The sequence below is a fragment of the Pimephales promelas genome, chromosome 17 (assembly GCF_988280905.1).
Source record: "Pimephales promelas chromosome 17, fPimPro1.hap1.1, whole genome shotgun sequence".
Taxonomy (NCBI): Eukaryota; Metazoa; Chordata; class Actinopteri; order Cypriniformes; family Leuciscidae; genus Pimephales; species Pimephales promelas.
Window position 1 is genome coordinate 22,068,678 of NC_142785.1, and position 58,300 is coordinate 22,126,977.

The window sequence follows — 58,300 nt, forward strand, 5'->3', positions numbered from 1 at the left end:
CACACAGTGAGAGGAGAGCTAATGAGTGAGACTGATAAATATGCCATTCGTCGTTTGTTTACATGTAGCCTTTTTCTGTGCATGTCTTCACTTTCACTCTCTCAGGAGCTTCAACCTCCTTTTATCCACTTTCTAGTTTAACTGGAGTAGTTAAATATGTAAACAACGTTGTCTGTCGACGTGACAACCTATTGCACGAGTATTACTAAATTAGTATGGTTTGGGTACCACTACTCTTTTGGAAGAAGATTACAGCATCATTCCTGTTCAACTGGCTACGTCATCTGCCTCAGATTCCGAGATTCCCGCAGTTCCTTGAAACTGATCAAGAAAACTGTACGCACGTCATAGGTGCTCTGATTGGCGAGGGACATTTTTCTCGTCTCCGATTGGCTGCATTCACAGAAGCAAACCGGTGTTGTATGAGCTGTACCATTCTTTCTTAAAAGGGGTGGGTGTGGAACTTTTTTATGGATGTGAGGAAATATATATGGTATTTTGCTTAAAAAATTACACTTTACAACAGAAAATAGTTTTATTATTGATTAAAAAGTATAATATCGGGAGCATTCTATTGTGTTTAACATAAATATCCCTTACTTCTACTTTGTAACACCCAGCGTTTATGATTCGAGGTCTCGCCCAAAAATGGCTGTGGTGAAACAGTTATGAAGATGTGTCGATCTACTCATCTAATTAATGTGGCGCATGCCCCAAATTAACCAAGAGTCCTCTGATCGAGCCGGAGGACATTCCTGGAAGGTGAGGCACAAGATGTTCCGTTATTTCCGTTATTTCGTGCAGAAAAGAGGAGCCCAATGGGCTCACTGTGCAGTCGTGTTACGACTTTTATTTTCAGCCAATAGGAATCACACTGCGATCACAGGCCAGGGCCTTCAAAGATGTGTTTATGCTAAATAAAACACAACACTGAACAAAATACTGCATATAAACAAGTCTAACGTAAACGGCAACAAAACGTTCCTAAAAGCATTGCAAAGTTCATGTGAATTCCACAAGGATGTATTCATATTTCTGTGCACAGTGAATAGCTACAGTTCCCATGTCATACCGATTTAAAAGTGACATATTGTATCAATAGAATAGTAGTTGCTTCGCTACATCCATAAATAAGTTCAGTAAATAAGTTGCTTGTTTGCGTTCCGTGTGATTGCAGAGACATTGTGGATCTCTTCAATTGCACCTAGAGATGTTTTCTTTGTTGATTAATTATCTCGTGTCGTGACATACGTTGTATAAAATACTTTTATCTTAAGTTTGTACGTGGGACTCAAATTTCACAGAATTTCAGTTTCTGCGCTGACTTTGTGATGGTTCACACATTCATGGCTGTCAACAGGTGCTGTCAGTGTTGACATTTTCCTGCATTGTTATAGTACTATTTTTCATGTAAGCATGAAAGTGATAATGGTTTGGAAGAAGTAGAAAATTTCTTACAATAACTGGTTCTTTATAAACTTTGTTGTGGATAAAGCATAATGCCAACATTTGTGTGCTGATGATGTAACTGCATGTTATTGTGATTGTTTGCATTGTGTGTGTTACACCCACTTTTTGCATAGGTTTTAGAAGGTAGAAGTTTTAATATTTGCTTTGGCTATGTTACTACCTAATGCATTATGAGACTTTGGGGAATGTAATATCTTGTTTAAGTGTCTGATTTCCGCAGCAAGCAGTTTGTAAATATCATAGGCCAGCCTGTTAAATGACGTGCTATAATCCTGTTTATCCATATTGTGGTTATTTACATTGCTTTACCTGATATTAATTTGAAAGTAAGGCCTGTTTACACTGCATGCTCAAGTTAATGTGAAACAACACAGTCACTGCATCAGCTTGCACACCAACAAATGTTAGAAAGCTGTTTGTGCCTGTCATTAGGGGTGGGCGATATGGAAAAAATATCATATCACGATTTTTTTAGGAAAATCACGATCACGATTTTTTATCACGATTCTTTTTCAAGTTGGTTTTAATATTTTGCAAGTGGCTGTTCATTACAGCCAAACTAATGTCCTTATGTTAAAAACAAAGCCTTAGGTATCAAAGGCATACATTTAGGCCAATGGCGAAGATAAAAATCTTTGTCATTATTTTCTTTGTTATTAAAAAAATAAGACAAGATAAACATTACACAAATTAATATTCAAATTAAATAAATAGTGCTTTATTTTTCAGATGCACTAGGTGTATTTAGCAGTAGCATTGAAGAAAGTAATTAAATTAAACAAATATGAAATTAAAACACTACAGAGACTTCACTGAATGAATTGATTCTTATTAAAGCTACTATTAAAGTTCTCAGTCAGTGAGTGATTTTTCCTTGTGTTTTTTTTTTTTTTTTTTTTTTTACTAAAGAGGTAGTTCCCTCAAAATGAAAATGGTCTTAATTTACTCTCTCAAGATGTTTTAAACCTGAATAAGTTTCTTTCTTCTGTTGAAAATAAAAGTTATTTTGAATAATGTGCTAACCGAACAGTTGCTGGTCCCCCTATAGTTTTTTATAGGTTCTCTCCTGTAAGTTAATGGGGACCAGCAACTGTTTGGTTACCCACATTAAAAAAAATCGTCTTTTGTGTTCAGCACAAGAAAGAAATTAATAAAGGTTTGTAACAACATTAGAATGAGTAAATAATGACAGATTTTTTTTTTTTTTTTTTTTTTTTTTTTGTGAACTATCCCTTTAAGGACATGCGGCAGTACTATTTATTCCTGTCGCTTTTAGACCAGCACGCGACGTTTTTAATATAGACGCATATTACACCAGATATTCTCTCAAATGTTTGCTTTCACTTTAGACATAGCCTGTTTATGTACACATTGTGTGTATTTAACAGTATGAGTATTAGCATAATAAGACTCGAAAGATAACTTAGTCCAGTATTCAGGCGCTGTTTGACAGGCTTCTAGTGCCTGTGAGCGTCGGGGGTTATGCGGTCAGGAAAGCGAACGTTAGAACAGCGCATCAGCGCGTGGATTACATGTTTAACCGGCAAGGCTTATGCAAATAATGAACTTTTGTGAATTGCAGTGTCCCGTACCTATTCATTAACATGTGATAGGCTACGTCGCGTTGTACAGTTGAGACGGGGCGCCAGAACTGAACTGATAGAATGCACTGTAACACGATACTACGATATTTCTTCAAAAGCAGATCGTGGAGACATTTTAATCGTCCACGATTAAAAATCGTCATATCGCACACCCCTACCTGTCATATATGTAAACTGATTGAGCCAGATTTTTTTTTATATGTAGGCCTTAGCATTTTGCTGAATTATGGGCATCTTATGTTGCTTCATATATTGCATCTATTACATATTTTTGTCAGTTCATCATCATGCTACATATCAAATAAAGACTCAGTTGAAACACAACACACACCTACACTTCTAAAACAGTATCACTGTGCTTGGACAGGCAATGTGAAATTTGATATTGCTATTGATATTGTTGCTGTCGCTGCTTTCACATGGAGTGGGAAACAGGCCTTAATTATCGCGAAACATCAGAGTTGGACAATAATAAGTTAATTTTAGGCTTAAGATTGGAAATTTGCCTTAGGTTTTAAACTGGAACAACCTCTTATTTAGTATGGCAAGGTATGTGTCAGGAAAATTGTCTTGAGAAATTTGTTCAATTCATAAACAGTAGCTGTTTTTGGTGTTGAGAATTGGCACTGGTGATGAATTGAAATGCAAAAGCTTCAAGATTCTATCAGATGTTTTGGAAATCATATGTAACATATAGCCTATATAAGCAAAGCAATTCCATTTTCAAGTGATTATTTTACCTGGCTTAAAGCTTACCGTACATGACTAAAACATTTGACATACTACATGTTTTTGTGCAGTTTTTAGAGTTGTTTACCGGGACTTTTTTTTTTTTTTAGAGTTTTAACATATTTGCACAAAGAGGCTTATCTGTTTCTATTTGCTGTGTTACTAAATTAGAGATTTGTAACAGACGTTCAAAGAACGTGTGTTGAAGCGTGTTTTCGAAAGACACATAATGCAAAAGACGGCAGTTAAATTTTACTCTATTCATCACAAAAAGTTGATGTATGGTTTAAGACTTGGAATATATGCCCGGTCTCTCAGACTAAAATACATGTTTGAGCTGTCTTAACAGAAAGCAACTTGCACTTATGTCGGTGCCATTGTTATGTCTCAAGATGCACACTGGTAATGTTTTTAAGGCATGTTTGCAAAAGCTATTTGAATGGACTAATTTAACTAATTCCTAGTCCTGGCTTGATCTAAGCCCTGTCTGTGAAACCAGGCCATAGTGTGTTACTTGTATGGTGTTTTGCATCCTTTCTGGTGCCTGACACCCCAAGTATCCACATCAGCTACAGAGTTAAACGTTTAGAAAGGGTTAACGTAAAAAACAGGAGTTGAGAAAAGCCTTTTTCAGCTCAAGTAACATTTTTTCCTCATCAAAATATTTGACTTTAAACTTAAACCTTCTTGAGAGAAATTTAGAGGATCGCTGAGAATCTTCTGCTGGTTATGGTGTAGCTGTTGGCAGTCGAAATTCATTTCTGCGGTGTCACTGAACACATTCTTTCAGAGATTTGCAAAAGGTTATTAAATACTCTGCTGTATGGCTGTGTTGCACGGCAGGGAAGCGCACACACGCACTCTCCATTTGGAGGATGCTGAGGTTTATTTTGGCAGTTGTCATGACGTTGTGTGGTTTCACATGTGGTGAGAGAGAGAGGGGGAGGGAGACCCTTTTCATATCAGAGATGCTTATTTAACATTTCCGGTCAATCAGAACCATGTCAACATCACTACACACACACACACACACATTTATCCCATGCACACAAACCTATAGCTAGCTAGAAAAAGATTGCTATCTTAAACTCTCCTTCAACTTCTTGGTCTGTGACTTTGTAGTGATTACTCGCAGGAGACCATTCACCTATCTGCACGGTGCTCGAGAAAGATGTGTGTGGTCAGAAATACATGGCTTTCCACAATTAGGGATCAAACCTGTGAAGGAAACTGCTCTGTAATTACTGGGATTGTTCTGAGCAGATGCAGAACAAATGTCTTTGTTGTAACAGCGCAGAGCTTCACAGCAAGGTGCGATGTGGGGCCAAAGTAAACACATGAACATGGAGTTGTGCATATTTTATGAGCAATTCATCTCTTTGTTTAAGGGTACCAGGTTTGCTGTGATCAAGATTCCGAATTTCCACCATTATCTGACATATGCAGATTTCAAAGAGGTCATATGCCAATGTGTGGTGAAATCTGCTCATGAAATCATGCTTTCCTGTTTATTTTGCAGGCTATGGAGTCCATACAAATCCACTTTGCCCCCTTTTTGTAAGCTAAATAAAAGCTAAATACTCTCAGTTTACTGATTTTTATAGATAGATAGAATTCTAAGCATGTTGCTATACTGCTCAAAAGTTAATATAGTTTTATTTAGCAAGGATGCATTCAATTGATCAAAAGTGACAGGATTTCAAACACTTTTGAACTTGCAATTCTTCAAAAAATCCTAAAAAAAGTATAACAGTTTCCACATTAAGCAGCACAACTGTTTTCAAGATTGATAATAATAATAAATGTTTTTGAGCACCAAATTAGCATTTTAGAATAATGTCTGAAGGACACTGAAGAGTGAAGAATGGAGTAATGATGCTGAAAATACAGATTTGGGGTGACAGGAGTTTGTAAATAATGACAGAATTTTCATTTTTTACTGAACTGTCCCCTTAAGTCATACAATTTTCTGCTGCAGAAAGGCATTTATCCTTAAGAAATGATTCACGCTGTATTTAAAGGGGGGCCCTGTTGAATTAATCATGTCTGTATGTACTCAAACTAGTGGCACATTTACTTTGAAATAGTACCTCACCAATCATGGCTGGTAGTTGAGTTTATAAGTAAGAGTACATTGATTAATAAGCAGGAGTGTCAAGGCTGCAGTTTACATTAATGTTTGTGCAGCAGAGGCTCACCTTAGAACTTTAAAAAAAAAAGTCAACACCTTATACAAGAAAAATGCATAAAAGTGTGAATTATGAATGTGGTTGCATTGGACTGAGTGAGAGTGGCTGTGGTAATGGACTGTGAATGTTTCAGTTGCTGCTGTATTACATCTTGCAGCAGCATGTAGACAATTTTGAGAAATTCTTTTGTTGTCAGGATGCTAATGAGGTCACTGATTTTAAGGCGCTTTCACAGGAGATTTTGGGTCAGAATCCGTTTGAATTCTGTTTGTTTGGTTTGAACCACACCTGATTCTGTTTGAACCAGCTTTGAGTTTGTGCACATCTGGTCAATTTCCCCAATTCTTCTTTTTAAAACTACTCCGGCTCTTTCGGGTTGCATGGAGATCATGAGCTTTTTCAAGCCCACTCATAAATTCCTAGTTGGCTTCGGCTTGAGATCTGGATTTGGCCAATGCAGGATATTAACATAGTTGTTTTTAAGCCATCCATGTGTAGCATTGGCTTTATGCTTTGGGTCATTGTCTTGCCGGAAAACAAATCTTCTTCCAAGTTGCAGGTGTCTTGCAGATTCCATCAGGTTTTCCTCCAGGATTTTCTCTGTGTTTTTGCTGCATTTATTTTACCCAGCAAAGTCTTTACTCCGGGGCCTGTTGCAGAGAAGCATCCCCACAGCATGATGCTGCCATCACCATGCTTCACAGTGGGGATGGTGTCTTTCCAATTCACTTTCATTTGCAAAGCATGCTCCCGATCAGTATAGTCTACTATATAGTTTATTGAATTTCTTATAGCTGCTGTCTTCGAGGGAATACTTCAGAGAGAAGGTTTCATTTTAGCATCTCTCATGGTGCATCTCTGGCAGACAAAAGTCATTCTGTGTGATTCTATGAGGATATCATGGGAAAACCACAAAGGGCCAAATAGGCCTACTTAAAGGGATAGTTTACCCCAAAATTTAAATTCTGTCATCATTTACTCAGCCTCAAGCTGTTCTGTATGAATTTTTTTTTTCTGCACAAAAGATTACAATTTTAATTTCTGTAACCAAATGGTTGATGGCCCTTATTGACTAAATTGCACTATGAAAGTCAATGAGGCCCATCAACTGTTTGGTGACTCATATTTTTCTAAAGATCCTCTTTTGTGTTCACCAGAAGAAAGAAATTCATACAGGTCTGGAACAACATGAGGGTGAGTAAATAATGACAGAATTTTCATTTGTGGGTGAACTATCTCTTTAAGTGAGGGTCAATCGCACTCTAAACCCTCAATCACTATTCCCATTTTAATCTACTAGTAATCCATAGTTGAGTTCACTTGAAGAAATAAATGAAAACAAGTGAGTGAATTTGGACAGCTGTTTAGCGTACACACATAGAATGAGTGCACTCAGTAATGTCTTCTAGGTTTCAGACACCACTACAAATTACTGTCCCCTCAAATAAGTCCAGCGATTTTGGATTCAATTTCATATTTAGTCCAAACAATCAAATCAATTTAGGAACCTTTTTTAAATTAACTGTTTAAAATGATTCGAGCTTTGTGACCTGGTGCATTATCCTGCTGGATGTAGCCATCAGAGGATGGGTACATGGTGGCCATAAAGTGATGGACATGGTCAGAAACAATGTTCAGGTAGGCCGTGGCATTTAAACAATGCCCAATTGGCACTAAGGGCCAAATTGGGCCAAGAAAACATCCCCCACACCATTACACCACCAGTCTGCAAAGCGGTAACAAGGCATGATGGGTCCATGTTCTCATTCTGTTTACGCCAAATTCTGACTCTACCATCTGAATGTCTCAACAGAAATCGACTCATCAGACCAGGCAACATTTTTCCAGTCTTCAATTGTCCAATTTTGGTGAGCTCTTGCAAATTGTAGCCTATTTTTCTTTTTTGTAGTGGAGATGAGTACCCGATGGGGTCTTCTGCTGTTGTAGCCCATCTGCCTCAAGGTTGTGTGTATTGTGGCTTCACAAATGCTTTGCTGCATACCACGGTTGTAACGAGTGGTTATTTCAGTAAAAGTTGCTCTTCTATCAGCTTGAATCAGTTGGCCATTGTCCTCTGACCTCCAGCATCAACAAGGGATTTTTGCCCACAGGACTGAATGTTTTTCCCTTTTCACACCATTCATTGTAAACCTTAGAAATGGTCGTGCGTGAAAATCCCAGTAACTGAGCAGATTGTGAAATACTCAGTCCTGCCCGTCAGGCACCAACAACCATGCCACGCTCAAAAATGCTTAAATCACCTTTCTTTCCCATTCTGACATTCAGTTTGGAGTTCAAGAGATTGTCTTGACCAGGACCACACCCCTAAATGCATTGAAGCAACTGCCATGTGATTGGTTGATTAAATATTTGCATTAATGAGAAATTGAACAGTTGTTTCTAATAATCCTTTAGGTGAGTGTATATATATATATATATATATATATATAAGCTATTAAATGGATATTACAGCTCTGGTCCTACAGTGCAAGACATGCATGGAGCCTGACTTTTACTGTTAAAACAGAATTCCCACAAACCAAGGAAGTGCACTTTTCAGTCAGTCACTGGCCATATGTCTCCACTCTCTTTCAGGAGTGAATGATTAGTTACATATGGAACTTGATCAGATAAATCAATCCCTTTTGTTGATTACACACATCTGGGCCCACCTTCCCAGCTAGTGTACAAGTATCTTGCAAAATGATGTTTTCCAGAGATGACTGTAATTTAATATGCAGGTAAACAGCCAAAATTTTGTTGGGGAAAAGTCAAAATGTCTTTTTACATCTCATTTGAGAATCCTTGTTGCTCAACCCTTATAGGAATTTGGCTGTGTAGCTCTAATACTAAATAAAAGACACAATTATTTGTTTTATTTTACAACATTGTTACGACATTGTGACCTCCTTCCAGTGAAAATCAGGCCTAGCCGTTTAGGATGACAAACATTTGCCAGAAAGGAAGTGCTGTTTAGTTTATAGGTGCTTTCTGTGTTACTCAAGTGAATGAAAGGAAACAGTGAAACACCATAATGACAGATCCCTCTGGTATTCTTTGTCCATGTCAGGATCTATTCTACATGATTTAAATCTGTAATTAATTATTATGTGGCATGTCCTTGCTTTTCAAACACTCCAGAATGGCGTAGACATGCAACATTTCTCTTGTTTGTACTTATTCAACATGTTTTCTTTTGTAGTCATCGTCTGTCCCCATCTCTCCTTCTCACTCATTCCTTCCCCTTTTCCACCTGAGGAGGTGACTCTAGTGACTCACTCATTCCTAGTGTGGTTTTGTGTTGGAGCGAGTACCGTCTCGAGCCTTCTCTGACTTCAGAAGACTTGAGCCCAAACCACATAAACTGTTACTGCCACTAACCTACGCAAACCCATACACATATGCCGGCTATGGGGTTTTGAAACTTATAGCTGGGAGGATGGAAGAAGAGATTAAAGAGAGGAAATAGCTATGTTTTGTGGATCCCTAGGTGGTATTTAATCTGAGAACTTTTTTATAATCCTTTTTATTACAGAAAAAAATGTGAGAATTGTGGTTAATTTTCTTACAGAATAATTAAGAATCAAGAAACTCATAAATAGTTACTTCTAGAGGTCACTTTATTATTTCTTAAGATGCACAAAATATCAGTACTATATCAGTTATTAGGCTGAATTTGAGATGTTTTTTTTATAATCTTTTATAATGTTGTGATGCTTAAATTCGCTTTAGTTCTTAAAATGGTTGGGTTTTAGTGTTTTTTTTTTTTTACAATTTATTTTACACAAATATATTTTTTATATCACTTGCAGCATTTAAATTGATAGTATATTAAATAATTTAATTTGTTACTTATTTGCAGGAAATATAACTTAAACTTATATAACTTTAGCTTTGTAACTTAAACTTTGTTATTTATTTTTGAAATGAGCGATCGTTTCGCTTGATAAGACCCTTATTCATCGTCTGGAATCGTTAAAGCCATTTGAACAGTTTGCACTGAAACTGTCTTTTGGACCTTGAACCATTTGGTTCCCAGTAAAGTGCATTATTTGGAGAAAAATGCTGGAATGTTTTCATCAAAAACCTTAATTTCTTTTCGACTGAAAAAAGAATGACATGGACATCTTGGATGACATGTGGGTGAGTAAATTATCAGCAAAAGTTTTTTTTTTTTTTAAAGTGAACTACTCCTTTAAATCTTTATATATATATATATATATATATATATACACACACACACACACACACACACACACACACACACACACACTGGGAGTAGCCTATTTACTATGCCTAAAATCGATCTAGCTCACTGCAGTGTGCAACAAGTGTCTCATATAATAGCCGTCGAGCAAACGCACAGAGTAGCATATAGCAACTTTCATCACACTCAGATGTATCCAATATGTCAAAACCACGCTGCGTTACCCCCGTACTCATGAACGGAAGAAGAGGAAGCAGTCTGCGGCATTATAAAACCCCACTGCTCTCAAGCTGTGGGTCGTCCTTGTCTCTCGTTAGCAATCACTGCAGCGGCCTTGTTACATTAATCGCCTAAATCGTTAATACATAACTGGTCATCCATGAATATGATTTCTGCCTGAGTCGTCAGTGAGTTCTCCGTAGAGGTGAAGACAACAACTCCCATGATTCCGTGAAATCAAGGCGTCATCAAGCTACGCCTTTGTTTTGAATAACGGACCTCTAGTGGTGAAAAATTACATAGTTTAAGCAAACGACAGGAGAACATTTTTTTAACTTTGAAAAAAATACTTTGTTTATTAAATATGGTGGCTAATTTTATCATGCTTTTTGCTACCTATAAAAGTGTAGTAATCTTAGCTCAGTTTATCTCATGTCGCGTTCTGCAGATTTTGCCCTGACATAAAAGCAAAAAGAAATGGCATTATTAAAATATGTAATTCATTAGCTTCTATATTCATTTGTTTTATTTAAATATTATTTATTACAATCCCTTCATCAGCAGCCCAATCTATGATCTGAACAATGCTATGGTAAAATATTTCTAAGGCTGGGATTTACTCCTCTTTATAGTTTATTTAGACACATTCTTTTACCCAGCCTTTCATACCAAAAAGACAATGTAGGTGTAAGGTTATGTTGTGATAGTCCATGCAGAATAAATGCATACAGCTCTAATTGGACGGTTGTACTGTCTGTCTGCTATATGGGCTAATTGTCTCTTAAGCAGTGGTTTCTGAGCTTGAGGGAGTAGTCTGTTACAGACCAAACAATATGGAGGCTGACTTTTGTTTATTTATTTTTTTGTGTTCGGTTTGCAGATAGACCTGTCTCTTGCTCTCCAGTGAAATACAGTTTACAGTGCTGAATTCAGCATGTCTGAGGAAATGTTGCAGTATGCGGTACCTGAAGTGCTGACTAGAACTACTTTCTAATCGGAGCGATTTGCCAAGCTGGGGGTCTGTAGCACGTTAAGAGCACTTATTTAATTGCATTTCATTTGTACTTTGGCCTTTCTCTATATAAATATTTGACTTATAGTTATACTGAAAGCATCTAAATTAAGCTAGTTAAAGCACTGTCTTCCATATAACAGGGAACCACTTATTGTTCATAATGTCCATTTCTAATGGCACATGTAATGTAAAGCAAACTAATGCAGTTAAAACCTATGACATTGACTACAGCCAGATCTTGCATGCGAACGGATCTAAAATTTATCATCCATGAGACCATAAAGGCATTCTCTGCAAAATCGGATGAATGAATGTAGAATTGTTCCACACGTCTTTCCTATTTCTTATGAAGTTCAGCCTGCACAGGCTGTTTAGAGGCAACCTGGCTGTTGTAATGAGGACATTTATGTCGCTCTGCATCAGGCGCATGCATGAATAAGCGGCAGCCTGCTTTTCTGTCTGAATGCTCTCTGCCAGCTACATTATTAAAATGTGTTTGTGTGGGTCTTATTTAACTTTTTTTTTTTGTTGTTGCAGCCTGTTCTCTTTGGATGTTCACCTGGAAGTGACAAGCACAGAGTGATTGTTCATCATGTCAGGGGGCTGTTGGAAACGCTGTATGGTTGTAAGCTTTTAAGCTGTTTTCAGTAAAGCCTGGCTTGTTCGTCAGTTGTGTGTAAAGTTATTGATTCCAGACCTGGCATAGTCGACTGTGGGACTTGGACCTAATCGCCATCCCGCAAAAACTCAAAACAATGAATGTTCAGCTAGTGTTATGGTTCTCAAATTGTGGCATTTTGTGAGAAACAATATGTGAGAATGTTGTATAAACTTATCAAAAAACCATTTGCACAGTGAGTGAGTGTTATATATTTCTTTCAGTTGTGACTTACATTGTCCTAAATGTTTCCAAGAATTTGCAAATTCAGAGAAATTCACAATTTTAAATAGTGCCTGTCACTTGTCAAATGAACAAATCTTTTTCCAAGTCATTTGGTTCATTCCATGAACGAATTGACTCGGAAAAAGATTTGTTCGTTTTGATGAACGAGTTCGAACTGGAGAGTCACAAATGTGCGTCACAGAACAGAGCAAGGCGAGCATATAAGACTTAAACTTTGTTATTTATTTATTAAATGATCGATCGTTTCGCTTGATAAGACCCTTATCCATCGTCTGGAAACGTTTAAAGCCCTTTGAACAGTTTGCACTGAAACTGTCTTTTGGACCTTGAACTGTTTGGTTCCCACTGAAGTGTATTATATGGAGAAAAATGCTGGAATGTTTTCATCAAAAATCTTAATTTCTAAACCACAAAGAGAGGAAAATCACAGACCTATGTTTAGTACAAGCTAGACGCTTGATCTCTCTCTGTTGGAAAGATGTCAAGAGGCCTTCTATTGGTCGATGGCTGAAAGAATTATCAGCATGCCTTAGCCTTGAAAAGTTAACATACACAATGAAAAAGAAATCAGCCGAATTTAAAGAGATCTGGAATCCCTTTCTTGCATTTTTGGAGAATTGTGAGGCCGAGGAAACTCTGGAAACTTGAAGGTCATATATACCTAATTGTCTGTATTTCCTAAGCTATGTATGATTATATAATGTCGTTATCCAGTGCGGGTTTTTTTTGGGGGGTGGGGGGTGGGGTGGGGGGAGTGGATTCTTTTATAGTTTGATTGTTAAACGCTTTGTTAAATTGATTTGTTAAATGTAAAATGTATATCCTTGTTAATTGTAAAAATTCAATAAATACATGTTTATAAAAAAAAAAAAACAACAACCTTAATTTCTTTTCGATTGAAGAAAGAAAGACATGGATATCTTGAATGACATGGGGGTGAGTAAATTATTGGCAAAAGTTTTTTCAAAAGAGAACTACTCCTTTTAACATTTCTCAAGTGTGAAAGGCCCAAAAGTGCTAACTTATTTTTCGTTGTTGTGACTGGACTGGATGGTACTGGGATGTTCTGATTTGATTGAAGATCGTTTGTGGGCTGGAAAGTTTGGGCACCACTCAACTTGTGGATTTTCAAAGATTTCTCTCCAGTCTTACTCGGTTAAACACAAGAAATAATCAAACGTACTTGACCCAGGCAGACACCGGCGTGTGGTGGTCTGTTGGGTTAATGCTGGCCGGCTGTGGTGAAGTATTCTCAGGGTTTTAGGAGAGAGATGCCGTGGTTCGGCGTGTACCTGTCACTACTAAATGATTGCTCATTTCCTGCCGCGGGAGGAGGGGTGGGGGAGAGCAGTAATAGCACACAGCTGCCTAAGCTGGACGCTACCTTTCCTCTCCTCTCCTCCGCTGTCTTGTTCTCTTGCTATGTTTCTGTCTCTTGTATATTCCTTTCCTCCTATCCTGTGTGTATTGTTTATAATGTAAGATTCACTCTGGAATGTCAAAGGTGGACACACACCCTCAGTGCCTCAGTGGGCATGTTCTCCGCCCAGCGTCTCTGGCTTTATTTGCGTGTCTGTGTGGGTTTGTGTTTGTGCGTACACACATGCTCGTGTCAAAGTGTGTGTATGTTAGGAGGAGGAGTGGATTAAGGAGGGGTCAGTAACAAATTCCATCCCGGTTCCAAACTAGGTCACATGACCTAGAATGGAAGTTTAGCAATGACCAGCTGTAGTCCACATCACGTAGCAGGAGAAACCGCAAAGTCAGTTAACTGTAGACAGAAAAGATGCGGCTAGCTGAGCAAATTATGAATTGATAAAAGTCATCTGGGTTGTTCAGTTGTAAAACTTAATACTGTAATAGATATAGAGGATAATCAATTATGTACTTTATAATGGCATGATAGGCATTTTAGATTTTAGCCAGTTGATAGAACTTTTACTTGTAAAAAAATACCAGATTTTATTTTCCATTTTTTTGCCTTGGGTTCAGTGAAAATGTCCAATATTGGCCTGCCCGAGCAAGCAGAATATATATCATACTTATTGTTGAGCCCTGTGTGCTCATATGAGCACTAGCTTAAAAAAAAAGATATTGTATCCACAGCTTGACTAATATCACTGGAAAATGATAAAACATAAATCTTCAGAATATCTCCCTCTTTCTTGGACGTAGAAAAGAGTGCATGTTAGGGTTCCATGGGCCATTGAAATACACAAGTCGAAGATGCTGTATGTAATTTTTTGACTGTACTATAACATAAAAATATATTACATACTTCACATTTAAAGGTGCATTGCGCAAGTCTCTGAGTTTTTGCAGAACTATGCCCCCTCTGGCGACAAGCGAAACTGCAACCAGAGGTGTGCATGCTCATGGACCACACGCACGCTTGCACGAGCATGAGATTTGTATAACAAATCTTTTGTAACAGTCATAATAATGCCTTCTCTTTTATGTGCTTACTGTATCCATTTATGATTATATTATTATGGAAACCCGTTCATGAACAATATAAATTATTACTTTGTATAGGATTCCGTTTGAGCCCTAGAGCAGACCGGAGATCTCTCCATTTGTTGAAAGCCTTCCCGATGTTGACTCTCGTCTTATTCCGACGCCTGGCACTAGACAAAAGTTTTATTTTCTTTGTCTTAAGTGGAGTTTGCCTTGGGGTTTGGAATGAACTCCAAGCCGGTCTCTTTGAATCCATCTTCTACTTTTGTCGAAAGTTGACTTAAGCTTTTTCGCTCGAGTTGTCGTCGCTGATACGGAGAATGGTGGCAAATACACAAACCTGCCAGACATAGCCAGGTGAACGTGTATTACAACACGCCCAGTGTCTTATTTATTTTACTGTACGGAATTATAGAGGCTATCGCAGTGATCAGAGAAGGGCTCATTCAGGCAATTGTTTAAGTTTGTATATGTTAGAAATACAGGTATTTGTGACATGAAATGTTGCGCAATTCACCTTTAAAGGAACCACAATCCTCTTCAACGGCAAAGGCAGTGATAGCAAGCCACCACAGTTGTTTTGTTCAAGCTGCCCATTTCAAAATATTCATATTTGATGCATTGAATGACACAAAACGGCACAAATCATCTCTTATCACAGCCGCTTTATTTCTCAGTCAGTTGGGACATCGGGAAAGGAGCACCAACGTCACGCTACATATAATACCCAATGTACTCTCAGTAAGCCCTACTCATGATGTGTTTGTTATACATATGTAAAGTCATCTTAGTTTTATTTCAATAAATTATATCACCCCAAGGATATACTTGAATCGGTTTCCCATACACAGAACAGCGTAAAGCAGGGCAGACTGTTATTTCATTTCACTCCAGTTGACTGATAAATAATAAACATTTTTTATATGCTGTCCATCGAGCTTGTCTGCTGTTTTATCACCTGGTCAGATTGCCAAAGTAACCTTCTCTTTTCTTCTCTCATTCCTTCACTCACTTATTCTCTCTCTCTCTCTCTCTCTCTCTCTCTCTCTCTCTCTCTCTCTTTCTGTCCTCCTACACGCGTTGTTTCCTCTTTGGATATTTCATGGGGATTTCTCCAGAGAAGATTATTCTCTGCTACATGCCAATTTTGGATTCTCAGTGTTATTTTGAGGAAGAATGTTATCTTTGTGATTAAGTCATAAAGCTCTGTAATTCTAGATGGGTTTCAGGATTTGTAAGCGGAACATGTGGGAGACTGCATTTAAAGGGATTGTTCAATCAAAAATGAAGATTTTGCCATTATTTACTCACCCTTATGTTGTTCCAAATCTGCTTGCTGTTGTCTATGAAAAACAAAAGGTTAATTTTTAAACAATCTTCACACAACTGTGTAGTGTTAGAGAGTATAATCTTGCAGTAAGCTGTTAACTCAAGAACCTCTGTAAACTAATCGAGACAACCAGGTCCGTTAGTCGGCAAGAAGGCAAGTTTATTTATATAGCACATTTCATACACTATGGCAATTGTGCTTTACACTCGCTCTAATGTTAAAGGTGCTAAATGTAACTTTTTCACTGTACTAAAGCATAAAAACAACAATCTCCAATATTTTGAAATTGGACTGCAGTACCTATTTCGACCATAGGTGTCAGACTGCACCTTAAACACTTGGATATGCGCCTATTATTAGTGTGGAAGCTAAAGTATAGTGCGCTTCATGACATGGAGGTGCCGGCACAATCACTTGACTGAGAAAACCCTAGTTTATTAATAAATAATTATTCTCCTTGCTATTTTTTCAGACAGATTCATAATCGTTATTTTGCTGGTGCTTTGCGGCAAGCTTTATCCGTGAGCATGAGCACATAATAGGCTATATATTACGCATAGCTTATACAGTATATTAAAGGCTCATTATTAATTTAGTATACAGTATATTAAGCAATTACATTAATATAAACGTGTGATTAGTCGACTAATAGCTTAAATAAATTACTACTTGCCAACTAGAAAAAGCTTTAGTCTAAGGGAAGGCCTAATCTTTTCAGTTGTCAAATAGAATAAAACTGAATTAGAGTTCAACTCACTCAATGATTTGAAACAACCCTCATGCCATTTCAAACAGGTTTGGTAACCAATGACTTTTATTGCATGGATCAATCAATATTTAGTTGTCTGATGTTTTATCCTTATTACCATATAGGCCCCTTTCCCCTTATAGGAAGTGATCATGTGACACAGTGTGTGCTGGACTGTGATCATTTGCCTAACTACTTTATAAAGCCGAAGCTGTTTCCTGAGCTGTCATAGCCATAGGTAATGTTTGTCACATGCAGAAATGTCCTCCGGCTGTAGAGTTAAAGAAAAGAAATGCTCGGGTTAGGGCAGACATTAATTGATTTGAAATATTTATAAAAATCGATAAGAACAGACTGCGGCGCTTAACTTGTCTTCTTTTCTCCCCCGTGACCATTATCTTTCACTAGTTCTCTACCTAAATAACTCCCAGGAACAGCGCTGCACTTCTTTGACTGTTATATCATTCAAGTGCAAGTTGCTGATAATATGGTTTGATTAGTGATGGACTGGACCACATGGCATATGTGTCCGCAGGGATCTGCGGAGTTTGAATGGCATGCATGTCAGTCACAAAGTTAAGTTGTTGTATGTTGGCTAATTTGATTCTGCATTTAGCTGTAAGACTGTAGGATGCTCAGCTTTATTTAACATATTTTTCAATGTTGAAATCCATAATTTCACCCCAATTTAACACAAAAAAATGTGACAAACCTGTCTTTTGTCATTTTCTTAGATTGTAATAAAGCGCTATGCTTTAAAATTGAGTGAACATTAACTGGTTTAGTGTCCTGTATGGTGTGGAAAATGAAACGGTCACAGTAGAGTCTTTTGCCTCAGCCTGTTTCCATGTTTTTCATCAAATCAGCACTTATTCTTTCCCGGCTGCTGCCGTACCTATGCTGACAGGCCTCCAACCCTGCATTAGTGTGGAAATAAGTCAAATCCTTAATGCCTTGTTTTTCTTGCATTTTTTTCCCCTCTTCTCTCTCACCCTCTTAAGACAGGAAAGGGTTACTTTCCATGTTTCCTGTCCAATTCCCCCTGCTCCAGCTCCTTTCGGATCACTTTCTTCATACTAAACATTCCCAGGCTCCCATAACCTCCTGGCTTCCTTACACTGGCCAAGAGAGATCCCAGGTGAGCGTGTGGGCGAACCTCCTGTTTTTAAGGATAAAAATCTCTCGCGTTTTGCCTCCTGACAACGGTGGTGGTGAAACGTGGTTTCTTTTTTAGCTTTCCTTGATCGGAGGCATGGGAAAACTGTTAGTTGAGAAATCTATACCAGTCATTTGGCACAGAGTAAGGCCAAGCTGATTGGTGAAACTGAAGTTTTATTACTCAGATCCAGGCTATCATGAGGCAATTTGTGAATTTCATCTTCGAAATGTTCTGTCATTGGATTTTGGAGCTGTCACTCCAGACAGATGAAAGGCTCTGAAACAGCAGAGGTGGCGTGTGATCAATTTTAGCGATAAAGACTATTTAGCTCAACATGACACTGGATACATCCTGTAGGGTTTCGCTTTTAATGTTGGGTCTAGGGGAAACCTCTTACAGAAATAAAAAAGAAATCTGCTAGTTGGTTCATAATTCCACTCTTTCCCAACAGTAAAATCCTTGTTGGGTCAGAAAATAGTCTTATCAGCAGGTTTTAACTGCACTCTTCCAATAAAATACACTTAGTATGGTCAGGCAACTGGTGTGTGTTTTATAATCCTGTTGTTCATCCCTCCTCTTTGTCGCGTTCGCTATCTTTTCCCACAGATTCTCTTCCAACTCTCTCTCTGTCTCTCTGAGCACCTGACAGATGGACTGAGAGAGAGGGAGAGAGGTTTAGATGTGCGATCACCCCCACTTTGACCAAAAAAAACAACTAGTCTTTGAAAATAGAAACCGGGACAGAACGGAACAAACAGAGCAATGTTATTTGGGCTTGACCCAGTGATAGACCTGCAGAGATGGTCTAAATATAGTCCTGTGGTGTACTGACTAATTGCCCCATGAGCAGTAATCATTCCCAGCCTCTGAAACCTCTTAAACGGCGAAGAGAGTCAAGTCACTGCTGCCCCCCTGCTGTGCCAGAGCCAAATACCAGAACGACGAGCAGAACTGACTGAGCAGATCCGTATAGAGATGAACCCAGCACTTCTCTGTTTTAGGTGCCTGTCTGCACAGGTGGGGTTAATTTGAACAGGATATGAAAGATTGTGTTTTTTTTAATGTTTCATTGCATTTTAACTTTAGCTAATAGAGTGATGCAGGGATAACGTCAAAATCCCGGTAAAATACTAATTCGCCACTGGTTCCCTTGAGATTTTCCTATGGGGTTTTATAATGTTTTTTCATGAGTAAAATAAGGTCTGTGGTAAATAAACTTGACAGTACTTGAATGTTTTCCTCTACAACGTGAACCATACACCCATATGGAATACGCACATTTTGAAGCAGTTATGTTTTTTTTTTTTTTTAAAAAGTTCTTATTAACTAGATAAGAACGTTTGGAGTGTGATTCTGTGCAATCTGTGCAATTCTGTGCATCAAGTTATGTTTACCACAGACCTTATTTTACTCGTCAATTTGAAAAATCCCATTATAAAACACCATAGGGACATCTTGAGGGAACAGGGGGGGAATTAGTCTTCTGGGGTTTGACATCATCCCTGCAGTCCTGCACCACTCCAAGGCAATAGTTTTTACTTCACGTCACAAAAAAGCAACTACATTTTAAATAGTGTTTGGAGAAATCGAAACATTTTGGCCAAGGCAATAGTTTTCGAACCCAGTCTTTACCTTAGATTGTTTGGGAGGGTTATCTTAAGCAATTTAACTTGTGCAGAATCCTGAAAGACTCTGTCTGTCACCATGAATTCAAAATTCACAATTATAATTTTTTTTACAGAATGTATATTATGAATGAATTACCCATGCACATACACCCCTAATGAATGAATTACCCATGCACACCCCTAATATATATTATTATTATTATTTATTTTTTATTTTTTTTAATTGTGCACTCTCAATCTTTAACCAAAAATGTCCCTCTCTCTCAAAACATCTGCTTGCTTCATGACGTATGTCTCGCGGAGGGTACGACTAAATGTCCTCTCCACAACTGACTGCAAACTGGCATTCAGATCTGCATCTATTTAGCAACGGCCAACCTTCTACGATCCAATCAATTCCTGAGGACAAAATCTTCGAAAACCAATATTTTTTTTGGTTCCCAACTCTATATTTGCTGAGGAAATCAGTAATGCATTGTAAAAAGATTTCTCAAACTGCCAGTATTAAAACGCTGTGGCTGTCTTGCTCTTTTTGCAATCAGTATACAGCACTTTTCCTGCCAAGTAACATGAGACACTGTGTATGCTACCTGCTTCCGAGCAGAACTACACAAACCTGTGACCAAAGCTTAACCTGCGGTCACACATAGGAAGTGGCCGCCACCCACCGGATATCCTTCTAACTCCCACGGCTAAATAAAGCCGTAGAGCAGAGCAGCTGATAGCGATTGAGATGTTCGCCCTCTGCTGCTTCAGCATGTGTGATTATGACACTGCAGCTTGATCTGAGAGTCTCTTCCTTTCTCATTCAAGCCCACGTTCTGCAAATGTAGTTTGGTACTTCTCGTCCTTTTACATACTATTGTGAAAGAGAGCATATGTTGTATGTGTAGCCATGTTTTTATTTTAAACAAAGAGAGAAAAGGCAGTCACAGAAGAGGACAAGGGATTCCTTCCTAATGCTCATTTATATTTAGACATTACATTCTTACAAGGACAATAATGAGGTCTGTCTTCATGACGACAGTGAATTTTACTCCTCCAGACAGCAATCTGAGAGACTGGGCCTCTTTTATTTCATCGGCCAAAGCTTGACTATATTCGGCCTAACCCAGAATTGTTTCCAAATTTCCAAAAAGAGCCAAATTAAAAATTATGATGCGTAATATACCTCAATTGAAGCATAGACAAATAAGTTAATTGAGTTAAATTGGTTTTCATTTACCCATGGAATAGTTCACACTCACTTTCATACCCACACTGGCTGCTTTAACACATTCAGGAAGTTGCAGTAAAACGGTGACAAAATAAGACAGCATGCACAAAAACGGAAGTCATGAGTCAGCATTAGTCCTTAGACTGCCATATCCCACCAGCCTTTTTTTCGAGAGGAAGTGATTATCATTACATGGTGCTTTCGGTTTCTCATTAACACAGGGGTGAATGCTGTTTTTTTAATCCACTCGCTGGTCAGAGAGCAGAGAGCTGGCTAATGTCAATATAAGGAGTTTAGATGTTTACTGTTCCCGAGCAATTTGTTGCATTGCTATAGAATTGAATTTATGTGTGGTCTATATTTAAAATAGTTATAGTTGGTGTGGACTATGTTTAAAATCGAACTCTAGGATTTGTAATAGCTTTGCTGTTTTGTACTTAAATGTTACATAATGTGAAACCGTATTTACCGATCCTGGATTTGTCTATTTGTTTTGTATTATTTTACTTTTGAGTCTATCAGTTTCAAATAAAATAAATCAAATTAGTGTACATGGATTTACAAATCATATACATTGGTCCAACATTTTTAAAGCTGCAGTCTGCAGTTTTTCCTCTTTGTCGCCATCTCTCTTCGAAATCTGGCATACGCCAAATTATAAACTTTACGTGAGTTGTACTTTGATACCGCACAGCGTGGATGAACACAATGTTTGAGGAGACTGTGAGGCTATTAGTCGCCGCATAGGTGTGGATACTGGCATTCAGAATCAAAGATTATTCTTTTTGGAAGTATGAGCAACATAATAATTTTCACCGGAAAATCTCATCTGAACTAGTACGAAACATCCACTTTTGTTCTGGTTGTGATATTGCAGTAAATCGTGCTGATTAAATCAAAAAATCCCTTGTAAGTTATATCATGCAAAACTGTGCAAATGATACTTTGTTCTCAAATTGTTAATGTTAACAACGTCAGCATTGCGTGACTACATGTAATGTCCTTCCGATATGTATGCTTGTTTTTGCATGGGTCCGGTTGCAGTCTCTTTTTTGCCGCAGCCGCTCCAAAGTCCGAACGAAGTCTTTTGCACTTTACAGCGGGTGAATCTGTTGTCACTGGTGATTATCGTTTGAACCTTTCTGCATTCGCCATCAAATTGATAAGTTTAATCATATCAAGTGCTGTGAGAAAAGGCTCCACCTCCAGCATCCTCACACACAACATAGATAATACTAGCCGAGACTCCTTCTTTATGTGTACAGATTAGGGCTGTGCAAAAATTAATTGCGATTAATCGCATCCAAAATAAAAGTCTGTGTTTACATAATATATTTGTGTGTGCTGTATGTAATTATTTTGTATATATAAATACAAACACATGCATGTATATATTTAAGAAAATGTGTTATTCATATATAAAATATTTATATTTATATAATATAGATTATGTATTTATATATGTATACAGAATTTAAGAGCAAATAATTCTTAAATATATACATGCATGCGTTTGTATTTATATGTACAAAATAATTATATACAGCACACACAAATATATTAAGTAAACACAGACTTTTATTTTGGATGCGATTAATCGCAATTAATTTTTGCACAGCCCTAGTACAGATGTGACGTAATGACGCAAAGACATGCTCAAATCTCCTGCGGAAATCCACCAGTACCACTGGAGTTAAAAACATTATTACAAGCTTACCTCTTTGAATCGAGCTAAGGCAAGCAGATAGTTTTGAACAATGGCTGGTTATGTATCTTCTTAAATATGTATTTTGGATAATTTGTAACCCCCAAAAAGCTACGGAGCTTTAAGATAAGGGCAAAATAAAGTTAAATCGTCAATACCGACACAACCATAACGGTTTCAGTATTTACATATTTGTTTCGGTTGTAATAATCAATTGTTTATTTTATGTATAATAATTAATAACACACATGTATATATGTGTCTATGTATATGTTATGTGTGTATACACTGTATATATAAATCAGCTTGGCCTGTATTGTGATTTCATTTTTACATTTTGCACCTCTTCACTGAGAATTAGCTATAATGATATGGCTGCTCTGGGGACAATCAATTTACTACGCTTAGCGTGTGACATCTCTCACTGCTTCACAGTGAGGTCACCTGTAGCTTTTACTAATGGCGAATGCCTTTCACATCGTTTCCCCTGTTGTTTTCCATGCATTTGATTTTAGTATGTGGAATCCTATTCCAATAGTTGTAATTAAATGCTCAGGATACTAAAGCACAATACAGACATCAGCAGAAAAGCTTGGGCAGCCGGATAAGTGGGTGGGTTGTTGGCAGAGTGTGAGGGTGGGTGTAATGGTATTAGTAGTGATTGGCTAATTTATGAGGCTGTTTAGTTATTCATGTTGAGTGTCGGCCATCCATCATAGCAGTGCTGAAGGAAGTCAAACTGCAGCGTTTATCTGCCAGACCAGAGAACCACGTCATGCTGTGGAAACTACCGCTGCTCAATAACTAGACACACAGAACATGACATAGTTTCATAGTTGCAGGCTTTTAAGGGTTTTGCCCAGGACCTGTAGGTGGGCAAACAAACAAATATAGACCGAAAATCCCCCAGCATCATGAGGATCGTGTGTTGTTGAGCTCCACCAACAGGAACTCCATCAGAGTGTTATGGCTCTCACGGGACAGCAGCATTTATATTCCCCCCTCCTGCTCATGTTTTTCACACAGTCTCACTCCATGTTCCTCATCCTTCAGATGCATGTGTTTTTACTAACATTTTGTCCAAACTGCAGCCATTTGAGTGCTCTGAAAACATCAGACAGTTCACCAACTGTGTGAAGCATATTTCTCACAGTATGGTGAGATCTGGCGGACATCTTCTCGATGTCCAATCTGATTGGCTGTCTTCTACATTTTACTAGAGTGCCAACTGGAAACAAAGACGTAAACAAGTTCTGAAGAACCTCTTAGAGTTATGTATATATACTCTATAGTTTCACACTCTAAAAAATGCTGGGTTGTTTTAACCCATCTTTTGGTCAAATATGGACAAACCCAAATGTTGGGTTAAAAATGTCATTTAAACATTTAAAGGGATAGTTCACTTTAAAATTAATTTTTGTTATGTTTTAGTTTACCTCAAGGGCATCCAAGATGTAGGTGTCTTTGTTTCCACAGTATTTTCAATTTTGACATTTTTCGGTCAAACCGGTGTTGTCTGTCAGTCATATAATGCAGGTTTAGGGGGTCCACCTCAAAGAGTATGCACAGAGAAGTCAAAATTAAACATAATTGAATGAATCGTGAATGTAAGTACACACTGATGGCCTAAGACACGAAACGAGCGGTTTGTGTGAGAAACAAACAGTATTTATATCGTTTTTACCTCTTGTTAACAGCCGTCGAACTGATCTGAATCAGATGTCCAACTGAACCGAAGTGAACCGTCTCCAGACGTAACGCCGGAAGTGATCTCTCGCGCGTCTATGTCACGCATTGTTTACACAGAGATTTCGAAGTTTTACCTTTCACTAAAAATATTTAGATATACGGGAAATCGCAATGGAAGGCGATTTCGATACATCTAAATATGTTTTTTTTTTTGAGTGTATATACCTCTATTTCCTCTATATTTCCTTTATACATCTTATTGATCTGGAACATCAAAAGTCTCCTAAAACTATAATTGAATGGAGACAATTATGAGTTGCTCATAAATACGTGTGGTATTTTATATCTTGTTCTATGACAAAATCCCTCTAGAAATTCAATACTCTGCTCTGGTCTGTATTGTCATGAAAGTGGCTTCTGGTTCATGTACATATGGCACTTGTTTTAATCAAATGCATTTGAAAAAAGAGACTCTTTAAAATATTAATTTCCTGGACTTTGCAGAGGAGTTTCTGCATAACGCTTTAAGCCATTGTATTATCCTGAAAACTTTTCAAAGCGTTGGATTATTTTCAACATTGATGAAGTTGTAACCTAGTTTCTATCACTGGGATGGTGTTCTATCAGCACTGGGGTTTTCCATGTGAGCCAGAGGATATATTATCTCTCATTCACATCCCCCATATTTCTCTCTCTCTCTCTCTCTCTTACCTCACATCCTGTGATTTGTTGGAGGGCTTAATCCAGGTTCTTAAATGAAACCTTGAGGGTCTCTATGGGATCAATTTGCAGGGATTTCTCCTCCCTGTTCTCCTCTGTTATTCCATCTTCCTCTTTCTTCCTTGATTTCTCCTATCCTGTCTTCATTTTCTCTGTTGGCTGAATGCAGCAGTTTTAGCGCCATATGCATTCGGGCGTCAGTTTGATCTGTTGACGACCCACTCTCTGGTGGTTAGCCGATCAGTCTTGTCTTTAATCGGCCAATCAGTGGGGGGGCTTTGTTCTTAGGTCCAGTCTGCCACTTCCTAGCACCAGTGAAAGAGTAAATGTTCCTGTAAGTGGAAAAAAATACATAATCAAGATAGCTTCGAAAACTGGATTGAGGTTTTTATTTCAACTCCCAGAGGGATGTGCCGTTTGATTTTGTACTCTGTTAGACCTTGTCTTGCTCTGAAAAGGGAAACATTTTTTTTTTTTTGCCTTTTAATGTGGTGCTTGAGAACAAGTGAGAGGGAGAGAGACAGACAGGAGGGTAATAGATGTCTCCGTAGGCTACTCTCACTTAAACAGGCAGAGCTCACTGAAGGGAACCCGCGGGCCTGAATCTATTATTCACATACAGCGCTGCAGATCTTCTCTTTCAAACACATGCACACACTCACACAAAAGTGAGGAAATGAAAGCTGTCGGCTGTTAGCACTCACAGTGCAAATGGACGGAGCAAAGGCCTTTTTGTAAAGACATGAATCTCCAGTGACTCTACAAAGACCTACTAGTAGACCCATTGTGTGAGAAACAAGGGCAGATACAGTATCTATATTGAGGTGAATAAGCTTAATTGGTAGAGTTGACTCTTGAACCGATAATGGTCTTGCTGAGTCCTGACTCTTAACAGCTTAGGGTTTTCTTTTTAAACTGCTGGATGTTGGCATCGAGAACCTGTACCAAAATCAAGATTCATTGGGTCGTTTTGTCTACTTTTTATGCTCTAACCACTTGTGGTCACTTTTGATTTCTATTCTTAAAAAACTAAACTTTTTATTAAATTTAATTATTATTATATTGAATAAATATTTTCTTACTTATTTTAAACTATTCATTGGTGAACATAATTGTATATAGCGTCTTCATTTATTAACTTACATTACAACTTACACTTGCATTACAAATACACTTATTTTTATTATTTCCTTTTTGTAAAATTATAAACTTTTATTTTTTATTTTTATATATCATTTCACATCATTAAAGTAAAATTCTGAACATGTATTTAAAATAAGGTGTACCATTGTGTACACCTTAGTACACAATAGTTTTGCCTCTGTCGACTCAAATCAGAATGGTTTACTAACAGGTTTCCATCGCACTCCTGCCGCTGTTTGCTCCCACTTTTTTGAAAAATAGTATATATATATATATATATATATATATATATGAAGTCAACCTATGCATATTTTAAAAATGTAAATATTTTTTACAATAATATATAATACTATTTTAGGCAAGTATTTCAAACCTATTTGAAAATCTGGAATCTGAGAGTGCAAAAAAATCTAAATTTGAGAAAATCGCCTTTTAAAGTTCCACATTTATGTTCGGAATTGCTGCATTCACGCACAAAAATAAATGTTTTTTATATATTTACACTTGAAAATTGACTAAATATCTTCATGGAACATGATCTACTTAATATCCTAATGATTTTTGGTAATAAAAAAAAAAATATATATATATCGATAATTTTGACCCATCCAATATATTCTTGGCCATTGCCACAAATATACCCATGCTGGTTTTGTGATCCAGGGTCATAAATGATAAGCTAATTTAACCCTAAAAATATCCATATTTTAATCCCATTATAATAAATTTGCTTTTTAAAAAAGACTTTTCATTAGACATTATTGGTGTAGTCAGGGCCTCTTCCGTTTCGGTCACATGGCTGGTAATAATGACATCACTGAAGCTCTCCAATTTAAGTTTAATACCAGAGTCGAGGGTTGAAGGCTATAATTTTGCTTCTCTTTTTGACATGCAGTCAGTCTGGTCTAATTTAGGCCTGGGTACAGCTGTGTGCACTTCTAACCATACCCTGTTAAATCTGTTTGTCTGTTGCTAAACTAGTGTTTTTAAACGACAACAAAAACACCTGCTGCTGTTTTATTCAGTGATCTGTTGACAGCTATTACAGTGAGAGACTATGAAAAGGCTGCTGCATTGTACTGTGATGTTAAAAGTGTTTTTTCTATAAATGTGTTTTATGGCATGTTAAATGTTTATTATATAATATTTTACTTTCAATATCGGAATGATGTTTGTCTGCTGCTGTTAAAACCTTACCATGATCAAGCTTTCAGTGTAACAATTGCCAGATTTACATGAAGGACTTCTACTAAAGTCAAGCTGAGCAACTTTTTTGCTAGTGAGTGCTGACATAATCGGAATCAGACGAGTGTTTTTAGTCATACTTAAAGCTGCAATCCGCAGTTTTTCCTCTTTGTCGCCATCTCTGTTCGAAATATGCAATTGCGGTTATTTGCGGAATTATCAACTTTACGTGAGTTGTGCTTCGACAGCGCACAGCGTGGATGAACACAATGTTTGAGGAGAGTGTGAGGCTGTCAGTCGCCGCACCGGTGTGGATACTGGCATTCAGAATCACAGATTATTCTTTTTGGAAGTATGAGCAACATAATAATTTTTACTTGAAAATGTCATCTGAACTAGTAAGAAACATCCACTTTTCTTCTGGTTCTGACATTGCAGTAAATCGCGCTGATTAAATCTAAAAATTGCTTATCACGCAAAACCGTGCAAATGATACATGCTCGAATCTCCCGCGGAAATCCACCATTACCACTAGAATTACACGCAGATAGTTTTTAACACTGGCTGGTTATGTATTTTCTCAAATATGTATTTTGGATAATTTTTTACCGCCAAAAAGCTACGGACTGCAGTTTTAAGGGTTGGAGTTGGACAAAAAGGAAAAAAAAGCCTGTGTCTGTATCATGAAGCCACACTGAGCAATGATGCAGTATGGAGTCACACACATCACACTGTTCAGCCTATATATGCAATTACAGACTCCAGGTCACATCACAGGACTGCTTATAAAGTGTGTGTGTGCCCGAGATAAACATGTTCACTGAAAACCATTTTGGTGGACAAACGCACATACCTGAACAGACTTGGCCGTCTGCTGATATTTTATCGCCAGCTCTATTGGAGTAAACACTACGCAATGTTTGAAGAGGAAAGCTTTAATCAAAGAGTAATTGTTTACATTTGGAGGTGGCTTGGCCTTTTGCCATTGGGTACATGATGGGTCATTTACTGTATGTGTGAAGGAATAGTAGGCCCAAAAATGAAAATTGATTATTTACTGACCGACAGGACCTGACAACATGAGGCTGGGTAAATGTTTTTTTTTTTTTTTTTTTCATTAAGGCAAAACCCCCAAGTTTTAGAGCATTTGTGCTCCAAGCGTGACTAGAAGGATGTGCTTTTACTTTTCTATTGGAGCTAACTGGCAGATATGATTGTGATATTGACAGTGGAGATGAATGGTGAGAGTGTCATACAGTGGTGAAACACTAAACTACATCATCAGTATAAAAAAAAGATATAAAAAAAGACTGAAGTAATGACTGCTGATGATTCAGATTACATTGGAAACATTATTTTATCTTATAGAATTACACAATATTACTGTTTTCCCTCAAAAATGTAGTAAATGTAACCTTTGTGAGCATAAAATATTTTTCTAAATCATTAAAAAAAAAATATTACCAACCACAAACTTTTGTACGGTAGCGTATATGATGACTTTTTCCAAAGCAATCATAGACATAAACAGGCGAGAAAATCTCATAGACTTCCATTACAACATGCATGACAAGCACTACGGACATTTTCTTCCGAAAATAAAAATCTGGTATGTTTTCACCATAAATTCTTGTTATAGAAGCACAGTTCATGCACTGTAAGTGAAATCCATTTGCAGAGTTCTTGTTGTTTTGTTATTTATGGCAGCTGCCAGCACTGCACGGTAGATATTTGGCCTCATCTCATTTGGCACATGAACTTCAGTTTAAGCTCTTTTTAAATGCTCTTATTATCACTTAGATGAACAATCAATGCAAGCCAATTTAATATGATTAATGAATCCGCATCGTCACACCAACATCCTACTCTCACGTTGCTCATTATACTAATCATTACAAAAACACAGGATGTCCCACTTTCCAAAACTTCACAAATAAAAGCCCTAAAGTTGATTCGTTTTATTTTAATACCATGTGTTTGAGTCTCTTATACATTATTCAGAGACATAGAGAGCCACTTTGTGAAGCATTATGAATAATCAATAAGCAAACCTCAGTAATACATCGTAGAAAGAGATCATTTCTCCCTTGGCTGTACAGCAGATTATAGTCATACAGACGGTAAAGAGCGATTTCATACAGACCTCCCGGTGAGGTCAACGGTGTCTGGGGGGCTAAACGTTATTGACTGAGTGCTTCAGCATCTGCTTGTGTCCTTGTGTGGTGCTGACTCCGTTTGACCCTTACACACACACACACACACATCCAAGTTGAGGGACGTAAGCTTTGTGTTTTACCCTGATGGGACTCCAGGGCTCTTGTCTATCACACCGTTACACTCAGAACATTCATAATTTACAGCTGAAGATTTAGAGAAGCAGTGTGCAAGAGCATGTTTGTGTACTTGCGTATTAGTAAGCCCCGCTTCGAAATCAAAAGAAGGTGTTGGAACTGTTTATCTCTGCTGTCTTAGATGCTCACAGAGGCTGAAGACATAGTTGTGCTGAATTAGCGTACAGGTGAATAAACTCTCTATCCTTTTTTTCCCCCTGTTTCACAAGGGAGTGTCTAACAACGGTAGTCACTATGGATCAAGAATGTCAAGTGAATAATTTATTTCTTATTAATATTTATTTAGTGTCAAACTATCTTTTCTGTGTGCTCGACACATTATGTGGTTAAAAGGTCCTTTGCAGGGGTATTCATTTAATCCTTTTTTTGTAATTGGATACTTACAGGATCATGAAAAGACCAAATGTAAATGCCTCTGCTTGTGTAAGTCGCACATGTAAAGTTTAGTCTTAAAGTCTGTGACAGCATGGATGAGATACATAGAAAGAATGGCCGCAAATCTCAAATACTTATTCCATATGATGTGGAAGATTTCACCGGCTGGGTTTAGCATCATCACAGGAGTGAACTATGTTTACATATAGCATGGGAGTAGTAGATGAGATTTATATCTGATTTGTGGAGACACATTTATGTAGCCGAGTGTAAATGGTTTGTGCATACCCAATTGGACAGCTTTCCGATCGATACGAAGTGTAAATGGGCTTTAACTGTGTTTGTTTTGTGGTTGTTTCAGGTGAGCAGAGGGCTGTGGAAGGAGAAGAGGAGGATTGGCCCGTCTTGGGACAGAGACGCTGAAGATTCTTTGGGTATTTATATGAACATCTTACAGACGTCTATTGTGCTATTATTATGCTCCATGAAAGTCCCCAAGAAATCAAAATTGATCATTCGTATATATATATTTTTATAGATTATTGCAGTGTTTATTATTATCAATAATTTATCCATGCACATTATATTTTTTAGAATTGATTTGCCCTCTTACTCTTAATCAAAAATATGGACAGTACTTCCTCCTCTCCTGCAACCTGTCCTACATCACTACATCAATCCTACATCAATCCAACTATCCAGTCAAATCATGTTGGACAAAATCCAAGTCTAACGCTACTTTTTTTTTTCTTGTTTAAGAAGCTGTATATTAGGGATGCACCCAAATTTCGTTTTTTGGCAGAAAGTCCGAAAATATGAGCTGAGAAGAGGGGCGGACTGGGACCAAAAAGTGGCCCTGCCGGACTTTCTGGCCCACAGCAGCCCACCACATAATATATTGGCTCATTAATGTGCAGAATAGTTTTTAACACCACTGATGGCATAAAAATATAACACAATACAAAAATAAATGCTATTTAAACATTTATTTTAAGTAACGCAACATATATAAGGTTATATTTGTAAAACAAAGGGAAGCAAACTGAATGAAAATATTTATATTTTTGAAAATATATTCAGCAGAGTTTTATGAGGAGTAGGAGATGGCTTGTGTGTGTATGTGCATTTGAATGAGCTTGTGTATGTATGAGAAACAGAGTTTGTGTGTAGATGAAATGATTCCTTTAAAGGAGACAAAACAGATTAGGGATTATTCAGCATTATCTGTAAATATCTGTTAGTGTAAAGTACAAAGCAAAATAGCCAAAGACAAATAATATTAATACTCATAAAACCTGCCCAGAAAGCCACATGGAAAAAAAGGAGCAAACTTATTGTGTAAGTTGGTCCTATCTGCAATAAACATAGCTACAAAATCTAAAGGTTAGTTGCTAATTTAAATTTCTCTAAAACACTATCACATGCAACTTATCTAATTTTAAACAATAGAGGATCATCACATTCTTAAATTATGTAATTATTAAGTTAAAGTTTTAAAACATAAAACAAGGAACACGTTTTTGGTAGAAAACAATATTGGATTGTTTTAAAAAAAAAATGTTTTAATGCTCGGAACAACTTTTCACCTCCACCTTTTATTTTCTTATCCATGGACAATTATTTGTAATTACCTGCTCAGAGAAATGCACTGTAACAGATCAATTAGACGTGAAAGGGGGTGTGTTTCAAGATACCCAATGGAGTAGACCAAACTAATTAACTGGGAGGGAGGGCAACACACTATGCACACAAAACACACTCTTTGTCGGCCGCACCCACACGATCGACTCTCTCAATTATGATTTATCTTTATGATTTTGTGATATTTTTTTTTTTTTTTAATTTGTGTGTATCGGGTGGCAGACCCACATTGGCCAACGGCCCACCAGGAAAAGTCCCGGTGCTCCAGATGGCCAGTACGCCAATTTAATGAACATAAGAGAGTTGAGAAAGAAATCAGATGTGTATCATTATATTGGATCTGTGCATTCAGTCTTAAAGTGACAGCAGCCTATATATACCTGCTGCTGAGTCATTAACATTAATCAAACAACAAAACACAGCTTTAACACAGATTCATATATAATTTATACAGTGAACCCTTAAGTGTTATTTTATTGATGTATAAAAAAAAAATCCGTATCACTTAAATGTATTGAATTTAATTAAAAAGTATAATATTAATATAATTATACAAAAATAAGCATATTTGAAATAAGAAAAAAATAAGAAAGATTTGGCCACACAGATTTTGCAATGTGTTTAAGATGGTCGCCCAGGTTGCTGGCGAAATGCCACCAAAAATATCACTGTGATCACACCTTTTAAACTTTACTGACCATACGGTGTGATTTACTGAAAAAGCTCACACCAGGGGTGTCTAAACTCGGTCCTGGAGGGCTACTGTCCTACAGAGTTTAGCTCCAACATGCCTCAATACCTGCCTGGAAGTTTTTAGTATGCCAGTAAGACCTTTATTAGTCTGTGAGTTTTCCAAACTCCCTAAAAACTGCAGTTGTCAAGGCCCTCCTGAAAAAGAGCAATCTGGATAAGACCATTTTAAGCAATAACAGACCGATCTCAAATCTTCCTTTTATAGACAAGATCATTAAAAAAAGTTGTCTTCAATCAGCTGAACAAATTCTTAAGCTTAAATGGATACTTTGACAATTTTGATGGTTCAGGTGTTGGTTCAGGATTGGAAATCCCTGGCTCACACATGGTTAAAATGTCATTGCCATTGCTGTTGTTGCTCTTCGGCTGCCAAATCAGTTTTATATTTCATTGTATAAAACAATCACTTGACCTTGTTTCCTAGAGTATTCTTATTCTCTCGTGGCTCAGTGACACAGTTGATCTTTATTTAAGTTGATATAGTTGAGGTCAGATTTGCTGGGACTGCTGTTACTACAGCCCTACACTGCAGCCCACTGCAATAATGCTAAGCTGTTATTGATAGGTCATGGTGCTTCATTACCAGTCATTATAAAGTCTCAATGGGGAGCTGTTGTAGTCATTACTTGGCATACAGTCTCATTCTTTGTGCATCATTGATGCTTTTCACTCACTTTCGAGGCAACATGGTGAAATGTATTTAGGTCTAGTCATGTTTTTTTGGGGGGTGATGTGGTGTATAGCATAGTCTACAGTATTAGGTTCTGAATCCAGCTGTACATTTCCTGTGTTTACAGTCAATGAGCGACCAAGGCCTTGACAAATCCCTTTTGGAGCCTCTCAGGAGATCCGAGAACTCCCTTTGCTACCATCGACCTCGTTATAAAATAGACAGCTGTTTCAGTCCCATTTTCAAAACAAAAAAATGGAAATTTGATGATATTTAATACCAGATTAAAAACTTGTGCTTTCAAAGCTTTAGGTCTATTGGAAATGTTTTAAAGCTGCGCTGCTGTAATTGTGACTGCTCAAATAGGGATGTGTGCATCACTTCAGCAGAAGTTTTGTTACCTACTAGTCTAAAAGAAAGAAACCCTCTAAAGACTTGTGTATATATGATCCATTTGAACACTTAATCTATGAATCAAACAGTCAAATCACATAATAAATGCCGCACACATGAATAAAGCTCATTCTAATTCTGAATCTAAGCTTGATTATTTATTCGGAATCGAAATGAATATGCAAAGGGTATTTGCTTGCTACAGCTATCACACCTACGTGCATATCCTGAATATGGTTATGCGTGGCTCTAATGGAATTATGCAAGTTTGAAATGGCACAGCTTACATTAAAACTTTTCTATTTTATCTCTAATTCAAAATACTCCCGCGCAATGTTTGTATTTTGAGTGGTCAATTCTGCGCTTTCCCTGACTGACCGTGAACCAAAGAAAACGCATCTGACGTAAAATAAAAAGCTTAGGCCTTACCTCTTGAAGTAGCCTATTATTTTTCCAAGTGTTTTATCTTAATGTGCTATTTAAAATGCTTTTAAATAAATATATATGCATCAAAGATAATGGTGCAGGTAAGAAGGGGGAACCGCTAACGGTAAAAGGCAGTTTTTTAAATAAATAAAACGAAAGTAAACAGCAGGTGCAAGTTCATAGCCAACTGCTGCCCATACAGACAAAACACAACTTAAATTCCCAGGCCTGGCCTTCTCTCCTCTTCCACTGTCGTCACTCCTCCTCTTATCCACCAGAGCTGTGCAGCACGCAGTGAGCAACATGGCATCATGACTTTGCGTAAACATACACACCACTTTCAAGTCAAGTGGCCTGTTATCTATACGCATTTTGAGCTATGCGCGTGTATGTTCACGAACCGCCATCTTTTTAGTGTATGTCAATGCCATTAAATGTTCGAGTGATTCTGCGTGTTTGTACACGCCGTTAAATGTCCGAGCGAAACGAAGCTAACTGTTGATCTACATCTGGGGAGCGATATTTTTTTCCTAGGATGGTAGGGGGAGACTCATAAATGTTATTAACCCCAGAGATGGGTTGGTTTAGAGACGGGGTTGGGGTAGTTCATATATTTATACAGTATATGCAGTAATGTAACGTTAAGTCAATGGCGTTGATAAACAAGATTGTGCGTGCTGATAGCACGGCAAAAATTGAAATACGAATTGGGGTGTCATACATACGCCATTTCATGAGATCAGTCTGTCACTAGTGAACCTTGTGTCAATGTAGTTTTACCATTTTCTCAGGCAAATTGGACCTTGGGAAGTTTCTCTGAAGGGATTTTGAATGTTCTTTCTTTTGTTTTGATTAATTGAATCTGGCTTTAGTGTAGTCTTATACAGTAGAGTAGCTCTGACCTGATTAGTTTCGGTGTAACTGCGTAACACTTTATTTACTGAATGTTTAGGTATGATAAATGCCTTCAATCAATAAATAACTCTCCAGACCCCAGTGTGCGGTTTTGTCTCGCCTCATAAATGCCTTCTCTAATGAGTGGAGAGAAATTTCTCATTAACAGACTGAAGGTTGAGCCTGCTTAATTTAACAGCTTTACTGTTGGTTACCGTGGTAATTACAGCCCCGCTTCACTTTGATCTCGCCAGACAATGTTTCCCAGATTCTCCAACTCATCAGAGAAACAGCTGCGATATCAGAGAAACCCTCTCTATGGCAGGGAAATGAGAGACAGCTCCTCCATCACATGACACACGCTCTGAAGTCTAGATTTACAACTGGTGCCTTTGTTGAACACAATGTGCATGATTCCTGCGAGATTTCAGAGGGACAGAGGGTAAAACTGCATGCCGAAGCTTAAAGGGATACTTCACCCGAAATAAAAATTGCCATCATTTACTCACCAGATTGTTCACGCTGCTTTTATACAATGTAGGTTAATGTTGACAAGGCGCTGTCAAGCGGCAGAAATGATATCTCATAGCTCATATTCTACGTTGTGTAGTTGTGTAAAAGGCTACTTTTCTGATGCGTTTGGTATCATCTTATTTTTGGAAAAGAGTCACGAAAAAAGGAACGTCATGAGTAAATGGTGACCGAATTATCATTTTTAGTGATCTATCCCTTTAACCCTGAGAGCAGAGAGTGAGAATACACTTGTGTCTGTGGATATAAAAGCAACGTTGGCCGCTGATCACATGCAAACACAACCGTGTTTATGTGCAAACAGACTTTCCTTTTTGGCTCTACCCTATCTAGATAACCGTTGCTCGTCTTATTACTTCTTTAAAGCTACCGAGTTCACTCTCAACTCCCTGGGGTCTCCAGACCTGAACAAGTACTGAGGCAGGAGTATCTGCATAAGCTTTGATGCTCAGTTTCATATTCTCTAACATTAAAAATGTGCATATTATAACAGGCTTCTTTTCCCTGGCCTGTCTGTTCTGATATTAGACACAGGGTTGAAGACAGAGCTCTTTAACCACACCCTCCATCACTCAGGAAAACTTGATGCAGGTCTTTGTCTTTTTGTCTATGTTCCTGTAAAATTGGCCTTCCTTGCTTTGTTTTTCTCTCTTTTGTTCCTGTTACCTTTTGTAAGTTTTTATTTATTTATTTTTATTTAAGCCAAAGGTACTAAGTGAGTCAAGGCCCATTCACACCAAGAAAGATAACTATAATAATAATAATTACTAAACTTCTTATTCTATGAGAATAGGAAAGTCCACACCACAGCTATAACGACAGAGGAATGATATCGTATTTGTTTTTCCTCTGTTGATGAACAATAAAACATCGCCAATTTGAATCTAGCCAACTTTAAAGAGCTTGTTATCAATGTTAAACAATGTTGTCGTAAGTTGAAGTTCTTCCAAACCTGTATGAATATGTTTTTTCTGTTGTACACAAAAGAAGATATTTTGAAGAATTTGGGTTACCAAACAGTTGAAGGGCCCCATTTACTTCCATAGTCTAACTTTCTATATGCTATGAAAGTCAATGTGGTCCATCAACTGTTTGCTTACCGACATTCTTCAAAATATCATCTTTTGTGTTCAGCAGAAGAAAAAACAACAACTTCAGGGTGAGTAAATTGACTGAATTTTCATTTTTGGGTGAAGTATCCCTTTAAGGTAGCATTAGCAAGCATTAGTACCTACTATGCGTATGCAACCCTATACTGAAAGGCAAAAAGACAGAGGTGTTGGGAAATTTGGAATGATGAAACAAGGAAAAGATGTTATGGGAGTTGGTTGAAGGTGGGGTGTGAGGGTTTATGCAGTCTTTTCTACTGTGTGACCTACTTAAGGAATACAAATGTCACACCAAACAGCAAAAGGTTGTTTAAAGGTTCTTTAAGGTGACTCACATAGACTCAGCCTCTGGCCACAGTCTTTCACACTTTCATTACGGTTGCTCGGCCTTCCTCTTGCATCCCGTGATCATTTCATCTGGGTGAACGCTATTATCGAAAACAAATCCTGTGCTATCTGTCTTCTCACTTCTTTATTCTAGCATCTAAAATTGAGCTAAAATTACCCATCTAAATTCAAAATTTTAGCACTTGGCTCCCTCCTACTGTGGACGTTCATGCAACATCAACCCAAGTGCTGAGAATCTTTTTGGCTGTCGCAGTCACTTCCTATCCAACACTTCACCGTGGAGGTGACACACACTAAGTTGCCCTTGGCGACTGCATTCCGTGGGTCAAAGTTCAATACCTTGATTTACAGCATCCTGTCTGGTCGGCTCTGCGGAAATGAGGCTCCTCACCACAGCGTCTTCAAGAAAAAAAATCTCTGCTATGAGAAATTGACACACGGTTATCTTTTGGTTCCTGCAACCATACTTTCCCGCAGAATCCAGATATGTTTACTGCTAATGTTATTTATTGAAAAATATGGCTTAAGTATGATTTATATAACATATAAAATCATTTTTTAAAAATAATTTTTTACTAACAAAAACACACCACAAAATTGGCATATAATGTTTCATTTGCAGGTATTTACAGTAGTATTCACACATACAGTAAAGTCAAACATCACTGGTCTTTTGATCGTATTTAAAATCAAACCTGGTGTGATGCATTTTGACACTATATTTAGATGCACACATAAGCTATTGAGATTTGCTAGTTGCTATAGTTTTCACTGAATAACAAATTTGATTCTATTCCTCACAAAAAATAATAATAATTTGAGGTTACTGCATTAATCATATGAACTATCCAATACTTTTGTGTTGTTTTTTCAAGAGTCCTCATTCCCACTTACTTCCATCTTTTAAAAAAAGAACAGCCAGGATATTCTATAAATTTGTTTTCTGCAGCATTTATGGGTGAGCTTCTTTAATTAATGAAATGATTCAGTCATTGAGAATATTTTGGTTTTGTATTCTCTTTTTGATGTGGGATGCTTTCCTTATTGATTAGTTCACATCTGCGTGTACAGGCAAGCCTGTAGTTTTGAAATTGGAATAGATTTTTTCCCTTCCCCATTGATTGGCTCGGGTGACAGCTAATTACTCAAGAGTTTGTTTGTGCGTGTGTTATGCACAGTTGATATTATTTCATGTGGTTCTTTAGATATGGTGCTCTAGTTGACTGACAACTCACATCTGTTGTATTGTTCCTGCAGAGAACAGTTTTTTTGCAGGTACATGTACAAAGCGTGTTACGGTGTACTGGCATGTTTGTATTTTCATTTCCTCTGGTTAATATTTGCTGTGGCTGTCACAAGATAAGATACTGCAGGGCTGTTTGTGTGTGTGTGTGTTGCGTCCATAAGTCTGCTGTGGAGAAGCAGTCTCTTTCAAACAAGGAATTAAAAAACAGATTAGCAAACTTTGGTGTTTTCTATGAAAATGTCTCGTCTTCTGAGAGAGACAACTGACCTTTCACTCAAACACACACACACTTGACTTTTAACAGACTGGTCTCAAGCTTATATGTCTATGACTTGGAGAACTCCAGCGCAAAATAAACCTTTGGTCTAATAACACATTGGTACCTAGTCGACCGTTCTGAGATTTGTTTTCATGATAATCGAATGTGAAGAATTTTATCTCTTAAAACTTTAAGCGTATAACGCTGGTATATAGGGCATCGAGTAATGAAAAATAAAAATCGCTAGTTAACTTAAGACCACTAACTAGGCTCAAAATAGCCCCACACTATCACAGTAACATAATGAGGGTCCCTACATGCAAAAGGAAGCATTGAGAACTTTGTAAGTGTACAGACCGTTTAATAAGAAGATATATGGTACATAGGTGCCAATGTGTAATTAGACCAAAGGTTCATTTTGCACCAGAGTTCTCCTTTAAAGTCCCCCTGTAGTCAATAATTAAAAGTATCCCTTAAAAGTAATCTATGATCACCAAAATTACATATTTAAACATTTTTCCTCAAAAAAAATCTTCATGCCTAAAAATAGCTTGAATGTATCTCTACACCCTTGCCTCATTTAGTATACTTGGTTTTATGAATATGCAAATTAGCACTGCTTCCACTCACTCACACGTTGACCTGATTGGTTACAAGGTAGTTTATGATGTCAGAAACAAAAAATACTCAGAAATGGCATTGACTTGTCTTAAAGCATATTAAAAATACCACATAGACGTACACTCACCTTAAGGGTTATTAGGAACACCTGTTCAATTTCTCATTAATGCAATTATCTAGTCAACCAATCACATGGCAGTTGCTTCAATGCATTTAGGGGTGTGGTCGTGGTCAAGACAATCTCCTCAACTTCAAACTGAATGTAAGAATGGGAAAGAAAAGTGATTTAGGTATTTTTGAGCGTGGCATGGTTGGTGCCAGACGGGCCGGTCTGAGTATTTCACAATCTGGAATCAAAATTTCTAGGGTTTACAAAGAATGGTGTGAAAAGGGAAAAATATCCAGTATGCGGCAGTCCTGTGGGCGAAAATGCCTTGTTGATGCTAGAGGTCAGAGGAGAATGGGCCGACTGATTCAAGCTGATAGAAGAGCAACTTTCACTGAAATAACCACTCGTTACAACCAAGGTACAGTATGCAGCAAAGCATTTGTGAAGCCACAACACGCACAACCTTGAGGTGGATGGGCTACAACAGCAGAAGACCCCACCGGGTACCACTCATCTCCACTACAAATATTAAAAATAGGCTACAATTTGCAAGAGCTCACCAAAATTGGACAGTTGAAGACTGGAAAAATGTTGCCTGGTCTGAGTCTCGATTTCTGTTGAGACATTCAGATGGTAGAGTCAGAATTTGGCGTAAACAGAATAAGAACATGGATCCATCATGCCTTGTTACCGCTGTGCAGGCTGGTGGTGGTGGTGTAATGGTGTGGGGGATGTTTTCTTGGCACACTTTGGCCCCTTAATGCCAATTGGGCATCGTTTAAATGCCACGGCCTACCTGAACAATGTTTCTGACCATGTACATCCCTTTATGGCCACCATGTACCCATCCTCTGATGGCTACTTCCAGCAGGATAATGCACCACGTCACAAAGCTCAGATCATTTCAAATTGTTTTTTTGAACATGACAAGGAGTTCACTGTACTAAAATGGCCCCCACAGTCACCAGATCTCAACCCAATAGAGCATCTTTGGGATGTGGTAGAACTGGAGCTTTGTGCCCTGGATGTGCATCCCACAAATCTCCATCAACTGCAAGATGCTATCCTATCAATATGGGCCAACATTTCTAAAGAATGCTTTCAGCACCTTGTTGAAGTTCTGAATGCGAAAGGGGGTCAAACAGCATTAGTATGGTGTTCCTAATAATCCCTTAGCTGTGTATGTGTGTGCGTGTGTGTGTTATATTTATTGATTCATTTTTATTTAAACTGCATAATTCTCATACTTTTCAGTTTGCTTTACTATTATTCTAATGTGTGGGAAGTTGTAATAAAGAATGCGCAAGTGTGTCCAAACTTTGGACTGGTAGTGTAGTTCAGGACTAAGGAGAGCTAAAAAACCTAAATACTCAGATAATGCCTTCCCTTGGTAAATTTGTGAAATAACACTCTTTTTGTTTTCATATCAAACAGATCAGTGGAGCCTCTCTTTGAGCTGGGATGTTATCGTTAAATTCTCCGAAGAAACTTGGCTTAGAATGTTTAGCATGTGCAGTTTATTGTCTCTTCATCTTTTCCCTATTTTGTTTATTTTCACACGTGTTAACGACTTCACAGCTTGCCCAGAACAACGGGAGAATTAGCCAACACAGGCTTGATTAAACAAGCGAAAATATGGTACGACAGACCTGTGTTGTGTTTAGAGATCGGGAAGTTTGTAGAGGCGTAGAGATATGACAGATGTGCTGTGCATGTAAGTGTGTGTATCTGTGGCAGTCAGAGCTCATGGCCGCTGGATATGGATGTTCTCGCCAGAATGACCGTGTGTCCACCTCTGTTATCTCCTGCAGATCCCTTCCTTTCATCTCCTTTCAGACCTACAGGGTACTGGACAAACCCCTCCCTAATATATAGTCCCCCTCAACACTCACTCACACACACACACACACACACACCAAGGCTGCTATCTCACTGCCACAGATGAGGACCTTCATGTACAGGCCAAATTACATCGCCCCTCATGATCCTCGTCCCACTACCACACACACATTATGGTTGGTTCCCATCTCACCTGGCTCATTCATGGTCCCCTCCTCCTTGGTTAGCCATCTTTCCCTCCCTTATCCTTCCCCTCCTGTTGTTTTTCTGCCTTTGCCTCGACTCTAATCTGAGTCTGCGTGACATCTGGAATGTCCTCTGGTTTTGATCGAGATAGTCAGGAAAGCGAGAGGGGGTTGGGGGGGGACGTAGACGGACACCTCTAAACACTGTAATTTAAAGAATCTATTGTGTTAATTACACAGCAGAGGTTCAGTTCTGTTCTCTGTATTTGTTTTGTTCTTTGTTCAGGATCTTCAGTGACAGTGAGGCAGACATGAAAACCCAAGAGCACCGTTCCAGCCCTCTGAAATCGCACACACAGAGTGAGTACAGAGATAATAATATGCAGTCTTATGAAGCACATCTTTTAGGGTCTTTAATAATACTGTTGCAGTTGTACTCACAAAAAATGCTGTCTGATTTTGTAGTATTCAAATAGATTAATCAATACAGTACTTTTCAATTGTTTAATGTACATCATACAAACATTTTTTGTTAACTTAAAGTTAAACACATTCTGCTCCATTCAGCTTATCCATAAAAATAAAGAATGCTTTCTGTGTGAACGTCCCTTAATCCTGAATATTTGCTAATTGTTCTCCAATGAATCGATCACAAAGAGCCACCATTAATAACACTGTAACTAATCACACAATTGGTTAAATTGAGTCCCATCTTTATGGCTGTGCATAACTGTTATTGAATTTATATCAATGTGAAATGTCTTAAGTTGGAAAAATAAAATCACTTCAAAAGTCACATACTCTGGTATCTGCCCATTCCTAGTAGTCATAAATAATTATACTACAAAATTAGGCAATTTTGTAACATTAGCCCATCAGGTAAGTCCCCATGACCTATTGACCAACATCTGGCCTGCATTCCTTTACGCATGGGTGAGGTGTAAACACACACATATGCACACTGAATTTATTCTCTCAAAAACATTCTGGTGTTTACAAAAAAAAAAACAGACCTACACATAGATATATGTGGTGGCTGGAGCGTAACCTTTCTACTAACATAAACACCAGATCTAACCTTTGAACTCTTCACCTTGCTTTCTGCTAATTGGTCTGTGATGCTCTTCTTTTTCTTCGTGAACATTACTGTGGCTAAAAATAAGTCCCTATTTCTTGCACCTAAATAGAGTACACTCCACTCCTTCTGCTGTACTCATCTTCCCCTTTTAGGCCAGGTGAAAGCCATCTCTATATGATGTTTCTTTTTTTTTTTAACCTAATTAATTCTATAGTTGCCTAAATGGGATTAGGAATACACATACAGATGAAAAACCATGGAAACATCCTTTGAATTTTTTCCACCTTTATTAGAAATCTGATGATCTGATGCATTTAAACTGATAAATGCATATTTGAAATGCACTGTAAGCCACTTTGGATAAATGTGTCTGCCAAATGAATAAATGTAAATGTACTTTTTTTATCACTGCTGAGCTTTTTCATATATTTCCCATTAGTTATTTTTCATGTCAGCCGTTACATTAGACAGAAGTCCGCAAGGTTCACAGTCATGATGTGTTTTGAATATAGTTTAATGGTTATTCCTGTTCATGTAATAAAGCTGCTTCTGCTGGGCCATGTTTATGCTTTAAAGTAGGGTAATTCCTTCTCCTTGCATGTGTGTGTGTGTCAACATGATTTAGGAAGCATGAAAAGTTATAAGACTTAGTGAGCTGCTGTATGAACAAGAGCAATACGCTGAGCTTGAATCAAACTCTTTGCCCCAGGGTGAATTGGTGTATGTGTGTAAGAAACAATGTAAAAGGAGAACAGGGTTAGACCCTTTTTTATTTACTTTAGTTCTGTACAAAGTTGAAGGTGTTATCTAATCTTGTTTTGACAGGTGATGCACGGCCCCACTCCCAAATTAAGGGTCTCCAGTTTCGCAGCATTGCACCCAAAGCCCCTGCAGTGGTTCCATCATCTGCAGTCCTGTCCTGCCAACCTCCTTCAGCCCTTCCAGAAGCATCCACGGCTGTCAGCCCTAAATCCATCCTGGTCCCTGCCCAGAACTATGCACTCATGCAGGTGGCTGGACAAGAGGGAACCTTCTCATTGGTTGCCTTACCTCAGACACAACAGCAACAGCCAATCCAGAAGAACCTTAAGCTGCCTATTCCTAGATACCAACCGGTGAGAAGCAAGAGCGCTACAGAAAAAGGCAGTAGCAAGTTGCTGAGTCCAGCCAAGGTTTCTGCGACCACTCAAGCTCAATCATCTGCTGTGAAATCAGAACAGAGTTCAGACCCAATATCTGAGCAGCTTATAAGAGACACTCCTACTTCGTCTGAAATCATTATTGCACCATTGTTCCCTGGTGCACAGACGGATCGAAAAATGGAACAAAAGAGCGATACCCGTCCACTCAAAAACCAGCACTACCCTTCTGGAACCTCCCTTGTTGCCCCTGTCAAGAAAATGTCACCAGTTAAAACCCAAATAGAGGGTTCAGCCTCGGCTGGCAGTGCCATCACAGTTCTCTCTCCCACTATCTTTAGCAAAGCTGTTCAGATCATTCCATCTCCACCCAAGGGCAAGCTGCCCATCCTGCCCTATGCCAAGGTGAAGAACTCCCTCCTGGTACCAACCAGCCTTGCCAGCACCCCATTCTCAGACGAGCAGACTCTGAGTGGAGCCAAAAGCAGCCTGAAAAGCCCTCCAGACAACAACATCAAGGCCGTAGACAGCCAAGTTAAAAGTGAAAGCCTGAGCCAAGACCACAACAACTCCCAATTCAAGAAAACTCAAGGCAAAAAACGTGGGAGGAAGAGGAAAACCATGGAGGACATTCTGGCCTTCGAGGCCCGAAAGAAGAGATCCTTGTCATTTTTCAGTAGGAGGGTACCTGAGAAACCTCCAGTTGGTGTTCCAAATTCTGCATCTCAAGAGAAGTTGCTGGACATATCCAAAAAGTATCGTAGTATTCGTCCTAAGCCGGTACTGGTAATGGAAACCGCTATTCCACAACTTGTACCGCTTCCTTTGTCAACGCCAGACAGCCCTGATCAGGAGCTAGTTTTAGGACAGCAGATATCAGGAAAAATATTGAGTGCTCCCCAGTCTTCACAAGCTACTGATCACCAGCCCATGGCAGATTGTAAAGATGGTGGAGGTGTGATTTACACAAGTCGTCCTCTTTACCGATGTCCTACCTGCAGCAGGTGTTTCCAGTTCAAGCATCACTTGCAGAGCCACATGAACAGCCACAGTAACCTGCGGCCCTATGTCTGCCCGGTATGCAGGAAGGCCTATGCTCACTCGGGCAGTCTTAGCACTCATATGAAACTGCACCATGCGGAAAGCAGGCCCCGGAAGAGCCTTTGCTGTGAATTCTGCGATAAGTCATTTGGCTATGTGGGTGTCTACTTCAGCCATTTGAGAGAGGTCCACCGGGTAATACTCACTGTCGAGCCATCCATCAGTCAACATGAAGAAAACATGTCTGTAGAAGAGTAAGTATCAAACATTGACTCTTGAGCGTTGACTCTTGCTAAAGCCGCCTTGTTCTTGACATAGATGATCCTTGTCTTGCAGGTCTTCAGATGCCGATGAACAGGCCTCAGAACAGCGTGTTGACCCAGTCGAGCTACAAATTAAGTGTGGGCGCTGCCAGGCCATCACACCTACCTTTGCTGACATGAAGCTGCATTTGTTGTACGTGCATGGAGAGGAGGTCCAGGTCCGGCCGAGGGATGGGGTCATGCGTGGGGGCCGTGAAGCAGAGGATGAGCTGGTCAAACATGCAGCACATTACTGGAGGCAACTCAATGAGAAACGCAACCTAGTGCACTGCGGCACCTGCAATGAGGAGTTCTTCTCCTTTTCCAAGTTCAAATGCCACCTGCATTCTCACCATCAAGGAGCTAGAGAGAGTCAAGGAGAGGAGGAGGAGGAGGAGGAAGAAGAAGAGGGAATGGTAGGTAAGGAGGGCCATGTATTAAGGGGCCTCAATAAAGGTATATGCCTGAGGGTGGGATCTCACTTTAACTGCATCCTTTGCAGTAAGGTGTTTAGTAAGAGACCAGAAGTTATTGAGCATTGGAGGGCACAGCACAACTGTGAAAATCCCACCCTTCTTTGGGATGTCCTGGACTTCAAAGGGGAGAACAAGCCTACTGATGGGCCAAATTAACTGCAAATGGGTAATTTATTATTTGCGTCACGTGTCGATTGTGTGGTTTATGCAGAAAAATCTACTAATAGACTGTTGTTGTTGTTGATGTTTTCATTTTGCACTGTTTTTAATATCACAAATGTTGTTTTGTAATGCTTGAATTTTGTTTAGTTGTTTTATTTTTGGTCTTTTTTCTTTTACATTTTAATGTTTTATGCATACAAGCATTATAAAATAACCCATAACATTCAAATCACAAAACTCGAATTCTATTAAATTCATTACCGTGGCCCAGCTGTAGATGTAATACAACTGCCAGCAATTGAAAGACCCAAGTATGATAATAACAATTTTTAAGGTTTGTGGAGACATAGTGTGCTAATAACTGCTTCAACTAAAGTGAATCAGGTGAAACAGATAACAAAGGCTCATCAAACACATTGGCACAGTAGACTGAATACAAATGGGTCATGATTAGCATGCTTGAAATAACATATCAAAGAACACTCAAAGTAATACGAATTATCAGTGACATTCCACAAACACATAACCATAATCACACAGTTTCAGTCCTATTTCCACCACTAAAATAAATACTGCCGGAAAACCTCTGCTGACAGTCACTTTTTTTCAGGCCAAGACAAACAGGTCCACTAATAAATATTTAAAATATCCCTGAGAATATAAAACTCAATTTGGCCAATCTTCAACTGTTAGCTTAAGTATGAATGCGTGTGCGTCATAAATATTCTGTGTTGTATTTTTGGATGGAAATGTTATATATTTAAAAGAATTTTCCACGGTGAAATGTTGTGGTGCTTAATTTATATCATCAGTCTATTCCAACATATTTGTTTTTCCGTTCATAAAAAATATTTCAGGGTAAAGGAATGTTAAAAACCCTCTCAATTGTTATATATGTATACTTGTATAGATAGATTACAAATATATATAAATACATATAAAAATACTATATACAAACTGTATTTTGAAAATATATATTTACACAAAGATTTTCCCCCACGGTTTTCTCCTAAAAAAAAAAAGTCAAATGTTAAAATGTCTTAAAGGGTTCGTTCACCCAAAAAGGAAATTTGTCATTAATTACTAATTATTAATTACATTAATTACGATGCCTTTACAACCTTGAAATTGGTGATAATGTTGCTTGCAGTCTATCTGGGGGTCAAAAAGCTCTCGGATTTTATCAAAAATATATTAATTTGTGTTTTGAAGATGAACGAAGGTCTTACAGGTTTGGAATGACATGAGGATGAGTAATTAATGACAGAAATTTAATTTTGGGGGAAAATAAACCTGTTTGTTTTTTTAAAACCTGCAGCTTCAACTAGGCTACACTACCAGTCAAATGTTTGAGCACACTTGACAGAGTTCTCAATGTTTTAAAAAACATTTTATAACCAGTATGTAAAGGTCTTTTTTTTTTCTTTTTCTTTTTTTACAAAACTAAACTTTTAATTAAAATGCAAATAAATGGATAATGGGGCCTATTAGTAAAGAATAAGCAGCTAACAAGTGTCCAGACATGGCATCTCCTTTTGAATTGTTTAAAAAGCATCCCAGCTGGATACTTCATGAAGTTTGTGGAGAGAATGAGTGTGCATAGCTGGAATCTAGGCAAAGGTTGGCTACTTAAAAGCTAAAATACAGTGCATGATTTTCACCCTCATTTGCAGTCTGTAGGAGTTGACTCAAGTTGCTGAATGTTATAGGCAAGATGGAGATTTTGGGCAGTCAGAGTTGCCAAATTTGACAGAAAACCACATACTGTATAATGCGCACAGACTCTAATTCCATCTGTTCGGAGGATATAAAATATATTTGATATTTTGAGTTGATTTTAAAACAATTTGTTGTGTTCGAAAGTCTGGTAGAGTGTATTAGCGTGGGAAAACCCAGACAACTTACGGCAAATTTAGATTTGCTCTGAAAGTTAGTCTGGCAAAGAGCTCATTCAAGCCCATTTCCATTTTCGATATCTGTCGAAATCGAGGCACCAATCAGAAACGTTGGGGCGGGCTTTACACGATGATGACAGTGCTGGGATTTTGTAGCCTACATTACAAAGATGGACGCCGCCGTCGAACATCACTCGCTCGAACCAGCTATCGCGTCTGTTTTTAATCGATTTGAACGTTTCCTTTTTGTTAAACCGAGCAAAGAACAACACCCAGAGATGTTTCTCCGCCAGCTGCCGCTCTGCATACGTCATCTCCTTCATCGCTCTGATTGGTTTTTGGTCTACCTGCGACATCCGCTGGTGACGCCCCTCTGGAAATGATTTGTCTATGACGCTTTGCTTTTGTTACAACTGAGAATGGTCTGGTTTTAACCAGGCTAAGAGTGTATATGTGATGCCCAAATTTGGGTCATGCTTCCTTTTACAGTACAGTACTTACAGTGTACTTACCTAGAAAGCACTGGCTAATTTTAGGTAAGTACATGGGTTAGGGGTAAGTTTAGGGGTTAGTACCTAGTTATTAACCAGTAATTATAATTACTATAATAAGTACATAGTAAGTACATGGGTAACAGGGCTGTAAAAGGAACTGTTACCCAAATTTGTCTGTAACCATTTACAAGTGTATAGTCAGCAAGTGTTTGATGCCTAGTTTTTTTTTTTTTTTTTGTAGTGTATTCCAACCTTAACAAAATTTTATTTGTTATTTCATAGTTGACTTCACTATTATAAAAATATGGACTTTAGAAAGGATAAAGAATGAGTAAGTGTGTTCAAACCTTAGACTGGTGTATTTTCTGTAAACGGTTAGAACGGTTGCAATGTAAAGTGAACTGATAAAGTTCACTAACAATACTTTCTTGGCAACAAAACAAGCCGTGAAGTGCACCAGTTGAAGTCATATTTTAGATAACCTAAAGTCAACAATTGTATCAGTCATCAAACAGACAACTGCTGCTTGACTTGTGGAAAATACCCCTGAAATGTTTTCATTGTGGAACTTGCTCTTAAGAGAACGAAAATAAATGTTTTGTTTAAAATGTGGTCTTATTAAGTGATTGATTGTTTTATGATGGGCAAAATACTTTTCAGGCTTTACGCCTTTATCAACACTTTCTTTGTGGTTCTAAGCCATTAATGACAAGTTTTTGGTAGCTTTTTCCCTGCCACTGTGATAGTTAAACTTGTCTGTTTTTGGCTTAAACCAAGCACTGAGTAGCAAGAGAGCTTCGTCCCTGCATTATTGATTATCGGTGCCTAAATAAATCTATCAAACTACAATAATATTCTGTGTGTTTATTGTATGCCACAACCTCATGGCTGTCTGACTTCCAGCATCTCTCTAATGAACACAATTGAACACATAAGCTGCTGCATCTTAAAGGCTTACCTTATCCCATACAAAGACATTTACCGCAAGACTTCATTTGTAGGTTGCACAGAACAGTGAGCAGTGTAAGGCAAGAATTAAATCAATTTCAGCCGGACACATGATGGATTCATATTAGTCTGTGTATTTTATGCAACAACCCATATTCACTGAAGGAGTGCTAATGCTTCTATATTGTCTGCTTGAATGTCTTGCATCATTAAATTATCACTATAGTCGTCATTATATTGTAATACTAACAGACACATTTCGAACATTAGAAAGAACGTCTTTCCCACCTCAGTGTGATTTTTAATCACAAACATCTGGTATTTTACAAGTATATCGCTTATGATTGTGAATTAAGGTTTTTCATAACACATTTTTATATTGTATTCCTCAGTGCTTCCTGTGCAGCTCAGCCTCTGATTTATAGCCTACATTAAATGATCATAACTTCTCCGTCCCAATAGTGCAGTCACTTCCGATGCAAGTAGTGAAGGAACGTCAACACCGATGCATATTCTTCTTTAATCTGTGTGGCACTCTTTCTCACTTCTACTTTCGACACCAGAAACATGATCACTCGCTGGAGATCAAAGCCCATCCTTCTAACAGGATTAGAGGATGGAGATTTAGAAGGAGAGTGTCTGTTTTAAAGTAAATGAAGGATGTAGGATGTTGCAGGGAGAGAGAAAGGAAGCAGGGAGAGATGGGAGAGACAAAAATAATAAAATGCTGGGGAAGAAACGGCAGAAGAAATGATGAGGATTAATTCTTCATGAACCACGATGATTGGATACTGATAAAATAATGATAGTGACAGAGAAAGTTCTCACACCCCCCAAAAAAAGCAGCAGCCATTTTAATACAGCATTAACCTGCATAGAGACTAATGGGAGCAAGAAGCTGTATCGATCTGGTTTGTTTGGAGGAGGAATCGAGAGATTATGTTGAGCCGAAGATGAATGAATAAAGTAATGGGTGTGTCTAAAGTAGATAACCATCACTTGCATTAACAGACCCGGAGTGTGATGTGAACTGAATGAACACATGCTCTGGAAGGAGAAGTTTTAGCAACATCGAAAACTGTTAGACGACCAGCACTTTATGTGCATCTTACCTCTTGTTCGTAATATGATCCATTCGATGTTATAGAGGATATTCAATAACAGAAAATGTAGGATAAGACTTTAATTGATCCACAAGGAATTGACTGGAATGTAAAAAGCTAATTTAATCTAAACATCCTAAAAACAACATTTATTTTTGCAAAATTGTGTATTCGCTTAGTGGTAAATAGATTTTTCTTGTTTTATGTGTAAACCTGTCTAAATGTATACTTGTTTTTTATGAATCATTTTATTAAGGATCAATTAAATTGATTTGAAAAAGATTTAATTTTCAAATATATGCTGATCTTTTGAACTTGCTTTTCATTAAAAATAATATCACGGTTTCTGCAAAAATGTTAAGCAGCACAACTGTTTTCAACATCGATAATAATATGAAATATTTCTTGAGCATATTAGAATGATTTCTGAAGGATTATGTGACACTGAAAGAGTAATGACTTCCAAAAGGTTAGCTTTTGTATCTGGAATAAATGACATTTTATTAAAATAGAAAAGTTATGTAAACTTTAATAATATTTCCCAATGTTCCTGTTTTTACTGTATTCTTGAACAAATAAACACAGCCTCGGTGAGCATATAAGAGACTTAATTTAAAGCATTGAAAAATATTTCCGACCCCAACCGTTTTGACAAATTTTCCAGTGCAGTGAAAAAAAGAAATAAATATAATCTTTAAAAATGTCTTAATATATTATATGCTTCCTACACAACTGATATATTGGGTCAGAGAACATGATATTGATAATATAATGCAATGTGGTCCATTAAAGCTTGTGAAAAGACATGTGGGGTCTGAATATGAATGTTTAGCCTACATCTTTCTATTGTAATATATTTGTATACACCTGGAGACACTTGTACGAAGCCCATGTCAGTGACATAGCTGCTTTTTGGTCTCTCTTGTGTGCTGTGTGGTCCAGATGGTACAGAATCAGTCTGTTCCACTGGGTCTCTAGTAGACCGCCCAGAGGGACAGTAGCCATCTGCCCAGGACATCTCACACAACTCTGATCTGGAACACACACATGACTACACACAGAAACAAAAGAGCCACTAAACCGCTCAACTAGAACATTTCTTCAACAACGGTCAGAGAGTGTTGCCACCCCAACACCAAGGGCCAGGACCTTTTAGACTGGCAAGTAATAATGTAAACACTAATTTTGTTTGCAAATACATATTTGTTTGGGTTCATTTTTAGGGGCCGTTTACCGTTTACATTTCAATTACACATCAGAAAAAGTTGTATGTGTTTTGGCTGTTCATTTACACGACAATACCGGCTTGGGGGCCTGAAAATGCAAACTTTTGAAAACGTGTTGATATTACGTAAACGTAGATGATATTCGCTAATGATCGCGTGCGTGAACTCGACAATCGACTACTGTCGGCTTCGACTGAAAACAGGAAGCAAATAGAGGAATGTGAGCTGGCTGATTTAACATCATTTTTTATTAATATCTTTCACATCTAATGCAGTCAGATTGACCGTGGTCACTCTTAACCCTTTCACGCGTACGATCACACCGGTGTGATCAGTCTTGGGTGGTCCCTGGAGCGTACGATCACACCGGTGTGATTAGAACGTTCAGTGCACACGTCAGCAACTGCTAAATTCAAACTTGCTCTCGCGCGTTGGCTGGCGCTCAGCCAGAGACAGACGCACTCAGTGCTGTCATATTATATCACAACTATTGAGTGTTTTCAACCACATATTGTTTATTTTAGGTTTCAGACATTTAAATACACATATGTACTAGCAAAACAATGATTTTGAGTTTGTAAAATACACACAGATGTCTATAGAAGCGGCAATAATCCTTTCAATTATAATAAGACGACACATTTTATTCATATCAGATACACATTGTGTAAGTAGCTTAACATTTGATCCTATTCTTCTCCCAGTTCACCAGCCACTTACTATCATGTATTTCGTGAGAAGTGGATGAATTGACGTTATAAATCCAACAGATCCGATTCTCTGAACTGAAAACGAAACTAAAATGGCGCCGCCCGTTGTGCATACAGCTCAACTAACGCGATCGTTATAAAGATGTCTAAACAACAAAACCCATCCACTTGCACATATTTGACAATCGGAATATCAGTGTTTCATGATATAGCTAATACATTTTTGAATATTTTTAATAAAAAAGGAAAAATGACATAAAAGCAGATCATCATTCATTCCGCGCTCTGTTCTGGTTGTGCTGTGTCACGTGACAAGCAATGACGCGTCACCATGGAAACATTAAAGTGGCAAGTTCTAAATAACGGTCGCCTTGAAAAACTCACGCTGGGGGGTCAGTTAGAATATTTTAAACTTACGTGTGAAAGGGTTAATAACACCACTCACATGGCTGTGCACTTGTAATGACAAATCAAGGATGTTAAGAGGCTAAAAGCAGGTTTAGAACATGCCTCATTGAAGTCAACAGGGTGCGAATTTTAAAAAGACGATTTTTGTTGTTTTTGTCTGTACTGACAGCACTCCAAATGTACAAAACAATGAGCTCAATGTTAAAATTGACCTGGAGTTCTCTTTTAAGAAACTGAATACTTCCCTACTATAGTAAGCAAAAAACAGTAGGCCAAAAGTAGGCAGATGACCTAATACTTCCGGGGAGATTCTGAAGTGCGCATTCGATGGACATTTTACTATCCAATGAGGCCACGGGAGAGGATTTATGAATGAAAGTGAAGCAACGTAACCGACGCTAGTAGGTCACATGAAATTGTAAACATGACCGATGTAGTACGTCTGGATTACATTCATATCACACATCACATGTTCAGTCTACGGGCGCATCTACTTTTCTTTACAAAGTGACATCGGCAATACAGTGTTTTAATCATTTTTGAAGATCCGTGTGAAGTGACAATGTGAGAGCGTAAAGGGAAGACTTTTCCATTATTAGTACATCGTTGTCATCTAAACATACCCTTAGTTAGATATTTTCTTGTTAATTAAACACACTCCTGTTTTCATTCTCACCCAATCAGTGCTCAATCATTCACTGGAATGGATTAGTGATAATGGGCTCTCGGTTGTCAGTACTTAAGCATCCTAATGAGAGCAGTATTTACTAATCTAGAAAGGGGAGTGAGAAAGCACTCCAAGTTTGACTGCTTTTAATGAGACCCAGGTAGGCTAACCGGAGCAGTCTGGAGTAATTAGGAAAGGATGTAGAGCATTTTCTCTCACCCCATCCCGCCCCCCACTATCTTCCAGTGTCTTCCCACAGGGAGGATCCTGACAGTGGAAAGCTAAGGGGGGGCTCTAGGGAATTAGGTCTGCCTGAGTGATAACCTACATATACCCAATCCGACGTCTTTCTGCTCTCCGCTCGCAAATAAAATTAATGACATACCGCAGGCCTACAGACATGCAAGAATATTATGTTGATGTTATGTGCATGTGAGCGCTACATTGAACTAATGTTCAAAAACTGGCTACCTATACACGTTAAGACATCAATGCACAACACATCATTTTCTTCTTCCACACGCATGAACACAAAATGCATTGAAGAACTTGAAATTGTTCACACATAACCTTTGATGATGCTCCTCTGCTCCTTTGATGGCAATTACCTGAGGCATGCTCTGAAATTCTCTTAACCTTATCTGATAGGTTAATTAGCTAATGCATATTCATCGCACTGGACGCTGGGAAAATGCCAGAAGCGATATGGAGAAGTGCTTTACATTTACCTAGCCGACATTGCGGTTACAGCTACAAGTATTTTTAAGACACTCCCCCTTCTTATATACTCTTTCTTTCTCGGTTCATCAATTTCCACGTATAATACAGTTTAACATTTATCACTACGGTTGTCCTTTCCTCTGTTTTCACTTTCACGCCCTTTTGCAGGACTAATGAGTTCTTGCAATTTGCAATTAAGAAAAGCATTTTATCATTATCACCTCTAGCTATATTCCATCTCTCCTTCCTTCCTCCCTCACATCCCCTTCCCCAAATGGAGTGTAACAGTGTGGCCTCTCATTGTTAGGATCCCCCTCGGGAAACCTGGATCCCACCTCAGCGGTCAGAATCAATTACGTCCATATCTCTCTCTCTCTCTCTGTCTCTCTCTTTGCTGTTTCCATGAGTCACATTTTGCAGGCACAGCATAGACTCCCCTGTCAGGTCCTGAGAAAATGCTCCTCCTTTCAGTGCATTTAACAGGTTTAGAGGGGGCACTGGAGAGGTGATAAATTCACTCAGAGCGAGAGGAAAATGGAGAGAGGGAAAAGGTGTATGTATGGGCTGGGGAAGCAGATGACAGGTAGGAATAATAACCAGACAGATGAGGGAGGAAAAACAGGGACAGAGAAAGGAGAGTGTGCTTGTTACAGTGAGAATAAGTTTAGAAATCTATCCATCCATCCATCCATCCACCCATCTATCCATCCTCCATCCATCCAAGTTGACTTTGTCTCAGCTTAAAGTTTGAATGTTATTGTTTGAAAACAGGCTTTAAAGAGAGTGTACCCATAAATGTTATGTTGTTTCACAACGCATTCTCACCCCAAGGCGTCACCTTTGACCATGCTTCAATATTTGACGTTTTAGGCGCCCTTTAGCGTCACTTACATGACGCGATCCTACGGCGTCATCTAACTGACGCTAAAGGGCGCCTAAAGCGTCAGATATTGAAGCATGTCCAAATGCTTCCCAAGGCGTCATTTAAGTGACGCCTTGGGGGTGAGAATGGGCTGTGTTTCATCTCATATAAATCTCATATTTATTTCAGAAGAAAGCAACGACCTGATATTTTGTTGGCTGATCTTTTTAAAGGAGTTCAAAAATTTTTTGCAGATAATTTACTCACCCCCATGTCATCCAAGATGTCCATGAAATTCTTTCTTCAGTCGAAAAGAAATTAAGGTTTTTGATGAAAACATTCCAGCATTTTCTCCATATAATGCACTTCAGTGGGAACCAAACGGTTCAAGGTCCAAAAGACATTTTCAGTACACACTGCAAACTGTTCAAAGGGCTTTAAACGATTCCAGGCGATGAATAAGGGTCTTATCAAGCGAAAACATCGCTCATTTAATAAATAAATAACAAAGTTTAAGTTTTATAAGCTCAAATGCTTGTCTTGCTCTGTTCTGTGACGAACGTTTGTGACTCTCCTGTTCAAACTCGTTCATCAAAATTCCGAGTCATTTGGTTCATTCAACGAACGAAACGAACAAATTGACTCGGAAAAAGATTTGTTCATTTTAATGAACGAGTTCGAACAGAAGAGTCGCAAACGTGCTTCACAGAACCTTAATTTGTTTTCAACTGAAGAAAGAAATACATCTTGGATGACATGGGGGTGAGTAAATTATCAGCAAAAGTTTTTTTTAAAAGTGAATTACTCCTTTAAGGCCTGTATAATCTTAACACAATACCCTTCAAACGGTGTAGTCTGTGTAGTTTGGTGCCTAATCATGGATCTAAACCAAAAATGTTAAGATCTGTATCCTTTAGTTCCTTGCAATGTTGAAGTATTTGGCATGCAAGTTTAAAACATCTCTTGAGTAACCTCTCGTTTTCATTTTCCTTTGGAGATGGCTGTCTTGGTAACAGAGAAACCGTAAAATAAACATGAAAGAAAAATAAACAGGCACACAAACATTGGCAGAGTCAAACCAAACTGTGTAAATCACTCATTCTTTCTCTTGTTCAACGACCTAAAACGCTCCAAACGGCAATACAAAATTTCTCTCTGGCATGAAACACACATTGTGGAGATTTCACATTACATTGCTGTTAGTTTTTTTGCATTCAATGTCAAACGGGCAAAATGCCAAGCACAATGAATCCCATCAGTCTCACTATGTTACCAGATCATGGAATACCAGTTGTGGATGTGAACATTAAATTCTTTACATTATTTGTGCGAGGGCTCTGAACAGCACTGTCAATGCAATGCCTACCTCTCATATATCTCTATAATCAATACCATGTTATGCAGCCAGCCACTGGATGGAGAAAGAGAGAGAGAAACTAAAAAAGAGAAAGAAAGAGAGAAATAGAGAGAGCAGTTCTGAGCTTTCCTGTATTAAACGGCTGAGTGAATTTACAAGCATTTTCAGCACGTTAATGCATTGGCTGTGCCTTTACCAGCTGACAGTTGAGTTCTGCATACAGTTCATTGACCTCACACATGTACCTGGGCCGCACGTGTCACTCATCGCATCCAAGTTAAATTACGGGACTGGTATATCAAACATCCTACTGAACGCAGTAACATATGGGGGCTTTGCTTCAAAACTGCACACTTTAATAATGTTTCTTTAAACATTTATCACTGAGATCTTGTGGTTTTCAATACTGCCATGCCTCCAGGGCTCTGATATCTGAGGATTGATATTTTCTTCTAGGCTTTCCAACTGCAGTTCACTCGGACAATGACAAGAGAAATCACACAGCAATATTACTGAATCAACAGAGCACAGAAAGCCAAGAGCTCAAGCTTGGTACAGTTTACACCCTTTGCGCTGCTTTTAAAGGGCCAATTAGGAGAGGTTAAAACTGTGTGCCAGAACAGTGTGGCAATATGCTGTGTAAAAGATTGAGGTAAGTACTGGCTCGCCACTTGCTCATAATCTCATTCTGTTATAAAGGGGAAAAAATACAAATGTATTTTCTATATTTCTAATTACATTTTTATTATAATTAGTTATACCACTTTTATATTATCAGTAATATAGATTATTGGATATTATTAGTAATCCATGACACATTAGACATAAAAAACATGATAATTTTAATGAAGATATACCAGAACAACTTCTAGAGCTTTGCTTAGACTTTTGCTTAGAGTGTGTTGTCATGTGTGTTGGGGAATAAAACTTGCAGGATATGACTTATTGTTCTGAGATAATGTGCGATGTAATGTTCTCCAGCTCTCTTGGACAGAGCCCGGTCAACGAAAAAGCCCCATCGCCGCAGGCTACAAGGAGCGCCAAGAAACTGCACCTGCCAAAGACAGACTCCATCACAAGAGCCATATCAGGTTTTACTGCAGGGATGTGTGTGTGTGTGTATGCCTCTGAGGAAACAAAGCCTTTTAAACACCTTTTTGTCTGCACATCATCCAAAGGTACAAGCATTTCCTCCGAGCAATGCCTTTAACTCTGGGAAAATATTACATATGCAACACATGTTCGGCTTCAGGACAATGGAGACAAAAGGGGGGAAAATGAAAGTATAAAGGACTAGCAGAAAGAAATGTAGAGGAAGAACCGTCAGTCATGTAACAAGCCATATGCATAAGTAACAAGTAAGCATAATGTATGCATAAGCATTAATAGCATATAGGTAACAAGCCACCTTAACAAACTCTTGGTATGCCATTTCCCCCCCTGTGAGCTCTGCTATAGGTCTTGTTCAGCACTTTAAAGTCGGACACAGAGTTTGATAAGTCCATGGTAAAACAAAAACAAAATTACCCTTGGAAACTTTATATAAACACATCATAACCAGTTGCTTTATGCTTTTGATTCTCAAAATTGAAGATATTGATCTTATCCAGCCTTTTCATGGATTTTTTACACAATTCATTCATATTCACACTTTCAGTGTGGTTGGTGTTTTGTTACTAGTTTCCGTGGCAAAAACTGTTAAAGTTTGTCTTGCGCTAATGAATTGTCTTTTGGCGCTTACATTCGAATGTCAATTACCTTAAAGATTTAGTTCACTCCCCCAAAATGCCATCGATTACATGACTTTTGTTCATGTTTCACAAATGAAGAAATTTTAAATTAAATTTTAAATAAATTTCTGTTCTTCCATTGACAGTTTATGTAACTACCACTTTGACGCTTCAATGGAGAGATCGTTGAACTAATCTATACAAATTGGCTACCACAAAAACATCTTGTTTTTGTGGTAACCAACAACAGCACACATCCGACCCCGGCTCATATTTAACTTGACAGGTTTGTGGTGTGTATGCGGGTAGCTTCTACAATGATTTTTAATGAGACCAGTAGAAAACAAGATAACAGAAACCGGGAGTCATCATGGTTGTATCCATTAGTCCAGGAAACACTCTGGGATATAAGCAACTCAGAACAGAATTTATTTCTGGGCTCAATAGAATATTCCTACCCTATCTCACGACCAATTCGTACGAATTCGTACGAGTGATTAAAAAGTGGCTAATTCGTACTAATTCGTACGACCTCACTCGTACGAATTCATACGATTTGTCTAAACCCACGTGACGGTTATGTTTAGGGGCGGGGTCAGGGGTAGGTCATTCGTACGAATTCATACGAATTGGCCAATTCGTAAAATATGTACGATTTAGCAAAAATCGTACTAATTTGTACGACTGAGGTCGTATGAATTGTTACGAATTAGCCACCTCGTAAAATTCGTACGAATTCCCGTGAGATCGGGTTGAATATTCTTGCTTGACATTGTATATATTTTTGCCATTCATCAAATATCCAGAACTGTACAGTATGCACAGTATGAGATGTAAATTTGATAAATGTGTCCTAATGATTATTTATTGAAGTGTTTTGTTAAGATGTGCGTGCGTGCGTGCGTGTGTGGGTTT

At 38.2% G+C, this 58,300-nt stretch overlaps 1 protein-coding gene across 4 annotated transcripts; it reads left to right on the plus strand.

Annotated features, from left to right (window-relative positions):
* Positions 1-640: 640 nt before the first annotated feature.
* Positions 641-48,266, plus strand: znf438 (zinc finger protein 438). 4 transcript variants are annotated; one of them, XR_016147074.1, is made up of 6 exons: positions 641-762; positions 30,405-30,477; positions 41,354-41,427; positions 42,971-44,579; positions 44,662-47,095; positions 47,139-48,266. XR_016147074.1 is itself a non-coding variant. In XM_089122164.1 (6 exons), exons 4-6 carry the CDS (start codon positions 41,379-41,381, stop codon positions 45,257-45,259), a joined length of 2,256 nt encoding a protein of 751 aa, XP_088978290.1. In that variant the 5' UTR covers positions 641-762; positions 11,971-12,058; positions 30,405-30,477; positions 41,354-41,378; the 3' UTR covers positions 45,260-48,266. The 4 variants fall into 4 exon arrangements, 3 of the variants coding, with proteins under 3 accessions (XP_088978290.1, XP_039520774.2, XP_088978291.1); XM_089122164.1 differs by adding an exon at positions 11,971-12,058 and having other exon boundaries at positions 44,662-48,266; XM_089122165.1 differs by lacking the exon at positions 641-762 and adding exons at positions 11,308-11,436; positions 11,971-12,058 and having other exon boundaries at positions 44,662-48,266.
* The last annotated feature ends 10,034 nt before the right edge of the window (positions 48,267-58,300 follow it).

Excerpts from the sequence above, each read along its gene's own strand:
- znf438 (XM_089122164.1), top strand. The coding sequence starts at position 41,379 with ATGAAAACCCAAGAGCACCGTTCCAGCCCTCTGAAATCGCACACACAG. Across the intron at positions 41,428-42,970 it reads TCTGAAATCGCACACACAGA|GTGATGCACGGCCCCACTCC; the intron begins GTGAGTACAGAG and ends TTGTTTTGACAG. Across the intron at positions 44,580-44,661 it reads GAAAACATGTCTGTAGAAGA|GTCTTCAGATGCCGATGAAC; the intron begins GTAAGTATCAAA and ends CTTGTCTTGCAG.